Raw genomic sequence first — 72,089 nt, forward strand, 5'->3', positions numbered from 1 at the left:
CTGGGCTCAAGCTATCCTCCCACTTCGGCCCTCTGAGTAACTGTGACTACAAGCGAGTGCCACCATGCCTGGCTAATTTTTATTTTTATTTTTATTTTTGAGACGTAGTCTTGCTCTGTCGCCCAGGCTGGAGTGCAGTGGCCAGATCTCAGCTCACTGCAAGCTCCGCCTCCCGGGTTCATGCCATTCTCCTGCCTCAGCCTCCCGAGTAGCTGGGACTACAGGCGCCCGCCATCTCGCCTGGCTAGTTTTTCTGTATTTTTTAGTAGAGACGGGGTTTCACCGTGTTAGCCAGGATGGTCTCCATCTCCTGACCTCGTGATCCGCCCGTCTCGGCCTCCCAAAGTGCTGAGATTACAGGCTTAAGCCACCGCGCCCGGCCAATTTTTTTTTTGTAGAGACAGGGTCTCTCTATGTTGCCCAAACTGGTCTCCAACTCCTGGTCTCAAGCAATCCTCCTGCCTCAGCCTCCCAAAGTGGTGGTATTACAAGCATGAGCCACTGTGCCCAGCTCAGTTGGTACTATTATTGATACTGTGTCAGACATTGCTTCTTTAGAGAACCATCAGCTGTTAAATACAAAACAAATCAAAACTTTATTCTGGAAATAAGGTCTTAAAAGCAAATTTCCCAAGTCAGATCCATTCTCTCCAACCCAACAGTTTTTTGAGTACCTATTCTGTCATTCATTGTTTGGTTTTTACAAAGGAAGAAAGGTAGACTTTTTGTTAGGAAACACAGGTGCCAGAAGGGGATTCAAGGTTTATTCACAAATGTTTGCTAAGTATCTGCCTTGTGCCAGGTTCTATGCTGAGTGCTGAGAACAGAATGATAAAGAGGACACAGTTTCTGCCCTTCCAAAGCTTAAATTGTGTCTCTGTTGGGTATAGCACTTGGCTGGAGTGTCTCTCCAGAATGCTTGCCCTGGGTAGGGGGGTGTATACTTCTTGCTGATATCCTCTTGTATATGCAGGTTCTAGCTGAGGACAGTTTTTTGTCAGGAAGAGTTCCTGCTGGAGGTCAGTCAGATAATTGCTGCTGGTAGAAATGATCTCCTGCTAGCAATTATCAACAATGAAAATGTTGATTAAATAATGGGTCCTCTAACTTCTTAATCTGAAAAGTTATTTTTCTTTAATGGCATCAGTAAAGGGATAAAGAGTTATCATGTGCCTTTCGTTAGGATGCCTAAGGACTCAACTGAACTCAAATGATCTTTAATGAAACTAACAAGAAAACGTTAGAGGAAATAAAAAAAAGAGGGACACTATAAAAACTTACTGGCTTCTACTCTCCAAAATTGTCAAGGCCATGAAGACAAAACCAAGAAATTGTTCCTGATTAAAGGAGACTAAAGACTAGAGACCTAACAACTAAACGTGATTGGAGATTCTGGATTGGATCCAGGAGCTAGGCAAAAAATTGTTTCTTCTGCTACAAAGGACATTAATGGTACAATGGATAGATTTGAATAAGTTCTGTAGATTACAGTAACATAGCAATGTAAATTTCTGATTTTGATAATTATATAATTTTATATGAAACTAAATTTTCTGATTTTGATTATATAATTTTATATGAGACTAATTATTTTGTATGTCCTTAAGAAAAAAAGAAAACCGAGTCTATGGAAGTAAAGCAGCATCATATCTGCAACTTCCTTTTTTTTTTTGAGACAGAGTTTCACTCTTGCTGCCCAGGCTGGAGTGCAATGGCATGATCTTAGCTCACCACAATCTCTGCCTACCGGGTTCAAGCGATTCTCTTGTTTCAGCTTCCCAAGTAGCTAGGATTACAGGCATGTGCCACCATGCCCTGCTAATTTTGTATTTTTAGTAGAGATAGGGTTTCTCCATATTGGTCAGGCTGGTCTTGAACTCCTGACCTCAGGTGATCCGCCCACCTTGGCTGGGATTACAGGCATGAGCCACTGCGCCCGGCCATATCTGCAATTTTCAATTAATTTTTTTACAGAGAAAAAATAAATGGAAAAATGTTGACATTTGGGAAGTCTGTGTAAAATAAAAGGGTACCTAAAACTTTGTGTACTCTGTCACTTTTCTGTAAATTTAAAACTTTTTAAAAATTAAAAAAAAAAAAGGCAGAATATCTAATGTTCACTCCTATAGTTAAGAATATGTGGCCAGCCATGGTGGCTCACGCCTGTAATCCCAGCACTTTGGGAGGCCAAGGCAGGTGGATGACCTGAGGTCAGCAGTTTGAGACCAGCCTGGCCAACGTGGTGAAGCCCCATCTCTACTAAAAATACAAAAATTAGCCAGGTGTGGTGGCAGGCGCCTGTAATCCCAGCTACTAGGGAGGCTGAGGCAGAGGATGCAATGAGCCGAGATCACGCCATTGTACTCCAGCCTGGGCAACAAGAGCGAAATTCCGTCTCAAAAAAAAAGCAACCAACAAAAAGATCTTTAACCCCAAATCACCAAAAATTATACAACACTGAACATATTTTTTTTTTTTTTTTTTGAGACAGAGTCTCGCTCTGTCGCCCAGGCTGGAGTACAGTGGCCGGATCTCAGCTCACTGCAAGCTCCGCCTCCCGGGTTCCCGCCATTCTCCTGCCTCAGCCTCCCGAGTAGCTGGGACCACAGGCGCCCGCCACGTCGCCCGGCTAGTTTTTTGTATTTTTTAGTAGAGACGGGGTTTCACCGGGTTAGCCAGGATGGTCTCGATCTTCTGACCTCGTGATCCGCCCGTCTCGGCCTCCCAAAGTGCTGGGATTACAGGCTTGAGCCACCGCGCCCGGCCCACTGAACATATTTGAATGTGTAAATGACACAATCGAGATACTGGATTTTTAAAAAATAAGAGTAAATAAGACTTTATTCTCAGGAAAAAATAAAGCTGCTGTTTTGTGTTAGAAAGTATTTTATTTCCTGGGAAAAGTAAAACTCTTCATGGTTAGTGTTTTGCTTTAAAGGCCCTTGAAATAAAACAAATCAAGCAGAGGGTGGGAATATGTGTTCTTAGTCTGAGCTGGGTTTTAGTTTTAAATTAGATTACCTGCCATACTGATTTTTTAAACTTTGGTTTCCATTCTTTCATCTTCTTAATCTTAGTATTCATCAGCATATTTGTTTATAGTTTCAGATGGCTCTGTAGATCAAGTTTTGGTGCACCAATGCTTCCATTCCGTTTGCAGACCCCACCTTGTCATTTTTCTCTGTGAGCTGTCTTACATGTGGGGATGAAAGTATCTAGTCCTATGTATTAGTCACAAAGCAGTAGTCCAAACCCCTAACTGCATTTCCCGTTCAAGTTCTCCCTTTTGTGGTCCAGGGTATAAAGGATCTGTGGTCAGATTCATCTCTACATCTTTACCTAGCCCACTCCTCCTTCACCCCCTGGCTGCGCTGGCTCCACTGGGGTTGCAGTGAGGTGGGGGCAGAAAAGGTCTCACTTGTCTGGAACTGAGAAAAACTGGCCATTGGTCTCCTTAGACCCTAACAGACTAAATTAAGCCACCTTTCAAATTAGTCCCTTATGGATTATTTGGAGATTAATTATTTCGCTGATTCTCTCTTGAGAGACATCTCCACCAGCTCCTGGTTGACTCTGGTTTCAGTCAGTCCATCCCACATAGACTGCTTCAAAAGCTCAGTTCCTTTTAAGATAGCTATAGACTGTCTTGATCCTGACCTGCCGGGAACACATCCACATTCTTGGCCTCCACAAACCTTGAGGGAATAGGCCATTTCTGACAGCAGTCACTTCTCCCTATTCTGCCATCAGCACAGCCAGCTAGCTAGTATCTCCTGACTTGACACTTCCCCAGAGCCTGGCATCACCCTCTGTGCCACATGGGTTACATTCCAGAAGTTTGTGTTCCCAGTAGAGCACCCTCTCCCCTCCTCCACTAGGGGGGCACATGATGGGGAGAAATGCCTGGCCCGTGAAAGCTTTCTCCAAAGAAAATCTCTCATTTCCAATTATCTGGGCTCTTCAACTTTGAACCTTTATATAAAGACCCTCTAACAAGGGACTAAGGTCTCCAAAAAGGACTTTCTGGACTCCTCTCTTGCAAATCCTGAGAAAGAAAGAAAAAAAAAAGCCAACAACCATATTTATATTTGATACATAGTTTACAGACCGTAAGTAAATTCTGTACTTCCAATTCTGTTGTCAGTAGACTTTTCCTACAAAAACCCAATTCAGTTAAATACAGAACCCTTGAAGAATCCCAAAGGAAGATGAGAAAAAATACTACAAAGTGTAAGAGTTGGCCATATATTGGGTATAATTGGAGGGCCTCACCAATATGGACTGAGTCAATATGGACTAAATGTGACTCATTTCCTCTAAAGCAGTCACCAACATTTTTGACACTAGAGACCAGTTTGGTGGAAGACGTATTTTTCTACGGACAGGATGGGGGTTGGTTTCAGGATGATTCAAGCACATTTATTGTGTACTTTATTTCTATTATTATTACATTGTAATATATAATGAAGTAACTATACAACTTAATAATTATCCCACTTAAATGGGAGCCCTGAGCTTGTTTTCCTGCAAACTAGATAGTCCCATCTGGAGGTGATGGGAGACAGGGACATATCAGGCATTAGATTCTGATAAGGAGTGTGCAACCTAAATCCTTTGCATGTACAGTTCACAATAGGGTTCGTGCTCCTATGAGAATCTAATGTTGCCACTGATCTGACAGGAGGTGCTCAGGCACTAATGCCAACAATGGGGAGTGGCAGTAAATACAGACGAAGTTTTGCTCACTCTACTCATGGTAACAATCTTGTTATGTTTGTGTTGTCTCAGCCGTCTTTTCAACCTGTGTTAATTTTTACAGTCAGATTTGTAGCTTTAAGACTCAGAGTTTATATGTGTTTTCTTTCTAGTTAGTGCTGTGTCCATTTTAAGAGAGCTTTCCTCATATTTAATGGTCAGCGAGTTACTTACTCTAAAGTTTGCTCATTCACCTCAAGTTGACTTCAATATATGGCCTAGGGTAAGAAAAATACAAGTAGCATTCACTAAAAAAATTGACAAAATCACATTTTATAGGTGTGTGGGCAACGTTTCCCTCAACACGGTAAAAGTTACAAATGGCATCTGTTCCTAAACTAAGTCAGGGTAATTAATGTGAAAAAAATTTGTTCTGATAAATAACCTCTTAATCTCTTATTTTGGGAAACATGATCTGCTAAGCAAATACAAACTTTTTGTTTTACAAGTAGCCTTTTTGTTTTGGCCAGGTGTGGCGCACACCTGTAATCCCAGCTACTTGGGAGATTGAGGCAGGACTGCATGAGGCCAAGAGTTTGAGACTAGACTGGGTAACATAGTGAGATCCCTCTTAGAAAAGAAAAAAAAAAAAAAAAGCCTTTTTTTTTTTTGGCTTAAAATGTAGTCTTGCATTTTTCCCATCTGTGTTCCTCCTCCCTCTACAGACATCAGCTGTATGGACAACTGTACATCATTAATAACCATGGGCGTCTTGGCTAAGAAAATGCATATTTCTGGGCTCCAACCAACCTAAAGATTCAGAATTTTTGAAACTGAGTGCTGAGAATAGGCAATAAAACAAGTTCCCCTCGGGAGTTTAGACATAGCCTATTTCTTTTTATACTCCCACATAGCCCCCAAACCTACGAGCACATGTTAAGTTCTTAATTCGCCGCATCTTGATCATGCTATATATCCATTTGGGTCCCATTCTGCAAGTCTTGACTCAAACATGAATCTCTAAGCCTTTGTAAGAAAACACACAGAACAGGAACTGGCCAAAGCAAACATCCAATGTTAGAAAATGTAAGCACCAACTGAAGATTCACAGGGTTTTAAATTCTAAAATTCAGAATACTAAGAAGTAATCAGTTAAGACCAGTTAGACTTGGGCTTTCAAGGAATGAATTCAAATATGATCAAATATTCACATCTCTGTTATCACCTAGGATTAGTTAACAGTATGCTTAAATATATTAATTTGTAACTGCTTCTGCATCCCAGAGACACGTATGCTTGCTTGTCTGGCAAGGTTGGACATCCTGTTAAAATCTATATTCCGGTCTCTCCACTTTGAAAAGGAGCCACAATCAATCAAGGAGATTGTGACTGCTACAAGTCACATGAAAGTAATTAGTTTCACACTTAGCAAAGAATCCAAGTCTATTTTCCAAGTGCGAGTCTCAGCCACCACATTAATACTGTACATATTTCAGTTCTACCATATTATTTCCTATATGGTACATGACAGAATACAATAAAGCCAAATTTATCTCTTGACCTTTCCCCTGGAGGAATGTGTGAGACTGTCACTGAGCATAGAGCACCAGATAGTTTTCAAAGTCACTCAAAGTTTCACTCTCCATTTGAAGTCTGACCACAAATATTCTAAGATAGCAGCTTCCAAATTGGCTTTCACTTATTTTAAAATATGCACTGAAGCATGACAAGACTGGTGACTATTTTGCAGGAAAAATAGAACAAATTGAGCCCTAAAATTAAGCCACTGGACATATTGTCTTACTCCCCCCATCCTCTATGACTTTAACAGCATGAAGTAACAGCTGTTAACTGGAAAAACAAAGATCCTAAGCCAGAGCTGCAGGAAAGCCCATCGTTTTTACTAATCACACTGCTGCTCCACTTTCTGAAGGACAACTCTCAAGTGGCCAATTAAAAAAAAACCTACCAGGCTGGGCGCTATGGCTCATGCCTGTAATCCCACCACTTTGGGAGGCCGAGGTGGGCGGATCATAAGGTCGGGAGATAAGACCATCATGGTCAACACGGTGAAACCCTGTCTCTACTAGAAATACAAATAATTAGCCAGGCGTGGTGGCACACATCTGTAGTCCCAGCTACCTGTGAGGCTGAGGCAGGAGAATCACTCGAGCTTGGGAGGCGAAGGTTGCAGTGAGCCGAGATCATGCCACTGCACCCCAGCCTGAGCAAGAGTTGAGACTGTTTTAAACAAATTTCAATACTTCACACACAAAAAATCCTTGGATTTTCCAGTTTCCTGGCACTAGGATGTTAAATTGACAAAAGCAGACATAAAGCCTGGATTTGGGACAATCAAGGAGATAGTTACACATTATTCAAATTCCAAGACAAAAAATCTTGGGTTGGAAATTTTCCTTCATCTATTGGGAGCTACTATGTAGAAAACATTAGTTATTACTAATGAAGTGTTTTCATTATTCCAAAATCAACCTAGTTCAGATGACTGATGCACATTAAATAGGCAAATGCGCCAAGTTTCAGGTTTTATTTACTTGAATAATATTGCATCTCTGCTGGGCACGGTATCTTATTCCTGTAATCCCAGCACTTTGGGAGGTTGAGGCAGGCGGATTGCCTGAAGTTGGGAAATCAAGACCAGCCGGGACAACATGACAACATGGTGAAACCCCATCTCTACTAAAAACACAGAAATTAGCCGGGTATGGTGGCGGGGACCTGTATGCCCAGCTACTCAGGAGGCTGAGGCAGGAGAATCGCTTGAACCCAGGAGGCGGAGGTTGCACTGAGCCGAGATTGCACCACTGCACTCAAGCCTGGATGACAGAGCTAGACTGTCTCAAAAAAAACAAACAAAAAAAAAACTCGTCACTCTAGCTTGACATCCCTTAGCTATAAAAATATGACTTAAAATATATGTATGATTATTTTACCTCCTTGGCTTGGGGGTCAGGAGAAATCAGTGAGTGAGGTAAAATAAAGAGCTGTGAGGGAAAAGGATTGTTGCCCTAGATGCAGAAGGTATCTTTTCTCCTGGAAATAAAGACCCCAAGGTCTCCATTGCACTTTTATTTGAATGTAATTTTTGGGACAATTATTCAAAAGGGCCAATATTTCCCAATTTAATCTGAGGTCATAATAAAACAAGCAACAAAACAGTGTTTAGGATTTCAGTTTCTCACCCTTATCATCAAGACTCACTGCCTCCCATCATCAATATTTATTGAGCATTTACAGTGTACTAGGCACAATAGAACATACAGAAAACATTGTCCCTGCTCTTGAGGAGCTTACATTCTAAAAGAAAAAATACACCTCTTTTAAAATGGCATTTTTGTTTGGTGTTTTCTGCAAAGTACTGAGGAAATATTTTGTTAAAGTGAGCTTTGGGTATAACTTAGCCCCATCATTATTTAGAGAAGAGAGGAAGAAGAAAGAGGAAGGATTTTAAAGGCAGACAATGACAGACCATTCAGGATAGGTAGGGTTTTAAAGGGAGATAAACACAATCTCATCAACTAAGGAGAGATTTGCTGCAGTAAATAGGATGAGTGAAATAGTCTGTGGGGTGCAAGCAAAGGAAGCAGGGTGCCTTAGACATTGAGTGGAGCCAGAAAGATCATGCGGCCTTTTCCCAAGTACATGACCACCAAGTAGGAATGGTTGGTGACAAGACAGAAGGCTAAAAAAGGAAGGTAATCTTGTGCACCTGACAAATAGAATAAAGGATCAAAATCGAAGGCAGGCTGTAAGAGTATCAAGAAATTCTTAAAAACCAAAAAGTGATTTGGAAGCACAAAACTTAAGAGTTAATGCTACCCAGTGTCATGATGGGCCAAGAACATTGTGGCTTCCTAAGTTAGAAAATGCCATATACCAAAATTTTAAATGGAATTCCAATCAATCTCTCCCTCTCTCAGAAAAAATAGGAACTCATTTTTTTCAGGGTGGAGAGGAAGAGAGGGGATCATGGGACATGGAAACAGTAGTTTTATTAGTATTTTTGTTATGATAAATTTCGTGTTTAAACTTGGTAAAAGCCCATTAGCTGCCAAGAGGGAATAAGGAATAAATTTCAAAAAATGTACAATTTCCTTTAGAGAAGTTTCAGAACCAAAAGACTAATTTACATGAAAAGCTGTAGAGAAAGTAGTTGAAAAGTCCATTCATAAAACTTTTATTCCACTTACATGAATTTAATACACGTGTTCTTAACAATTATGCTTGGATTGTTCATGAAAATTTCATAAGACATTAAACAAAGCTAGCCATCATCTCAAGTTATTTCCCTGTTAACTATTTTTACAGCACATGCATGTTAGGCAAGTATCAAAAAAAAAAAAAAATTCACGAAAGCAAAAAACCTTAAAAAAAGTTAAATACATGGGTTTTTGTTTTACTGCTGTGCTTGATATACATGAAGTAATGAATACCAAGCAATTCATTTTTACTGCATCTTTACTTTTACATTTGTTCTTAGGTTGCCTAAAACATTTAAATACAAATAAAATGAGTGTAGCAAAAATAATGAAAGCTAACAGCAGGTAACTTTACAAATAATGGAATGTGAACCGTTTCTGCCCTTATCCAGAGTAAAATGGGTCACAACTTTGTCTAAAGGAACACTTCTGCAGCTGTAGTCAAAGGTGTGCACGTTGAGACTGAGTGTTCCACAGATACACATGGTTTAACCTGTGGTGTCCATGGAGTATGTTTCTACCACAGCCTTCTAAGTGCTCCAGACCTTAAAGTACCCACAATTACTACACCTGTGACTGGAACCAATGATCCCTTTTATTCCCCACCAGGACAAACCAATATGTAGGCAGTTTTCTTTGCTTAGACATGGAAGCGGTTTTACACTGGCCCTTGTGAAGCCACAATGTACCAAAAGTACTATGCCAAACATTTATAACTTGTATAAAAATTCCACATCCCCATATTGGCCACCTCAAGATGAAAACAGATAACTCCCTAAATGTTAACTGGCTCTACTCCCCTAATATTAAACATAAAAACCACATGGGAAATATAGAAATTCAAATAGAAGTAACATAAACCTGTCATAAATCGTAAACAAAAAACTATTTGTGGGACAGCATGGATGACAAATGGTCTACTGTGTAAATTTTAGAATGAGGCAGACAAAAGTTGGAAGGCCGGTTAATTTTCCCCTCCTTCTCCTGCTTCAGCTTCGTCTCCTTGGGTATCCGATGTCCACAACTGGTAAAAGAAGGAAAGATTTTTCAGCAAGTTTCAGTGGGATGGGGGGGGGGGGGGGGGGGGAGACGCGCAAAGTTTTCTTATATGTATATATGTTGCCAAGATACCCAAACGTTTTAGGTGAAAAGCATTCTTAAAAAGATAGCAGCATCACTTACCTTCAAGATACAAAAACATCTCAATACACAAATTTACTTTCTCTATAACCACTGTATAAGCAGGGTAAGTACACCACAGAGTTGCCTTCAAATAATCTTCAGATACAGGAAAAGTTTTGGGTATCCATAGAAGGTGAAGAGAAAGTAGAAGAAATCTTTTTTTTTGGAGATGGAGTCTTGTGCTCTGTCACCAGGCTGGAAATGAACCCTCCACCTCCAGGTTCAAGTGATTCTCCTGCCTCAGCCTCCTTAGTAGCTGGAACTACAGGCGTGCGCCACCATGCCCAGCTAATTTTTGTATTTTTAGGGGAGAGAGGGTTTCACCATGTTGGCCAGGATGGCCTTGATCTGATCTCGTGATCCACCCACCTCGACCTCCCAAAGTGGTAGGATTACAGGAGTGAGCCACCGCGCCCGGCCCCTAAATTATTTTTTGAAAACTAAGCATCAGTAGGTGTCAGAACCTAAAGAGCCCCAAAGATGGATGTCCAAGGTAAGTCCAACTATACCAGAAGCATCTAATTTGGCCCATGCTGAAGGAGCTAGGGTTGACTACTCTCCCCTGGTAGATCTTAGAGTGACTCACACTCCAAACAGAATCCTATAGTCCATGAAATTCAAGGACCAGCCTCAATTCTGAGCTAAACTACAAATCTAGCTTTTCTAACACTTCAAGCTTAGAAAAACAAACCTTTGTATATTTATTAGGTTGGTGCAAAAGTAATGGCGGCTCTTGCCATTACGTTAAATGGCAAAACCCTCAATTACTTTTGCACTAACCTATCGTATGATTCAAAACAAATGCTGGACAAAAACTAGAACCAAATCTTTTAAGAGGTAAAAATGAAAGTTGTCCCATAGGTGGTAGGGTTATGAACTCTATTTATGCCAACTGCTCCGATGTTAAAAACGTTTAAGTCTTAACCACTCTGTAGGGATTTTCAGAGGTAATTACAAAAGGATTCAAGACAATCTTAAATTTTGTATGACTTACACATGAATACTGAGGGGAAGGGGGAAAATCCACCTAATTATTATTTTTATATTCCCCAAATCATCCATTAGCTTCATTTATCTACTAAGCAAATATATCTCTGGCCTGGAAAAGAGACTACTACTTCCAAGGTCACACAGATAGCCAAATGACCTCTTGGAAACTGTGTGTTCCTCCTGTTAATCAAGGGGTTTTGTAAATGCAAGATGAAATTGTTTCTAATGTCTCTCTTCCTATTCCAACTTTCAAGGATTTTTGAATTTTCTGTATAAACATGCAAATTTGATACAAAATATTTCTCTTTTTCTAGAGTAATGTGTTGACAGTCTTGGTCAACCAAATTCAGACTGAAATGCTAAGTTTTGGGATAATTTCTTTTCTTGACAGATAAATGATCTTATCAACCTATAATGGTGACAGCTGACACTAATAAGGCTCAGAGAAGACATATAAGTAATGACAGAATTAGAATCAAAACCCTGGTTTTCTTTTTGAGGGAGTCTCGCTCTTTTGCCCAGGCTAGAGTGTAGTGGCATGATCTCAGCTCACTGCACCTCCACCTCCTGGGTTCAAGCAATCCTCTTCCTCAGCCTCCCGAGTAGCTAGGATTACATGCACCCGCCACCATGCCTAGCTAATTTTTGTATTTTTAGTAGAGATGGGGTTTTACCATCTTGGCCAGGCTGTTCTTGAATCCCTGACCTCGTGGTCCACCTATCTCGGCCTCCCAAAGTGCTGGGATTACAGGCGTGAGCCACCGCACCCGGCCAACCCTGGTTTTCTTATTGCAATATATGCTCTTCATGCTATACTGATAGCAAAATTCAGTTGGAAGCAGACAGTAGATCAGGGCCTTTTAAAAAGTGATGAGAACAAAACATAGTATCTAGGTCTCAGGTCATCACTTGAAAAATGTCATCACTTCCAACTAGAAAAGAAAAATCCTTAATACCAAAGTTAGTTAACAAAGTGCTTCTTAACGTTTGATATAAAGATTCTTTCATTCTTTACTATAGCTTATTATCTTGACTCAAGTATCAGAAAAGTTTATAGGTAGCTCCAAATTGCGCTAATAAAGTAATTTTAGGTTTAATACACAAGTATACAATGCTATTCAAAAAACTCTTCAAGATTTTCAGCACTAGAATATATAACTAGTTCATAGAAAATGGCAGTGGACTAGAATAAAGCTGGAAGAGAAATGTATAAAATGAGGTTATATAATCCCCAAGAGAAATGGCCCTAAAAGTCTAACAAAAAAACAGTAATACTAGATTATCATCTGCAATTCCTACCTCTTTACCTGACACAACACAGCAAATGCTTGATAATTTTTTCACCTAAGCCTCAAAATTTCAAATCTAATATTTACCTAAAGGAGAAGACCTAAGAAACAAGACACACAAATCAACTGCACTGTGGACTGAATTTGAATCCCAATTCAAATAACTTAAAAAAAGAGAGACAATTGGAATTCAAGTATTATTTAGATATTCAAACATTATTAGGGAATTACTGTTGATGTTTCTGGTGCGATAGTGACACTGTTTCTTTTTATACATCTGCAGTATCCCAAGGACAATCACGACCTTTCATATAGTCATTTAAAAGAAGCAGCTAGGCAAAATAGACTTCCACTTGGATTCTGTAGACACCTGAGATTTTATAACTCAAGTTATTAATTCCCTATCATTATCTTTACAAATACAGAGGCAACTTAATGGGCAAGAAAATCATTCTTAAAGGAACTAAAACATGTAGAGCCTCAGTACACTTTTGATACTAACATTCAAATTTTAGTAACACAGGTAACATCAATGTGTATATTTTTTAGTTCTTAGTCTAATATTTCAGTTTCTGTAGTTTTCCTTCATATGATTTTAACAGTAGCTAAGATATTTATGAGAGCCTATGAATTGTGTTGAAAAAAAATTTTAAAAAGATGTACTTAATAAAAAAAAAAAATTCCTCAGAGTAAAACATAACCTCTTCAATCACATTCATGACAAATGATGCTGTTATGTACTTACTGTCAAGTTGTCTCTCAGTAATTGCATTATTAGCGTGCTGTCTTTGTATGACTCTTCACTTAATGTATCAAGTTCAGCAATGGCTTCATCAAAAGCCTATGATTTAAAAATAATACATTACATTTCAGTGCTCAAATAATAAAGACTGCTGAATTTCTATGTAACAGGTAAAATACATACTGTCTTTGCAAGAGAGCAGGCTTTCTCTGGGGAGTTCAGAATCTCATAATAGAACACAGAGAAGTTAAGGGCCAGACCCAGTCTGATAGGATGTGTTGGTTGCATTTCCTTTTTGCTGATTTCAAAAGCTTCTTGGTATGCTTGTTGTGACTGATCCACAATCCCTGGATAAGACACACCAAAACGTACTGAGATAAAGTGTGCATTATATCTTCACCCCTCAAACCAAACCTTTAATATCTCACGTATCCTTTGAAATATTAACCTGTAACAGCTTAATATTGGTTAATTGAACAAGGCCCTTTAATTTTTTTTTAAAGGGAGTTTTCTCCTGGTACACACTAGTCATTGGTCAATGTCAAGATAAAACAACTTTATAATCTCATTACTGTTATATTTTTTAAAAATTAACTAGTTTGCACTGCTCCTCAGTTACACTGTGACCGCTATTTCTTTTTTCTTGAGACAGGGTCTGGGTCTGTCACCCAGGGTAGAGTGCAGTGGCACAATCAGGGCTCACTGCAGCCTTGATCTCCCAGACCCAAGTGATCCCTCCCACTTCGGCCTCCAGATTAGCTGGGACCAAAGGCTTGCACTTGCACCACCATGCCCAGCTAATTTTCAAAACATTTTTTGTAGAGAGAGATGTTGCTCAGGCTGGTCACCTTTCTTAAAATCTTGAAAAAACATCCCTGTGCACAAAATTGGCTTTTGAGAAAGCATATATATTAGAATGCCAGTATTAGGCAGTAAATATATATTCTCAGAAACAAAAAAAGCACTGCTACTCCTTATTCGGCACTCTAAGCAATTAAAAGCAAGAATTATTTACGCTTCAGAGACTCTTCCTCACTATGTTATCTTATACAAGTTCAACCAACAGGTTTAAAAACAGCATACCTTTCTTGTCATCACCAGCGGCAACCTCAGCCAAGTAACGATAGTAATCTCCTTTCATTTTCAAATAGAAGACTTTGCTTTCTGCTTGTGAAGCATTGGGGATCAAGAACTTTTCCAAAAGAGACTTAAGAAGAAAGAAACAGATATAGTGAGAATAAAACATTTACAAAACTGAAAGAACTTGCATTTTTTAAAGGACAAACTATAGTCTTAAGTTATACAACTTTAACGCCCAGTCACTGTCAATACAATTGTGAATGCAGCTGGCACATGAATTTGTAGTTTAAAGCAGAATGCTTTGGGCAGCAATACTTTGAAGTTAGTGTTCAGTTTATTATTTGAGGACAATATAATTGAGTATCAGTCCCTGACAATGTTATCTATTTACATGCTGATTTCAATGAATGTGAAGCATGACCGTTCATATTTAGGAACACTTTCTAATGAGCTGGCTAAGGCGGTGAAACCCCATCTCTACTAAAAAATACAAAAAATTGGCCAGGCGCGGTGGCAGGAGCCTGTAGTCCCAGCTACTTGGGAGACTGAGGCAGGAGAATGGCGTGAACCTGGGAGGCAGAGCTTGCAGTGAGCCGAGATTGCGCCACTGCACTCCAGCCTGGGCCACAGAGTGAGACTCCGTCTCAAAAAATAAATAAATAAAAATTTAAAAAAATGTAAAAAGACAGCGGTAGGAGACTTACAGATCTTAAAGAGCAGACCTTTAATCTCACTGACGTCATTTTCGGCTAGTAAGATACATGATTGCAGATCATCCCAGACAACAGATAAAATTAAAACATCATCCCTATAAGTCTAAAACCATTACTACAGTCTGAGTCATTTGATCAGGATTTTAAACATTACACTCTGTAACTGATTTTAAAGCAAAAAAAATTAGATCATTGTGTTGGGGATGGGAAGACTCAATAAATGTGTAATTTTAAAATTTTCAGTTAAGGGGGAGAAAAATAATTCTAGTAGTAGAATTAGGTAAACATTAAAACAAACAAAAAAACCCCAACCACCCATTCTCACTACCCTGCTTCCTTTAAAGTTCAAGTACACTCTGGGAATCAAGGTGAAATCAATTTTCAGTTGAGCTAAACTCCAAATAAATCCATTCTTACAAAACAAAGTATGAGTATACATAGCACCTATTTATATGCAAAATATAAATTTGAAAAATGCTTTTAAATAGTAACTCCAACTTTGTGTTTACTCATTATGTTCCAATGGTGGGTAGGTGAACAGTTTTAACCCAACTTCTTCCCCGATTTTTTTTTTTTTTTTTTTTTTTAACAACTCAAGCTAGATAACCCAGATGAAGTGGCAGTAGGGCCAGATTGCACTGTGCTGTAAGAAAGGTTAAAGGTGAGAAAAGTCAACCTGAAATGATGTTTCCTACAATTATTAACTGATACTTAAAAATACTGGCCTGAGGCTGGGCGCAGTGGCTCATGCCAGTAATCCCAGCACTTTGGGAGGCTAGGGTGGCAGGATCACTTGAGGTGAGCCTCATCAGTATGGTGAAACCCTGTCTCTACTAAAAATACAAAAATTAGCCAGGGCACCTGTAATCCCAGCTACTAGGGAGGCTGAGCCAGGAGAACTGCTTGAGCCTGAGAGGTAGAGGTTGCAGTGAGCCGAGGTTGCACCACTGCACTGCAGCCTGGATGACAGAGTAAGACTCCATCTCAAAATAAATAAAAAATAAAAATAAAATAAAACTACTGGCCTGAAATCAGAAGAACATTTTGGTTAGGAAAGCAACCTCTGTATTACACCACATTCATACTTTTATATTCAAAGTTCTCTTAGCTGCAAAAGTGTTTTGTCCTTTGAATACAATGCTTTTTACCACCTATGGTTGCTCTCTGGAGATCTGCCTCAAACACTGGAAGAGACTTGCATTTAAAATAGTCAGGTGAGTCTTTCCACTTAAAAACAATGATTTTAAGAAACAAATGACCAGGGTTTTCAAAAGTTTCATTGTTATACAAATTGTATTATTCATTCAACTATGGGAGATGGTATAAACATAGTGGCTCTGGGGTGAGTCTGGGTTTGAATTACAGCACTAAACACTGTGAACTACTTAATCTCAATGATTCAGTTATCTCAACTGTAAGGCAGAGACCTCTAAGATTGTTGAGAAAAAATACAGGTAAGCACTTAGGAGTAAGCACTCAAACGTTTATTTCTATTATCACAGTAACACCAGACACTATGCTAGAAGCTGGAAGCACAATCTTCTGGTACTTCATAATCTAGCTGTAGAAACAAGGCTATCATTCCTTCCAGTACAATACACTTTAAAACAATTATTGCAGGGCACGGTGGCTCACTCCTGTAATCCCAACACTTTGGGAGGCTGAGGTGGGACGATCACTTCTTGAGACCAGAGTTTGAGACCACCCCGGTGAACATGAGATCCTGCCTCTACAAAAAAATTTAAAAGTTAACTAGGTGTGGTGGCACACTCCTATAGTCCCAGCTACTTGGGAGCTGAGACGGGAGGATCATCTGAGTCCAGGAGTTTGAGGCTGCAGTGATTTATAATTGAATTGTACCACTGCCTCTAGGACAGGGTGACAGTGAGACTGTCTCAAAAAGAGCAATACTGCCTAATCACGTCCTTCACTTTTCAGTAACTTCAACCCCCTCTATGTATGTAGAGATGAAGGCCATAAACACATGCAGTTACTTAAGAGTGAACCAATCACTGAAGATGTAACATTTTAAAGCTATACTAAAAACTTAAGTTTTTTAGGAAAGGTGTTGATAAATGCTACTAAAATGAGTCATCTATCTTTTGTAGGTAGTAACTTTGGAATCCCTACATATTTTATTTTACACTGGGGTAATATGCTGAACTACTTTAAGTAGTTCCCTGGGAATTAAAATGGCAGTTAAGCACTTCTTTCCCCAAAGCTGAACACCGAATTAACCATAAAACAACTTTAAAGCTATTTGTTAGAACCCACAAGTAACAGGAGAGTTAGGTAAACAGCAGTCAGGCTGCTTATTGGCCCAATGATAGACCAAAAGAACCAAACAAGTGGCAAGTGTTTCTGGTGAGATGCTGACCATAAGAGCTGAGAAAGGTGGCCGGGCACAGTGGCTCACACCTGTAATCCCAACACTTTGGGAGGCCAAGGTGGGTGGATCAGGAGGTCAGGAGATCCAGGCCATCCTGGCTAACATGGTGAAACCCCATCTCTACTAAAAATACAAAAAATTAGCCGGGCATGGTGGTGGGCACCTGTAGTCCCAGCTTCTTGGGAGGCTGAGGCAGGAGAATAGCATGAACCCGGGAAGAGGAGCTTGCAGTGAGCCGAGATCGTGCCACTGCACTCCAGCCTGGGCGACAGAGTGAGACTCCGTCTCAAAAAAAAAAAAAAAGAGTTGAAAAACGCCTAAATGGCATACTTCTAATAAATCGTCCAATGATATAAGCTAATTAAGATTTAAAAACCAAAAACCAAGCAAGACTGGATTAAAGATTAAATTTAAAGGGGCTAATACTGTAGCTCAAAAAAAGCTAACTATAAAAGAACATTTTCTGCCAGGCGCGGTGGCTCACGCCTGTAATCCCAGCACTTTGGCAGGCCGAGACGGGTGGATTACCTGAGGTCAGGAGTTCGAGACTAGCCTAGCCAACACAGTAAAACCCCGTCTCTACCAAAAATACAAAAAATTAGCCAGGCGTGGTGGTACATGCCTGTAATCCCAAGTACTCAGGAGGCTGAGGCAGGACAATCATTTGAACCCGGGAGGTGGAGGCTGCAGTGAGCCGAGATCGCACCTTTGCACTCTAGTCTGGGTAACAACAGTGAAACTCCACCTTAAAAAGGAAAAAAAAAAGGAACATATTCTCAGCCTCAATGGGATGATATGCCTACCAGAAAGGATGTGATTCCACAACCAGGAATCAAAGTTATGGCGAGTATACTAGAAACTGTCAGGATAATGGAAAGAACAGGACATGAATGGCTCCAAGAGACAAGACCAATTAAATTTAGCAAAAGGGAAGATTTCTGTTCAGTATGAGAAAACTTATGAGTGATCCAGTACTGGAACAGGTCACCTGCTCAGTGAATGCCCTCTTCTCACATAAAGGTATAACAAGAAACTAAAGAGGATAACTTGGGTATTTTGTAGAGGGGATTCATAAATAAGATGTCATCTGTTTCTTTTAAAAAAATTTTAATTGACGTAATAGTTGTACATATTTTGGGGTACATGTGATATTGATACATCCATACAATACATAATGATCAAATCAGAGTAACTGGGATATCCATTACCTCAAACACTGATTTTTTTTTTTGAGACAGAGTCTCACTCTGGTGCCCAGGCTGAGGTGCAGCGGCATAATGTCAACTCCCTGCAACCTCCGCCTCCCAAGTTCAAGCGTTTCTCCTGCCTCGGCCTCCTGAGTAGCTGGGATTACAGGCGTGTGCCACCACACCCGGCTAACTTTTGTATTTTTAGTACCGATGGAGTTTTTGCCATGTTGGCCAGGCTGGTCTCGAACTTCTGACGTCAGGTGATCTACCCACCTCAGCCTCCCAAAGTGCTGGGAATACAGGTGTAAAGCCACTGCACCCGGCCTCAAACATTGATCTTTTATTGGTGTTAGGAGCACTGCAATTTTTCTAGCTACTTTGGTAGAAGAAATAAATGTTAACTATAATTTCCCTATTGTACTATCAAATACTAGAACTTATTTCTACTAACTGGATTTTTGTACACGTAGTCTTTTTCAATTCTAAGGGAAGACAGAGTTCACAGAATTAGGTTAATGGTAATATAAAAGAGGCAATTAAGTATGTTGCTTTGTCAAACTGACCAAAGAATAACAAATCCAGGTTTTCCAGATTTGGAAGCCAGAAGATAAAACCAAACGTAGGATAAAAGAACAAAAGAAAAAGGAAGCAGCACATATCAGAAAACGGCAGTTACAACAAAGCAGAAAAAAACATGGGTAGAGAATGGACAGGAGGAAAGGGCTGATAAGCTAACTTTCAAAATATGCAGTAACTTCAGAGAATATACTGCTCAACACAGAAATAAACCTCTTAAATTTCGTTCACCTACAATAGTACAATGAAAGCAATCATGACTGAAATAACGTCTGAAGTAAAAAAGGGAGGGAGTGGGCACACCATAATATAAGGAAGTATACTAAGTGTCACAATTTCAACTGTATTTAGAACGAAGTCTCGCTCTGTCACCCAGGCTGGAGTTCAGTGGTGTGATCTTGGCTCACTGCAACCTCCATTTTCCAGGTTCAAGTGATTCTTCTGTCTCAGTCTCCTGAGTAGCTGGGACTACAGGCACACGCCACCACACCCAGCTAATTTTTCTATTTTTAGTAGAGACAGGGTTTCACCCACGTTAGCCAGGCTGGTCTTGAACTCCTGACCTCATGATCCACCCTGCCTCAGCCTCCCAAAGTGCTGGGATTACAGGTGTGAGCCACCGTGCCCAGTCGACTTTTGTAAAACAAGGGCTAAGTTGACTGAAGGTATTCAACTTATAAAATTTTTCAATTATCACAGTACATTAAGTTTTTAAACCAAATCTAAAGAGTCTTCAGGTCAAACATTCTACACTCAAGCACTAAATCAAGGCTAAATGTTAATCTGTTCAATCTTCCTGAAATATAATCTCATTTAGAAATCCACAGTATTTCCTCAGTTTACTTCAAAATATGTATAGTTTTACTTTTTCCCTCCCATTAACTTTTTAAAAATTTTTATTTAGAGATGAGGTCTTGCTCTGTCACACAGGCTGGAATGCAGTGGCCCCAACATAGCTTGCCTGGCTCCCATTAACTTTTAAATGTTTTTTCATGACAGCCACTGTCTTTTAAAGATATCACAGCCAACATTTTAAAAAATACCCAACATTAATTTGCTGAATTAGAGTTAATGCATTTATACAACAGTCACCCTAATAATATTAAATGGGATAAGAAATCATTTACTCAGCAGCAAAATGCCACAAGAAGCTGGTATCTAATACTTTGGTAAATGGCTCCTAATCCAGAGTTAAATATGTGATATGGGCTCTGAAGAGAGGACACTAATCCTTAACCTAACCAACAGGTAAATTTGAGATTTTAGAAATGAAAGAGATTTTTCTCTCTATTGTACCATAGTACAATTAACCTCTTAGATTGTAAAAACACTTCCAAGAAATGGGGTTCAAATGACATTTTTCCTCCCAAGTCAGTTTCCAACAGATGCCTTAATCCAACCAAAGTCTACATTCACACTGATGTTTTGTCTTTAAGTCTACTAAAATAAAGGAACCACATAAATTGACAGGTAGTCTAGTTCTGATCCCTCCTTAGGATAGACTCAACCTGCCCCTACTAATACGAATTTTAAAAACACTGACTCCTGCCTGTGGTCAAATATTCCTAGTGAAAAGTTAATGAACTGAGAATTCATCTCTAGTGATATGCCTTTCTCACTGGTCTTTCAGTATGATTACCCCTAAACTACCAAAACTGCTGCCTCAGCTGGTGGCAAGACTTTAACCTTTTTGGCATTCAACAATTGTTGTAATGCAAATCGTATAAACTCTAAAACCAGGCAGACTTGAAATTCCACCCTAACCCATTAATTTTGAGAATTTACACAATAGCTAATCTTTATTTTCTCACCGATATGAAAATCCACATCAAAAGGCTATTATGAGGTCTAAATGAACGTACAGACAGGAAGGCACCATTCACACCTCCCAACCAAGAGTAGGCACTCTACTCACTGGTTGCTCAGTTACGTGAAAATAAAGTATAGAGATTCTGACATTCAAAAATCTGCTTTAGTGCTCTTGTACTCTTAAGTACATCATTTTGGCTTTAGTAATCCAAAATTCGTATAACTAGGAAAAATGGTGAAGTAAGACGCAAAAAAGTTTTCATTTAACAACACAGGATTAAGACTTATCAAAAAACAAAAGAGAAAAAGAAAACATTTCCTTTAGTACTTGGTTTCTCCTTTTAAATAACAGACTTGTTAGGAACACAAACTATGGAGACAGACTGCTTACTGCCTAAATTCAAACTTCATCACCTTGACAAAACTCTGAAATCTTCCTGGGTCTCAGATTCTCATCTGTAAAGGCGAATATTAGTAGTAGACATAATGCACAATGTTGTTGTAAGGATTAAATGAATTAACATGTAATAAGCATTTAGCAGAGTCTGGCAAATAGTAAGCAACAAAGGAGTGCTGCCATCCTTTTGGAGGTTAAGAGTCTAGTATGAACCACATTAGACTTCAAGTACTGTACGTACTGCAGTAACTCATCTTAACCTACCCTACTCACCCACCCAGAAGCCACCTTAGCTGGGACTCCCTCTTATGTGAAATAATTTCCTAATACTTAAATAATATTACCTTATTTCTCCTAACCATGGTACATATATGGTACATATCTCTATAAATAGGTACATTTTCTAGGAAAAAACCCTGAACGGTAACAATACTTCAAATTTATGGCTTAAAAGTTTGTCTCAAGACCCCTTTATAGTCATAGAAAAGTAGAAAACTAAGATCATGGAGGTGGTAATTATTTTCCAAAGTTTTCATTTTTGCTCCAAAGTTTCAATTTTATCTTTGTCAAAAATATCATTTTCCCTTAAAGTGAAAGGCTCAATTCATTTAAGATGTTTGTCAAATACCTAAGTCTGAATACCCACAGCTTATCTGCCTGCAGTTCTTTCAAGAAAAAAGTGTTCCATGAAAAAAAAGAAAAGCAGCTAGTTTATCTCACAATTCAAATAACTACAAGTGTTTTTCTTAGAGACAACCATTAGACTTCCCCTTCTGCCACACTGAACGATGTCTATTTAAGAGCTATTAATAAAATAATGTTTCAGATTTAAGGACATTAAGAAAAACCAGTCTTTTTTTGTTTTTAAAAGAAACAGTGAGTGCATAATGGTAAAGAAATACAATAATCACTAGTACAGTATAGTACCACTGCCTTGATTAGTGATAAGGAACCAGTAAGTTTGAGCTACCCTTGTGTTTGCATCAGTGCTAAATGGTACAAACCAAGTGATAAAAATCAGTAATAACAGTATTTGCTATGAAAATAGTTGTGACCTGGCTGGGCGCGGTGGCTCACGCCTGTAACCCCAGCACTTTGGGAGGCCAAGGAGGGTGGATCACGAGGTCAGGAGCTCAAGACCAGCCTGGCCAAGATGGTGAAAGCCCGTCTCTACTAAAAACACAAAAATTAGCTGGGCATGGTGATGTGCACCTATAATCCCAGCTACTCAGGAGGCTGAGGCAGAAGAATCGCTTGAACCTGGGAGGCGGATGTTGCAGTGAGCCGAGACTATGCCACTGCACTGCAGCCTGGGTAACAGAGCGAGACTGTCTCAAAAAAAAAAAAAAGAAGAAAGAAAATAGTTGTGACTTGACACCTCCCCAGAGGACGCCCAGTGGTTGGCATTTAACAACTGTTGATTTAAAGTAACCTCTGCTATGTTGTACACCTTACTTAAACATTTGTTTTGTTTTGTTTTTTTGAGACGGAGTCTTGCTCTGTCGCCCAGGCTGGAGTGCAGTGGCCGGATCTCAGCTCACTGCAAGCTCCGCCTCCCGGGTTCACGCCATTCTCCTGCCTCAGCCTCCCGAGTAGCTGGGACTACAGGCGCCCGCCACCTCACCCGGCTAGTTTTTTGTATTTTTTAGTAGAGACGGGGGTTTCACCGTGTTAGCCAGGATGGTCTCGATCTCCTGACCTTGTGATCCGCCCGTCTCGGCCTCCCATAGTGCTGGGATTACAGGCTTGAGCCACCGCACCCGGCCAAACATTTGTTTTTTGCCAATCATACCTCAATAAAGCTGGAAAAATAAAGAGAAGAATCTGTGCTAAATACCGTTCCATACCTAGCTCTAATGCTACGGATCTCCCTAAAGCTGATTCTTCAAAGCTATTCAGCTTCATCTACATTGTCTATACAGACAGTGTGCAGTGTAGAGCTTTTTAACTGGAGAAAAAAGGGAAATATCCTAATTTCTGTCAATAAAGGACTAACGGCCAGGTGTGGTGGCTTATATCTTTAACCACAATCACTTTGGAAGGCTGAGCTGGGAGGATTGCTGGAGGCCTGGAGTTAGTAACCAGCCTAAGCAATATAGCAAGACCCCGTCTCTACTAAAAATAATTTAAAAACTTAGCCTAGTGTGGCCAGGTGCCTACAGGTAACGCCTGTAATCCCAGCACTTTGAGAGGCCGAGGTGGATGAGCACTTGAGGTCAGGAGTTCAAAACCAGCTTGGCCATCATGGTGAAACACCGTCTCTACTAAAAACACAAAAAATTAGCTGGGCATGGTGGTGCATGCTTGTAATCCCAGCTACTTGGGAGGCTTGAGGCAGGAGAATTACTTGAACCCAGGAGGCGGAGGTTGCAATGAGCTGAGATTATGCCAAAGCACTCCAGCCTGGCCAACAAAGCGAGACTGTGTCTCAAAAAAAAAAAAAAAAAAAAAAAAAAAAAAAATTTAGCCTAGTGTAGTGTGCACTTGCACTCCCAGCTACTCCGAAGGCCGAGGTGGGAAGATCACTTGAGCACAGGATGTCACGACTGCAGAGTGAACCACTGCACTCCAGCCTGGGTGACAGAGGGAGACCCTATCTTTTTTTTTTTTCCTTTAAAAAAAAAGGGGGTCTGGCTAAGTTGCTACATACCCAAATAACAGAATACTACACAGACATTAAGAGTGAGGAGGTACAGGTTGGCTGCGGTGGCTCACACCTGTAATCCCAATACTTTGGGAGGCCGAGGTGGGTGGATCACCTGAGGTCAGGAGTTCGAGACCAGCCTGGCTAACATGGCGAAACCCCGTCTCTACTAAAAATACAAAAAATTAAGCTGGGTGTGGTGGCAGGCACCTGTAATCCCAGCTACTCGGGAGGCTGAGACAGGAGAATCTCTTAAACCCAGGAGGAGGAGGTTGTGCCATTTGCACTCCAGCATGGGCAATAGGGCAAGACTCTGTCTCCAAAAAAAAAAAAAAAAAAAAAGTAAGGAGGTACCTGTCAATATGAATAAGATATACATCAAAGTGTGTGTGGGGGGGGGTACAATTTACAAAACTAAGTATATGATCTATGATCCTTATTTTTCAAGGACAGAATTGTTTGCTTTGTGCATAAATTCCCAGGATACACAAAGGACTAACAGAGATTACCTCCAAGAAGGCAGGATGATTACAGCAGTTTTATTTTTTCCCTCTACATGCTATGCTCTTAACACCTAAATTCTTATGTGGAGCAAGTACAATTTAAAATAAAGATTACCAGCCTGGGTGACACCCCGTCTCTACTGAAAAAAAAAAAAAAATACAAAAGTAAGTTGGGTGTAGTGGCACACAACTGTAATCCCAGCTACTCCAGAGACTGAGGCAAGAGAATTGCTTGAATGAACCCAGGAGGTGGAGGCTGCAGTGAGCCGAGAGCACGCCACTGCACTCCAATGAGTGAGACTCCATCTCAAATAAAACAAACAATTATGGTTTTGCACCTTTAACTTTTCACATACACACATACTCTTAACCTACTTAGAGGCTCTATTAAAGGCATGTTCTACACATTTTAAGCACTCAAAAATATTAAGTTCCCTGACTGAATAATATATGCATAACTTTAATAGCTTCATCATTTAAATAAAACAAATTTTAAAACTATCTTGGAGGATATGTTAATAGCTCAGCATCCTAAAAACGATTTTTCAGAAAGTCTTCATCATCAAGAGTGTATTAAGACAAAACCTGATAGAAATTATTGAGATTGACACTACATTCGATAATGAATATTCTGCAGTGAGACATAAAATAATGTTCTACTTTTCTGAAAACCTAAGAAATGGCTCATTTAAAAATAACAAGTGAGTGCTGAACTACACACATATTTTCAGAAACAGCAGCATAGGGTCAGGCTAAGCACCTCCTAATGGATAAGCTCCAGGTGTCTATGTAATGAACAAAGAAGAACCTAAGAAAAATCCTGCAGAGAGAGCTGGAAGAGAGTGTGAGGCTGCAATGTAGAGTAAACTTGTTAAGAGGTCAAGGGTCCTAGATTATGGTACAAATTCTGCTAAGAGGCATGACAGGCATTTCAAATACAAAACTGTGACCAGCCTCCTCACCTTCATCTTCTTGTTTCACTACAGCATTAATTTCAAAATCTCCCCTCCAAAGCCAGGAAATCTCCTCTAATGTAATGAATTTCCCACCCCAACACTATCCCTTACATTTCTTTAAATTCAAGATCACTTTTTTTTCTTAAAAGGGAATCAGAGAAATGTATACACTAAGGGTCCTTAGACCAATCGCCAAAATTATGAACGAGAACTCAATCATGAAGTATTTGTACATTTACCTCAGCCCTGAAGAACAGCCACCCTGCCACTATACACTCAAACCACCGTGCTATGTGCTGTGATCTGGGCTTGCCAACTAGAACACAAGAAGCCAACTAATGAAAATAAATTCCAAAGAAAATTACACGTTATGGAGCTGGGATCATATTTTCCCCTTTGAAGAAGCAACCTATTCCGTATAAACAGACACAGCTTATTTAAAAAGCACTTGGGCAAAATAATTTAGTTTGTAACCTTTGACAAAGTAGTAATAATCAATAATAATCGTAAGGCATATATCTTTAAAAAAAATTCAATGGGCATTTTGCACCATGGGGTGTGTTTTCACAAGTCCTAACAGCATAATGCACTATCTAAACATAATTGGTTAATTAACAGGACACCACCATGCGCCTCCTAATATAATGCACTAAGGGGGACACCGTATCACTTCAAGGGATTCTCACCAAAAACTCGCAACCTAAATTTAATCATGAAAAATCACCAGACAGGCTGGGCATGGTGGCTCACTCCTTGGGAGGTTGAGGCGGCCAGATCACTTGAGGTCAGGAGTTTGAGATCAGTCTGGCCTGGCCAACATGGTGAAACCCTGTCTCTACTAAAAATACAAAATGAGCTGGGCATGGTGGCGGGTGCCTGTAATTCCAGCTACTGGGGAGGCTGAGGCAGGTGAATCGCTTGAACCTCGCAGGCAGAGGTTGCAAAGTGAGCTGGGATAGCGCACCACTACAGTCTAGCCTGGGGGACAGAGTGAGACTCTATCTCAAAAAAACAAATAAACAAAAAAACAAAAAAAAAGAATCACCAGACAAACTGAAACTGAGAGACATTCTACAAAATAACCAGCCAGTACTCTTGAAAAAAGTGCCAAAATCATTAGCGGCAAAGACTAAAAAAAGACTGATCCATGTTAAAGGAGAGTAAGGAGACATGTAAGCAAAATGCAAAGTCTGATTCTGGATAGAATTCTGGAGCAAAAATAGCAAACTACAATAAAACAATTTGCTAAATTAAGATCTATAGGTTACATAATAGTTTATCATTTATTTTTATCAATTTCCTGATTTTAATAATTATAGTGGAATTAGTAACATCTGGACAATCTGACTATGAAAAACTCTTCGTATTTTTCCAACCTCTTTCTAAATCTAAAATTATTTCAAAATGAAAAGTTAATACATTTTAAAGAAGTCCCTTTTAATTGTTTTTATTTCTGAAAGATACCCTTTTTCATACCCTTTTTAACGCTCTTTTTTTTTTTTTCAAATTTCCTTATGTGGCTGATACTACTTTTGTATTTAGGAGAGAAGTACTACAAAAACAATGATACATTTGTAAAGAAAAATACGTGGGGTGGAGAGAAAGTTCTCATCTAGTCTTAAAAGAGTATTTGACCTACTGGTCCTAGTATTAAATTTAATTTGCACAAAGGTAATTAGACATTAAGTGTCATTAGCAAATAGCAAATACCCCCAGAATATCAAAGCAAAACAATCAACCTCTAATGAGACATTTATGAACTGAAATTTGCGAACACAGCTGGGCTAACTTTGACACGATCTCACCAAATATGTGAGTGGGAGAAAGATCCATCAAGCCTCCATAACCCATTCCTCTGTTTCAGATTGTACTGTCATGGCTGTCTTCCAAAACAACAAACGAAGAGAGAGACATTAGGACACAGACATGCCTGCTTTCATACAAAGCATACACACATCAAAAGTTAAAAGGTTGAGGTAGCAAGTAACTGAGGCACAAGAGCCCTCAAAAGTGATTCTCAGTAAGTACAGCACCCTAAATATAGTCTAAAACAAAAATCGGCCGGGTGCAGTGACTCACGCCGGTAATCCCAGCACTTTGGGAGGCCAAGGCAGGCGGATGATCTGAGGTCAGATGATCTGAGGTCCAGAGTTCGAGACCAGCCCCACCAACATGGAGAAACCCCGTCTCTACTAAAAATACAAGATTAGCTGGGGGTGGTGGCGCATGCCTATAATCCCAGGAAGCTGAGGCAGGAGAATCGCTTAAATCCGGGAGGCAGAGGTTGCAGTGAGCCAAGATTGTGCCATTGCACTCCAGCCTGCACAACAAGAGTCAAACTCCATCTCAAACAACAAAAACACTCCACTGTTTTTAATGAAATTAAAGTCATTAATTTTGTTATTCTGACAATTCCTCATCCTCCCCTACAAACCAAGTATCTTGATAGCAGATTAAATGTTATGTTTCAATCTACAATAAGGTGATACTACATTAAGGGACTACAAATATTAATGCTTACTGTATGACCTCATGTAAACAGCTGAACCCCTGAGCTGCAGTGTCTTGATCTGTTAAAATGAAAAGGCTAGATCAGATGTCCCTTCAAACCCTAAAATTCAATGAGTCTACAAATCTATAAATATAAAACTCCCAGTTTCTATTATTCAATTTAAAAACTTGGCCGGGCGCGGTGGCTCACACCTATAATCCCAGCTCTCAGGGAGGCAGAGGCGGGAGGATAGCTTGAGCCCAGGAGTTCAAGACCTGCCTGGGTAATACAGCGAGACCCCGTTCTCCACAAAAAGGAAAAAAAAAAAAAGACAAAAAATAAAAATAAAAACTCACAAAAATACCCCACAAATGTCATTTTAATAACATCCTCATAAGTAGGAAATTTAATTCCAACTCTTCAGCATAGTGTAGTTCAAATTTCTAGTCTTGTACAATTCTCTTGTGCAGAGATAATTTTCCTATAATTTTTATTCTGTAGAGCCACTGGGCCTTGTATAATTGCTAGTTCTCTTAAACTTTTAAAAAGAAATCATGTAAGAAGCCAGTAATCTGTCACACATTAGGGGCCCAGAGATTTGGAAATTAATCTCTTACTCCCCCTTGTGGCCAGAGTGGCTTCCATTCTTTGATGTGCAATTTCCTTTTCAACCAACCAATTAGAAAAGTGCTCCACCAAAAATGCTAACGATTAGGAGATGTCAATAAGTAAGTCTTTGTAGACATTTTGACTTTAAATTCTTACCTTTCTATGCAATGTGGCCTAACAGAATAAGATTTTAGGCTGTGAACTTATGTTCTATGAATAAGGTCATCTATAAGCAGGCTTATGCCCAATCACTTAACGCATTTTCCATTAATAGATGGCAAATCTGCATTTTTAATCAACAAGAAATCTGGCAAACCAAAAGTATATTATCCCTGATGTTTAAGAACTGTTAAAGCCAGCCTAAAACTTTATTATTCAATGTAATTCCTGTTAAAAGAGTAGCTGCTCCCTAATATTTACCCCAAAAGATACCTGCACTAAACAATGCTGAGAGAAAGCCCGGACTGTTCTAAAACTTTTTTTTTTTTTTTTAATCAACTGGGTGAAAGGGCTAGCAAGAAGCAGGAATAAAAACTGCTAAATTGGCCGGGCGCAGTGGCTCACACCTGTAATCCCAGGAGGCCGAGGCGGGAGAGGTCAGGAGATCCAGACCATCCTGGCTAACAAGGCGAAACCCGTCTCTACTAAAATGCAGAAAATTAGCCGGGCGTGGCGGCGGGCGCCTGTAGTCCCAGCTACTTGGGAGGCTGAGGCAGGAGAATGGCGTGAACCCAAGAGGTGGAGCTTGCAGTGAGCTGAGATTGCGCCACTGCACTCCAGCCTGGGCGACTGAGCGAAGACTCCGTCTCAAAAAAAAAAAAAAAAAAAAACTGCTAAATTAAATCAGGTTCAGAGAATTGTCTCCCTCCAAATCATGAATGCTAGCAAAATAATCCTAGAAGGAATCAGTGTTTTAAGAACATCTGAGGTTGGGTGTGGTGGCTCACACCTGTAATCCCACTTTGGAAGGCCGACATGGGTGGATGATCTGAGGTCAGGAGTTCAAGACCAGCCTTACCAACACGCAGAAACCCTGTCTCTACTAAAAATACAAAAATTAGCTGGGTGTGGCGGCGCATGCCTGCAATCCCAGCTACTTGGGAGGCTGAGACAGGAGAATCACTTGACCCAGGAGGCGGAGGCTGTGGAGAGCCAAGATCACGCCATTGTACTCTAGCCTGGGCAACAAGAGTGAAAACTCCATCTCAGAAAGGAAAAAAAGAACATCTGAACATCTGAAAACAAATTTTGAAATGTTGCTCCTAAAGATTCAAAGTGAAATACTAGACTGGGTGCAGTGGCTCATGCCTGCAATCCCAGCACTTTGGGAGGCCAAGGTAGGGGGATCACGAGGTGAGGAGATCAAGATCATCCTGGCTAACACGGATGTCTCCACTAAAAATGCAAAATATTAGTAGAGACAGAAATCTTGTCTCTACTAAAAATACAAAATAATTAGCCAAGTGTGGTGGCGGGCGCCTGTAGTCCCAGCTACTCGGGAGGCTGAGGCAGGAGAATGGCATGAATCTGGGAGGCGGAGCTTGCAGTGAGCCAAGATGAGGTGGAGCTTGCAGTGAGCCAAGATCACGCCACTGCACTCCAGCCTCAGCGACAGAGTGAGACTCTGTCTCAAAAAAAAAAAAAAAAAAAAAAGTGAAACACTAGCAAGTATCAAAAAGAACTTAGGTATAAACTTAAAAATTATTGACACTCTCACTGAAGGCTTTCCTCTTCTCCCCTCCCCCAGGATCTAGGCCTGGGCTGAAGTTTCTCACAAACCAAGGCCCAATTTACCAGTATTTCCCTCACAATGCTTTTTGTTGGTGGTGGTTGTGGTAGTTAAAACGCCTCATTTTTCATAGGGCTTTTTAGCTTGTATGTGCACACTATGTATTATGGATAAACTACATAGGGGGACTATATTTTATCAGCCCCTTTTTAAAAACGGCTAAAGACCAGCTTTTCCATGTTCAATGAATTTGCAGTACTTTTCCCTCTTTGACTTGTATTATTTGTGCATGTCTATTTCCCTCTCCAGACTGAATAGCAGGGCTTTTAGATTTATTTTTGTAATAGCACAGGGCTTATAAAATAGCAAGTTGTCAAATACTAAATAAAAAATTTCAGTTTTCTAAAGTTCTCTTAAATTTAATCCAAAATTTATAAATCAAACCACAATAAAGTGATATCAGAGGTACAAAAGGTAAAGCAGTGTATTTGCTATTTAACACCACCACAGGGGTGTGTTAATTCAACAATTTCCCCAAAACATCCTAGAGATACATAGTATTATTCCCATTTTGAAGATGTGGAAACAGTCAGAGAAATGCAGTAAAACTTACCCCAAATCACACAATGAATCGAAAATTCAAAAAGTCTGCATGGCCCATGCTAACTTTTATCACCTGTCTTTAAGTAAAGTAGTATACGCTTTAGTATCCTTTATTTTTAGAAATGTTACACAGGGATATGTTTAAAGTTTTATCTCTGCTCCAATTAAAGAAAAAGAGCCTGATGATAGTCCTCCATTAGATGGCAACAATCAAAAGGCAACTGTGAAGGAAAAGTCGTTACTCTTACAAAAAGCGGGTGGCTTGAGTTGTCTCATTTCCAAACATCTTCCAAACACAATGCTAAAGGACTCATCAAATTGATGAATTGAGAACTCGCCTGTTCTAGGCAAGAACTACAGCTTACCTATATAACACTACCCTCAACTGCCAATTCCACAGAATCACATTTTAAGTAGGTATTTTGAATAATATTTTCATCAAGTTTCTCTTGGTTGAATGTGGTCCAAATATGTCATTCTAAACTCTGGACAATGTTTATTACGTTTTAAGGAGCAAAAAAATTATAAGCTGAGTGTTCGTTAAGTCTTGGATCAACAAATAGGTCTTTCTCAGAAAAGCATTTGTAATTAATCACTTAGATGAGAAACATTCTGCATACCACTGGGTTCCTTGATATAACGCTAATTTCTAAAAAACTCTAGATCCCTAAAATTGTTTGCAAGTTAGAAATTAACTGCCACTAAAAAACATTCCTAGGCCGGGTACGGTGGCTCACGCCTGTAATCCCAGCACTTCGGGAGGTTGAGGTGGGTGGATCACCTGAGGTCAGGAGTTCAAGAGCAGCCTGGCCAACATGGTGAAACCCTGTCTCTACCAAAAATACAAAAATTAGCCGGGCATCATGGTGGACACCTGTAGTCCCAAGTACCTGGGAGGCTGAGGAGGGAGAATCGCTTGAACCCAGAAGGTGGAGGCTGCAGTGAGGCGAGATCATGCCACTGCACTCCAGCCTGGGCAACAGGGTGAGACTCTTGTCTCAGAAAACAACAAAAAACAACAATGACAAAAAGCAAAAAACATTTCTAACTTCCCAACTCATTAAACAATTCAAATAAAATACTAATACAAGAAAAATTGGGCAGTCCCTACAAATTTAATGCAATAATCTTTCTTAGATTTTAAAATTCAACACATGCATACAGGCCAACCCATTAAGCACATCTAATTGTTGATCTGCTTAATTTTATAGATTAATACTTGGCTGAAACTATATTCTTTTACCTGTTGTTACCACTGTAAGCACATTTTTATTTGGGGGAGAAAGGAATGCTCACAACAAATTGTGTCAAAAGAAATCCGTAAGAGTTTACATGCTGAAACGTTTTAATAACCTATCCAATGTAAACAAAAGGGCAGGTGTCACACAAAATGATCTTACTGATATCAAGTCAGCTATATTCATCCACATGGCTTTGGTGCCTGAAGATCCACATTATTAGAAAAGAATGGCAATAGAAAAAAAACTAGTGAAATCTGCCAATATGTAAAACTCTATCCTGCACTACACTACTTCTATCACATTATACCTTACCAGAAAACAAAACTAAATCAATAACAACTGCTATTGCACAGTAAATTTCAGATACAAGTTTTTCATAATTACAGTGAATTACTGACTAGAGAACAAGTGAATGATCGGTTACATAGAAAAACACATAATAAAAAAGAGAACTGCTAATATGGTGGCCAAGCACACCATTCTTCCCACACCAAAATTTAAATTTGTGCCATCTAAATATATCAAAGCATATATACTTTGATATGTGCTTTACAAAAACACAAATGTTTTCAAGGAGAATAGAGCCAATCTTCTGATGCTGAAAGATATTCTTTTATGGCAGAAACCCTCAGGCCATAAATATGGTAATTAGCAATGAATGGTTTGTATCAGGGACAGTGAGAAGACCAAACTAAAGCTAAAAGCCTCTTGCAGGGAATTCTGGCAAGGATCAAGCAAATAGATGGAATGAAATCAGCATTTCAGAAAGATGAGAATAAGAAATATATGCAATAGAGAACTGAAAAGGAAAAGGAAGAGTAACAAGTCCAAGTGAATGACCACAAGCAGCAGTAAAAAGATGTTTATAATTTAGCTTTTGTCCATTAAAAGCACATCAAGTTTATCCTTACAGTATCATTTTCCTATTTGGCAATGTACACTTTTCCAAGTATAACCCTGGGAACTATACAATTCAGCATGAATGTAAAAGATAGGGAACCAATGATATGGGAAACATCAACAGCTTGTAATCTGAAAATTAAGTCAAAGTTGAGTCCAGCATGTCACGTGATTAAGTCTAGAAAACATACTAAAATTGGGTAGTTATAAAGGACAGGCAGTTTCAAAAGGAAGAGGAACACTGGCTTTGAGTATACAGAAACTGACAGCAGTTCTAAGGCCCCTAAAACCTTGAGCAGTGTTTATTCTCTGTGTAAAACTGTCAGAGTAAAGCAAAAGCTATGGGAACTAGGATGAAATCACAATAGGGAACCAGAATCCTACAAAAAATTCTAAGAAACTTATTAGAATTTCAATAAACTGTATGCTAAGTTTTAAAACTTACTTGATATCAGAACACCCGTCATTTTGACTTAAAAATTCTCTCTCACACACACTTCAATATAAATATGCCAAGAGTAACTTATTTTGGAATCAAAAATTTGTGAAATTAATCCATAACTCCAATGACATTTAATTCAGTATTATAAAGGCAGAGCTAGTTTCCCTTCCCATCGAACAGCAAAGGCCTCTACCTTTCCATTCCCTTTATTTTCATCATTTCCACTTCATATACCTCAGACTTTTTGTATTTGTACAAATATGTCATTGGGTGTGGCACTTCGCATTTAAAAAGAATGAACTTTATTACCAAAGACACTGTACAGACCAGGTGCAATCGCTCACGCCTGTAATCCCAGCACTTTGGGAGCCCGAGGTGGGCGGATGACGTGGTCAGATCAAGACCATCCTGGCTAATAGGGTGAAACCCCGCCTCTACTAAAAATACAATACAATTAGCAGGTGTGGTGGCGGGCACCTGTAGTCCCAGCTACTCGGGAAGCTGAGGCAGGAGAATGGCGTGAGCCCGGGAGGCGGAGCTTGCCGTGAGCCGAGATCACGCCACTACACTCCAGACTGGGCGATAAGAGCGAGACTCCGTTTCAAAAAAAAAAAAAAAAACACACACTGTCCTATTTCTTCCTTCCTGGGACCACAGAACTTGAATTCTTTATATTTCGAAACATACCAAAACCACAAAGACATGTAAATATACAGTATATCTTAATAAAACAAAATAGTAACAATAGATATAACACTACAGAGTTCTTTGGAGAAGGCCTTATTTTCCAATGGTGATTTTCATCTTAAAAACTATATAGCAGTTTTTAAAGCCCCAGGCACGTAATAATATATTCAGACTACAAGGGACCCAAAAACTACTTGCTTTCTTATTTCTGTTTAATGGTAGTTCTGTGGGCTGGAGATAAAAATCAGTGCCCCATAACCACAACTTAAAATTGCTCTGAGCAAATAAAAACGTAGAGCAGCAATAAAATAGAACTCAGTCAAGTTAACTGAATCACTATTAAGATGAACTGAACTGCAGTTGCCAACTGTTATGAATGTTAGACACAATTTTACACTGCTTCCTGTCGTAGACTTCCTATAAAGTCATTCTTTGCCTATAGCAGTGGATTTTAAATTTTGAAATGAAATCTTTGAAAATCTGATGGTTGGCATGGACCTTCTGCCCCAGAAAAATGCACAATCTTAAAGGCTTCTTCCATCTTCTAAATTCCATTCATGGACTGTGAGTTAAGAGACCCCTGCACTATTACAGGCAGGCTCACACTTTTTTATTTTTATTTTATTATTTTATTTTTTTTGAGACGGAGTCTCGCTCTGTCGCCCAGGCTGGAGTGCAGTGGCCGGATCTCAGCTCACTGCAAGCTCCGCCTCCCGGGTTCACGCCATTCTCCTGCCTCAGCCTCCCGAGTACAGGCGCCCGCCACCTCGCCCGGCTAGTTTTTTGTATTTTTTAGTAGAGACGGGGTTTCACCGTGTTAGCCAGGATGGTCTCGATCTCCTGACCTGGTGATTCGCCCGTCTCGGCCTCCCAAAGTGCTGGGATTACAGGCTTGAGCCACCGCGCCTGGCCCACACTTTTAAATAGAACTGAAAAGCTAAGATAAACAGGACACAAAAGGTAGTCAAGGTGCCTTACTTTTCATTCCCCACAACCCTGGGGGATGAGAATTATTCCTATTTAACTGAGCTTAGTTTTCTCAGAGGGACTGAGTGATTTCCTCAGGCTATGCATCTATTAAATGGTAAAACTAGTTTGATTCAGCATCTTGAGCTCCATTATTCACCTCCACATACTTCTTTGAGTTTGAAATAGACTTCCTAGACTGTATTTCCTTGGTATTCATTTCATCAAGTGCAAGATAAAAACTACCCAATTTTTGGCTGCCATCTTTCAGGTTTAAAGAGGTACTAGTGTTGAGTCCCTCCCCAACTACCAAGAGAGTTTCTGTCTAAGCATCTGGCAGGAAAGGCAGATTGCATTAGTTCACATATTGCAGTTTCAAATTAACACATGGAAGAGAAGAACCCGAAGTTCTTTTACATAATGAAAAGTCCACATTGTGAAGAACATGCCAGTGACCACTTCCCACGGTAATGCTCTATTAACTCTTGCAATAAGCAACATGGTCCAAGCTCTTTGCTTATTAAATGGTTAAACAATTGATAAATACATGTAACCAGAATGGGTTACTAAAAAGTTCTTTAGAAAAACTCAGAACTGGCCGGGCGCGGTGGCTCAAGCCTGTAATCCCAGCACTTTGGGAGGCCGAGACGGGCGGATCACGAGGTCAGGAGATCGAGACCATCCTGGCTAACACGGTGAAACCCCGTCTCTACTAAAAATACAAAAACTAGCCGGGCGAGGTGGCGGGCGCCTGTAGTCCCAGCTACTCGGGAGGCTGAGGCAGGAGAATGGCGTAAACCCGGGAGGCGGAGCTTGCAGTGAGCTGAGATCTGGCCACTGCACTCCAGTCCGGGCGACAGAGCGAGACTCCGCCTCAAAAAAAAAAAAAAAAAAAAAAAAAAAAAAAAAAAAAAAAAAAAAAAAAAAAAAAGAAAAACTCAGAACTTTGGAGATTAGCTGCTTTTTGTAGGAAGAGTATATTTTCATAGCTATTATAAAATAGGTACTCAATATAAAAAATCTGGTTATCAGTAATGCCACCAGCTAATACCATCAATTCTGCAAAGGGATTATCTGCTTATTTTTCTCAAATTAAAATATATATATATGTGTGTGTGTATATACATATATATATCTCAAAAACCAGAAAAGGCTGGAGTAATAAAAAATTATAATTGATTTATCATGTAAGATCTCAAAAATATAATTTAAAATAATTTTACTAATCATTAAGTAACAATGATTCAAAAACTTTCTCTAGTAGAAATACCAGTTCTGCTACACTTTATTCTTCCATTTCACTAAAAAGGGGAAAAGGAATTTTATGCAATGTTTCCAGAGTCGATGTAACCTATTTGAAAAAGATGGTAGGAAAAAGAAGCCTATTATCTGTAAATATCAAATTTTCCCAAGCAGAAAAAGAAAAAGCCAGGGAAATTTTGCAGTGCTGCTGACCTAATTCTATCCTTTCTCAAAAGAAGCCTTTCTGCTTGTTTAACAAATATTTGAGCATCTACTACACGTTCTGAGTATGCAAAGATCACCAAGTCTTACTCTTAAAAAGACTAAGGCTGGAAGCCAAAGCTTGTTTAGAATTCTCTTCGAACCCACTTGTATAGTAAAGAAAACTCTCATTCATCCAAACTTTCAAAGTGTAAATACCATTTAGACTTTTTAAGAAGCCAGTGCTATTCTAGAGGGTAACGATGTGGGTAGGGACCAGAATCAAACTCCTTAATAATCGTAACAACAAGAAGCTATTAATATTAAGAGATTATCTTGTCATCCTCATCTACTGGTTCTATGCAAAAAATTTTTCTTGATAAGGAAACCAAGAGGAAGCATAGTCAAAATTGCTACAAGTTGGGCCAGACGCGGTGGCTCACCCCTGTAATCCCAGCACTTTGGGGGGCCGAGGTGAGTGGATCACCTGAGGTCAGGAGTTAGACCTGACCTGGTTACCAGCCTGGCCGAAAAGGTGAAACCCCATCTCTACTAAAAATACAAAAATTAGCTGGGCATGGTGGCGCATGCCCTGTAATTCCAACTACTGGGGAGGTCAAGGCAGAAGAATTGCTTGAACACGGGAGGCTGAGGTTGCAGTGAGCTGAGATCATGCCATTGCACTCAAGCCTGGGCAACAAGAGCAAAACTCAGTCTCAAAACAAACACAAAAAAACAAACCTGCTACAAGTCTTTTCCCAGGAGAAGACTCACAATGATAGGAACTTTTATACTTCGTATATGGAAAACATGCACATACCTACCTGGTATTGCAAATAAGCATGTTATTAAAAGGTAAATGTCACATTCCTTTTTATTCCTAAAATTGGACTTTTGTCTTAAGGGAAATGTTAACTTGTAACACATCCTTTGAAGCCCAAATAAAAACTTTTTGATCAAGTGTAACACCAGACTGAACAAAACTGAGTTACACTTACACAGATATTAGTAAGGAGAGCAAGAAAAAAAAAAACCCAATACATTTTTTATTATAGAAAAAAAATCACATTTTCAAAATTTAAATATTCTTATTACCTTAGCAAAATCACAAGATAGGTATTTGTCACTTGGCCTCAATAAAAGACATTCCTTTTTTCAACTTAGATACAAGTAACAGCTATCATTGTAAAGATTTCAATAAGAACAAAAAAAAAAATGCCCCAAGACAGATGTCTCACTGAGTTTGTGATTGTGAACCCAAATAAGCATGTTTTAAAAAATCACTATTATTTTAAAAGACAGTGTCAAGTATCATTTGAGAAAAATACAGTTTAGGAACTGATGCTATTCCATTAGTAAATACAAGTGTAGAGAAATGATAGTATCATCACAACTGTAACAAAAACCCCAAACCTACAACCACATCAGACATTATCCTATTGCTCATTACAGTACTTCTTCCATATAAATAAGGTTCATATAGTAAGTAAGTAACACACCTGGATTTCCATACTGAGTCCCACATTCAGTAACCTGTCCAGAAAAATCGAGATGCTACTGCCCCTCTTTGTATTATCAGAGTCTGGCCATACTGGTTAAGTGTAACCATTTAATTAAATCACTTTAAATATTATTCCAAAAACTGCCAGCTTGGATTTTCTACTAGTTTATCCTCAAATTTAAACTACTCTTGATCAAAAAGCCCTACTTTGTATGACAGATTAAAATTAACCAAAATGTAGTTTAATTATTTTAAGCGCAGTGCTTCAACACAGTAAGTACTGAATACTTAAAATACTCGATTCAAACTGGAAAAATCAAGCATGAGTTATTCATAACCTTTCATCATGGTTGTGAGTGTTCAAAATTTATTTTCAAGTATTCAATGCAGGAACAGGTTTCATAGTCGTGACGCCAGAGTTTTCTGCATGGCTGACTCATTACACTAACATTATAGCGGCTAATCCTGAGAAGAGTACTATTTCTACAGTGAGTATCCTATTACATCTCTCTTACATAAAATATGTAAAATTCCTTTATCCATAGATGTACATTTAAGATAACCAGCTACAGAGCTACCACAAATGTTCTAACCATAAGTAAAGCAGTAATACTATTAGTTTATCTTTTCAATTAATACACAATACAATACTAAAGTCTGTTATTTTTAAAACTGAATTGTTTCATAATCATCATTACAATTACTTTACATACACGTATCTGTAATTTTCTTAACATCTTTTTAGTTATGACACCATGAAGACTTTTAAATTTGAACACACAATGTTTAGAAGGAAAAAAAAAACTGAAGAAAACGTTGAGAGTAATGTAACTGATACTCATAGGAACCTTACAGTATAATGAAGCCAGACTGAATTGATTCTCACCAGTACATCATTGCAGATATCTCTTAGCTCCGTTTCAATTTTCTCTCTGTATTCTCGAGCCATCTGCTGTTTTTTCTCAGCACCTTCCGTCTTTTGTTCAATACTTGAAACGACCCTCCAAGATGACCTACGGGCTCCTACAACATTTTTATAAGCAACTGAGAGAAGATTCCTCTCCTCATTGGATAATTCAGCTCCTTGCTCAGTTACAGACTTCATGCAGGCTGCCATGTCATCATATCGCTCAGCCTGCTCGGCCAGTTTGGCCTTCTGAACCAGCTCATTTTTATCCATGACTGGATGTTCTGCAGGGGTGAAAAAAGGAGTATTTAAAATTTTTCCCATCAAAATAAACAGACTCAAAATTATACCTGTGGTAAATGAGTTTTTTAAACCTGAAATCTAACTGCCTGTGGAAGACTGTTCACATGACGAATTAAAATACAGCCTCACAAAAGGATAGTGAGAAAAGGAAAAAAAATTTAGCATACTCAGCATCAGAGGTAAACTTTCAGCTATTAACACATCAGTGTAGCAAAACTAAAATTTGTTCCGAAGATACAGATTTCACATAAGGTCAAAATTACTTCCAAAAGCTGCCTCAAAAACTTACCCCTAATCTTACTTGACCAAAATCTCAACTCATTTCCAATACCACTAAGTGATCTGAAATTAAGCAGCTTTTCTTCCATAGTAAAAGCATTGTTTACAGAGAACATCTGGATTTCTATCGTATTTCCAGAATCATAATTCTTGTCAGTTTAACTCATGTCTTTTTACTTTCATAATACTCTCGTCAGGAGTGATTAAATTTTAGTTTTAGTGTTACCCCCACCCCAAACCTACTAGATCTCTGCAACATTTGCTAGCCAATAATAGCATAAGAATTTGTGGGGAGGAATGACCAAACTCTTTGTTTTCAGATATTTTGAGTATAAATCCACCACAAAGGATCAATATCTGACCCTAATGCCTCAACTCCTTATCTTGTTATATGTCCACATGCTTTAAAAATATCCACAAGTCATGGCACTTCAACTCTTACTGTGAGTACTAGAATATATCATGTTGGAAGTATTTAATTTACAAGTGTTTCCAATGTCATTGCTCCAGTTGAAATGTAAAAGTGCTGCATTTTGCGTCTAGCCGTCATATTGTAATTGGGTGTTATCACTCAAGCTGTTCTTCACCATGACTATCCACCTAATTCTCTTTCCCTCGCATTTTAGTTTCCTAGACCTTTTCTATTTACCTCAGCTACATTTTTCTGGAAAGATATCCTTATGCAAGTTGGCAAAGAGCACAAAGATACTAATCCACACAGCGATACCACAGGAAAAAAATGACTTTAGAGAAAAACATACACCCTGAATGAAGTGCACTTTTAAATTAGGTGAACGGAAGAGTTCACCTTGGAAGCTGACTCCCGAATATTAATCATCTTTTGCCTTCCCAGGGAAATCTCACAATATTTTTTTAACTGAGAGAACAGGTCCCCACATTTTAAACAAATTATTTAGCCACTTTGGATACAAAGTACTAGCTCAATACGTAAACTATGACGGCATTATTTTCCTCAGGTGTCTAAATTACTAATTTTTCCCTTAGGATCTCAGAAACAGTCTCTGGTTAATTCTGCTTCTAATGAAAAATGATTTAAACCAGTACAAAGGATTCTCTACCCAATCACTTCGGTACAAGAGGAAGTGGATAAGGTTTCTCACACAGTAACGAGTGCTCCAAGGCCTCGCCTCTACACTGCGGGCAGGACTCACCGCACCCATTTAACCCTTACCTGACTTGAGACGTCGGCTACGGTGAAACGAAAACCGGCAGACCCGGACTTGAAATTGAAAATCCTCCGGTCCGCTTATCCGCAACCACCCCCCTCCAGGCTCCGCCCAAGTCGGAGCCTCAGCTCAAGTCCCCGACTCTCCTTTGTCATGGCGGATCTGTGTCAGGGAGCCCAACCTACTGCAGAGTGTTAATTCCCCCCCTCCTCCGACCGGAGCCAGAGGGAGGAGCAGCCCGCGCCCCCGCCCAAGCCGCGCCGCGGGGGGGGGGAACGAAGCCGCCCGACCCCGGGGCAGAGACGCCACAGCCGCCCGCAGAAGCGGAACCACTACCAGCCCCGCCACGGACACACCCCGCTCTCCTACCCAGCGCCTTCCCCGCCACCGATCAGCGCCGATGCCCGTGTACAGCGTCTCTAAGGGACCGACAGCTGCAGGCGGGGGAGGGGACGAGAGCCACACCCAGCCGAGCGGGCCACCAGCGGCTATGCTCAGGGTCACCCGCCCCCAAAGCAGGATATGCGTCTCCAAACCGAGCGCAGGGAACCTCCAGTTCTAGTCCAACACGCACGGAAGCCGACGGCGGGCTTCCCACCCCGCTCTCTACCCCCACCTGGACTCGCAGCCCCCGTCCGCACTTCCCCCGCCCGTTCGAAAGGAGCAAAAAAAGTCAGACCCATCCCCCACCCCCACCAGGAAAATTCAAGTCCTTCCTCCCACCCCGGAGCCCACGAAATTCAGCTCTAGGTCCCAGGCGAGCCCCACCCCAAAACCTCACCCCGCAGTGTGCTCCCCCTCGCGCCGGCGCGCAGCCTCACCCAGGTCTACCTGGCGGGCGCCGCCGTGCCGGGCCTGGGCTCCGGCCCGCTCTCGGCCAGGCCTTTTCCTCGCTCCTGGGTCCCCGAGGCCCCCGGCCCCTCCCCGCCGCGCCACCGCCTCCCGGGGTGGGGGAGGGCCAGGTCCCGCCGCCGCAGCGCCCAGCGCAGAGGCTGCGCGAGGGGGAGGGGGAGCGGGGGAGGGGAAGGAGGGGGCGGCCGAGGGAGAGAAGAGGGGGCGGCCTCACCTGCGCCACTGCGATGCCCGCCGCCGCCGCCAAGTCATTATCTTGGGCGGAAGCGAGAAGGGCGACGAGGGAGGGGGTGGGAGCCCGCAGAGACAAGGGTGGGGACGGATCGCAGCCGGCGGCGCCCCGGCCATGCCTCGTCCACCTTCGGGAGACAGCGACAGGGAGATCCCCGGGGATCTCGCGTGTAGGCGCCCTCCCCACCCCCGGGAGCAGGACGGGGGAGCGAGCACCGATCGGCGCCGGGGCGTCGATGCGGAAGCAAGGAGTCGGAGGCGGCCGCTAGCCGCCCGCCCGAGCTCAGCGGAAAAGGAGCCGCCGCCCGTGTCCGCTGAGGAGACTCCGCCTCAGCCCGGCGCCGCCACCGCGGGGCGAGTGGGGATGAGGGCACGGAGCGAGGACGGCTTCCACGCGTTCGGAAGGCTGGCCTGGGACAGGAAGGAGCGGGGCGCGGCGGCGGCCGGGTTCCTCACCTGTGTCCGGAGTGGGTGGTGGCGGCGGACGGACAGGGGCTCAGCAGTCTCTGGGCGGCGGCGGCAGCAGCGGCGAGGCTGAGACTCTGTCCCTGGATCTCGCTGCTCACAGGCTACAGCCGCTCCGCAGACACGGGGTTTCCTCCAATCACCAGCCCCGGCAGCAGGGGCACCACACGCACGATGACGTCAAACGCTGCTATGGCAACCGTTGATTGGTGCCCACAGCGATCTGGGCCCCGCGCAACCGCCGCTCCCCGGCGCGCGTCTTGCCCGCCCGCGCTGCAGGGCGAGCGGAGGCGCGTGCGTGCTCGCCCGCAGCCGCCACTTCTCCCACCCCGCTCGGCTCCCAGCTCCTCTACGCTTGTCCCGAGTGCACCTAGGCAGGAAGCTTTTTTTTCTTTTCCCGCAAACCCCCCGACTCCTCGCCTTCCCTTGGGTCCCCGACGCCCTCTCTCTCCCTCTCCCCTGCAGCCTCCGCCGGTCCACTCTTCCTCTCAGCCTGTGGGAAAGCGCTCTTTCTCTACCCCCACCTTAGCTTTCGCTCAGGCCGTCTGCGCTTGCCCCAGTCACTCTCTCTGGAAGGGGCTCTCGTTCAGCAACATCCGGGACCTTTCACATCCCCCCACCTCTCCCCGAGGCCCGGCCCGCCCCGCCCCGCCCTCCGTGGTTCGCGGTAGTAACTGCCCCAGGGCCGTCCCCGGGCAGGATGACGAGGGTGGCTCGGCGGCTCCAGCATTGTGATCAAGACTTGCGGGGCGGGGGCCCTGGGGCGGGGGCAGGGCGCGGTCGCACGGCAAGGGAGGGTTGTGTGTGGTGCGCTCCCCCCGCCCGCCCGCAGCTCCCCTTGCCCGGTGGGGCCGACCCGGGCGCGCGGCCCCTCCCGGCCTTCCTCCCGCCGCCGTGGCTTTACCTGCTGGCTTGGGGGAAGCGGCCCTAGACCTTTTATGGCTCGGAAACGGGAGTGAGGCGTCCAGCCCCTGAGTGTGGCTGAGTGATGGGGAGGCGTTCCAATCGAGAGCTCGGGATCTGCGCTCGGTGACTGCCCGAGGGGACAATGGGTGGGCGCCGAGGTGGGGACGAGGTGGGCCGGGCCGGGCGGAGCCGGCGGGAGGTGAGGCCTGGAAGGAGGCGCGTCCGCTTTAGGGAAGCGAGAGTTCCGAGGGGAAAGGACAACCTTCTCCGGCGGAGAGCTGGAGCTGGTCCTGGCAGCCTTGACCCGGAGACAGGCAAGGCAGTCAGGCATGCCTGCACGGACCCATTTCTCGTAGGCTAGGTTTTCCTACCCAAATAAAGCTTTCACGTGAAGACCTCATACTGCAGTGACTTAACACATGACGATCATTACCTTTTTGTCTCCTAGAAGCAAGGTTTGAGGGACGTCGTAGTCCCCAGGGTTCCAGCTGGCGGTGGGAGTGGACCACAGGCCGGGTGATGAGCGGGGACGGTAGCCCGGAAGAAGGGGAAGGAGAAGGGCGGAAATTGCAGGTGCCTGAACGGGTAGGGCCTCCGCCCAGTTGACTTAAGGAAGTTCAGAGAGAAACATTCACAGTGCGCTGCCCCTTTCCTCTTTAAATGTGTTCGGGCTAAGAAAAGATTAGGGCTTGGATGACCTGCAAAACCACTTGCAACAGTCAGAGAGAATGTACGGTTAGCAATGAGAGCGCTTGGAACTCTTTATTTTACCCTTGTGTAAACTCCTCATTGATTCTTCCAACGTATCTTTATTGAGCTTCATTTAGCCTCATGTTCTCTACAGAATTTAGTTTCTCAGTAGTAGACACGAAATGACTGAGTCCTCGCTCTTCCAGTACATTGTCTTTCCTACATAATACAGTGGACCACAAAGCTGCTCTACAAATTACTTTTTGCCTGACATGACAGCTGCCATTTAGATAGTACAGACCAGAAAGAGAGTTTCCAGTGACCAGTTCCATTTCAGTGGGTTTTTTGTTGCTGTTTTTCACAAGCTGCCAAATCACAAACTCATGGTAGGTTAAATGGATGAACAAATTGGAGTTTTATTTCCGAGATGTTAGGGTCAACTAGCTTTGACTCCCAGGTAAATTCTTTTAGGGCGTGACTCACTTAAAATGACTAATATTTCAAAAGCTTTTTTTTTTTTTACAGTTTTTTCCAGTTTTGTAGTAGGCACCAGAAATTTGACAGAGGATACTAAGTTAAACGTTTTTTAAAATGGAAATTCATGTTTCTTTAATGTCTCAAATATATGTCTATGTAGCATGCATGCTTTTTGTTTTAGAGGAAGTTAAGGGGTTTCTCTATAAATTGTGCGTTTACTTTAGGAAAGAAAGAGCTAAGTTAGGCTTTTGCCTCATGCTTTAATAGCAAGGCATTTTTTAGCGCAACAATAGGCACTGTTAGGTTTTACATACTCAAGTCAACGTGTCTGCACAATAAAGATATAATGAAGCTGCAAGAAAGGAACAGGGGATGTTATGAAAGTCCTGAGGAAAAGATCTTTTAAGAAATAAGGAATAACCTATGGCATACAGAGCAGAATAAATAGAACCTATGAACCCTGGGAACGTTGCTGGAGACTTTCACTAATAACCTGACCTGTTTTATTTTCTTCAATGAGCAACTCTTACCTCACTCAAGTTGGTTAACCTCTATGTGCTTTGATAGCCATGGCAATAAAATACTGGCAACAAAAACACTTAACTCATTAGGTGATGCTGAGGATTAAACATATACACATACGTATATTTCTTACACAGAGTAACCTAGCTGTTGTTCATTTGTAAATGGATATATCTGATTGATATCTCTAGTGTTCAAAGGATTGTAAAGATAAAATGAAACTATTTTCTTCTTTTTGATTTTTAGGAAACTTCAGTAACAGAAAAAAACCACATTTTTAAAGTATCTTTTAGAAGTAGAAATGCCTATTTGTGTTTCTCAGTGCTAATGAGACATGAGTGATGAGAGTAAATATTGATTCATTCCTCTATAGGGGACTGCAATGATCTCATCAGAGCTATACATCACTATGTAATGCTATACATTAAAATGAGAAAAAGGCCAGGCACAGTGGTTCACTCTTGTTATCTCAGCACTTTGGGAGGCTGAGGGAGGCAGATGGCTTGAGTCCAGGGATTCAAGACCAGTCTGGGCAACATGGCAAAACCCCTTCTCTACAAAAAGTAGCTGGGCATGGTGGCATGGGCCTGTGGTCCCAGCTACTGGGGAGGCTGAGGTGGGAGGATCATTTGAGCCCAGAAGGTAGAGGCTGCAGTTAGCTGTGATTGTGCCACTGCACTACAGCCTGGGCAACAAAGCGAGACCCTGTCTCAAAAATGAAATACTAAAATGGGACAAGAGTTCAAGTAAATTAGCACAAGTCCATCACTCCACTTGGGAAAACATCTCCACGGATGGACACTATTGATGATGTAGCAGTTATATGATATTTTAAGTGTAATCACAATGCTGTCAGGCTATAATTTTACTTCACCGTGTTTTATTTGGAGAAATGCAGCATAATGCAGAAGGTTTTGCAGCAGAACAGGGACTAAATCTTGGTTTGTCATTTGGAACTGTGTGACCTTAGGTTTCTGAATTGGACATGCTAATTTTCAATCCCATTAGGTTGTTGCAATGATTTCATGAGAAAGTAAGGAAAGGGCTACCTACATGTAGTACACCAGATGATCCATATCTGTTGTTGAAATAATCTGCAGTTAGTGGCAGAGACAAGCTAGCTATTCACCAAACCCATTTTTCTCCTCCTGCAGCCACAGTTAGACTCCATTGCCCATTCCCCTTTGCAATTACATGTGGCGATGTTACTGAGTGCTAGCTAACAGGGTATGACCGTAGGCCATACCTGCAATGTGCTCCATTGCAGGCTTGGCCCATAAAAGTCTCCCTGTTTGAATGTTCATTCCATCCCTGTTTTTCTGGCTGAATAGAGAGGATTCCCAGGCCTTAGAGGCGGGTGAGGTCATAAAATGAAGACAGCCTGGGTCCTTGGAAGCCTATGAAAGCCTTCTCCAATCATTTTGGAGTTTACTGAGGGACAACTTCTATTTTTAGGCCACCACAATTGAGAGTTTTATCTGTTAAAACAGCACTGTAATGTCTGTGAAAGTAATTGGCAAATCTAAAATATGGGAAGGATTTTTTTTTTTTAATGAAAGAAAAGGGGAGGAAAAATGAGAGTAAGAAAAGGGAAACTGATCTTTCGATAAAAGGCAGTTGAAAGAAATACAGGGCAAGTGCAGTGGCTCACGCTTGTAATCCCAGGTCTTTGGGAGGCTGAGGCGGATGGATCACTTGAGCCCAGGAGGAGGAGGCCAGCCTGGGCAACGTGGTGAAACCCTGTCAATACAAAAAATACGCAAAATTAGCCGGGTGTGTGTGCCTGTAAATCCAGCTACTTCGGGGCCTGAGGCGGGAGGATCGATCACTTGAGCCTGGGTGACAGACTGACACCCTGTCTCAAAAAGAAAAAAAAAAAGAAAAATGTAAGTATTCTCAACTATTCTGTTGACTTCTAGGATGATCCTAGAGAAGTAATATTTCCTCACTTAATTCTAAATCAATTTAATAGTCTCACTACTTACTTTTTACTTTATTTGATACCATCTTCTACTATATTAGCCTTGTTTTTGTTAAAAAAAAAAAAAAGTATTTTAAACCCATACCTATTAACTCGATTCCTACACTGCAGACTCTAGCCCTGTGTTCTATGGTACTTTGGTGACAGACTGGGTTTTTTTTGCATCCTGCTTTTAAAAAACAAGAAGGCCATGCTGTTGGAGGATCACTTGGGCCCAGGAGTTCTGGGCTGTAGTGTGCTATGCCAACGTTTAGCATCAACATAATGACCCCCTGGGAGTGGAAGAACCCCAGGTTGCCTAAGGAGGAGTAAACTTGTGCAGGTCAGAAATGGGACAGATCCAAACTCCTGTGCTGATTCTTAGTGGGATCATGCCTATGTATAGCCACACTGCACTCCAGCCTGGGCAACATAGTGAGACCCTGTCTGTCTCTCTTTTTTTTTTTTTTCAGAATGGAGTCTCGCTCTGTCACCTAGGCTGGAGTGCAGTGGCGCGTTCTCAGCTCACTGCTACCTGCGCCTCTCGAGTTCAAGCGATTGTCCTGCCTCAGCCTCCGGAGTAGCTAGGATTACAGGTGTGTCCCACCACACCCGGCTAATTTTTTGTATTTTTAGTAGAGACTGGGTTTTACCCTGTTAGCCAGGATGATCTCAATCTCCTGACCTCGTGATCCGCCCACCTCGGCCTCCCAAAGTGCTGGAATTACAGGCGTGAGCCACCGTGCCTGGCCAAGACCCTGTCTCTTTAGAAAAAAAAGAAAAGAAAGCAAGCCATGCTGACTGTGAGGTCTTACTTCATACATGTCATGAAGCATTTAATGTGGACTCACTGGTCGGAGACCATGCTAGTCGCTGGTGATAAAGTTGGATAAGTCATGGATCTTCCCTAAAGGAGCTCACGGTCTAGGGGCAGGGACACACCAAATACAGTTACAGTGCAGCACGGTGAGGGGAGGTAAGCAAATTATGCTTTAAAATCTAAGCTGGCAGGGCACGGTGGCTCACGCCTATAATCCCAGCATTTTGGGAGGCCGAGGCGGGCGGATCACGAGGTCAGGAGATCCAGACCATCCAGGCTAACACGGTGAAACCCCGTCTCTACCAAAAATACAAAAAAATTAGCCGGGCATGGTGGCGGGCACCTGTAGTCCCAGCTACTCCGGAGGCTGAGGCAGGAGAATGGCGGGAACCCAGGAGGTGGAGCTTGCAGTGAGCTGAGATCACGCCACTGCACTCCAGCCTGGGCAACAGAGCGAGACTCCGCCTCAAAAAAAAAAAAAAAAAAAAAAAGAAAGAAATTGAGCTATTAGTACCAACTATTCATGGAGAGTTTAAGGTTCCCTACAAAAACTCACTCATGTTACAGATTACTGATGTGGTTATCACCAGAGGCAATTTTGCTTTCTTCATTGCATGTTAAATTTTGCAGTTAAATTTTTTGTTTCCTTACATCCTTAACATATAGGTCACTCTTTGATAGATACCATATGTTCTCACACCTTTTTAAGATCACAAACAGACATTTTCTAAAGTTTTCTTATTTTCCTATAATCATTTTCAGATACCCACTTTTCCTTAGACTCTTCAGATGGTGTCCTATTTCCTTGTACTCCAGAATTTTTGGTAGCTGTTATGTTGTGGTGATGATTATTTTTCTGTTATATGTCAATGAGGGAAATTTCCAGTCTCCAAGTTGGCCAACCAACAGATAAAATTTCCTCTGCTTCTCTTTACTGTTCTCTTGAAAACCGTTCTAAAGTTGTAGGAGGGTACAAGTACATATTTTCTTGCCCAAATTCTGGAATCCAGCTGATACTTACATTCATCGCGTGTTTAGCGGACGCCATGACAAGATCTTCCTCTGACCCAGTTGTCCAGTTGTCTGCAGTGAGGGGAATTTATGTTGTCAAGAATCAGAGGCTATCTATGGTTCTTTAATCAGCTGCGATTATAAATGGGAAAACTACACACTTGAACACTGTCAGCTGTCAGTGTGTTTCAGAGTCTCTATCGTCCAAGCTGGAGTACAGCGGCACTATTATAGCTCACTGTGGTCTTGATCTCCTGGGCTCAAGTGATACTCCTGTCTTAGTCTCCTGAGTAGCTGGGACTACAGGCGCACACTACAATGCCTGGCTAATTTTTAAATTGTTTTGTAGAGATGCAGGTCTTGCTATGTTGCCCAGGCTGGTCTCAAACTCCTGGGCTCAAGTGATCCTCCCACCTCAGCCTCTCAAAGTGCTGGGATTACAGGTGTGAGCCACTGTGCCCAGCCCACCACAGTTTTTAACCAGCCACCTGCTGGTTATTTCTGTTGTGCATTCTCTGGGATTTGTAAATTCTGATTGAATAATAATTTGAAGGCTTAAATTCTTTCCTATCAACTTTGCTTTTCTTTTTCAGAGGATAAAGTATCCATGGTGGAGTTTCTGAGTTTGGCCTCCTCTATGGTGTAGTCAGTGGAAATTCCACCCGGACTCTTGCAAATGGTTGACTCTTATTTTTCAAAAACTCATGATATTTTAATGGAAAGATGGGAAAGGTTATAGCAAGAACCGTAGCTTGACACCGTTTTAACATCTTAACCCTTAAGTCTTCAGTTAATTGTATTTTGTACTGTATTATATTTTTACATGTTGTAAGCACAGGTAAATAATTTGATGTTAAGCATTAGGAATAGCTTTTGGAAGTTACTGTTGAGATTAATGGTACAGAAATAAAGTTTCTGGGTTTTTTTGTTTTTTTGAGACACAGTCTTGCTCTGTTGCCCAGGCTGGAGTGCAGTGGTGCAGTCTGGGCTCACTGCAACCTCCGCCTCCTGGGTTCAACGAATTATCCTACCTCCACCTCCCAAGTAGCGGGGATGACAGGTGTGCGCCATGACACACAGCTAATTTTTGTATTTTTAGTAGAGATGGGGTTTCACCATGTTGGCGAGACTGGTCTCGAACTCCTGACCTCAGGTGATCCGCCCACGTCAGCCTCCCAAAGTGCTGGGATTATAGGCGTGAGCCACCACGCCAGCAGTGCTCGTGTATATACTTACCAGAGATTCTGTTTCAATTCAGAAATCACTTCTGTAGAGGTACTCACACATTTTAAGAAAAATAAGAAAAGGTACGGGTATTACGTGTCTGTTCAGCCGGTGAGGCTTGCCACCACATGACACCTCCTTGAGGTGGGTAGAGGCGGGGGAGCTCACAGTTTCAAAAGTGTGCTTATTTACAATTCAAAAATGATCAGTTTACAATTCAAAAAGCCATCACCTCATGAAAAGGTCAGAAGAATTTGTCCCTTTCTAGCCTGTATTTGAGTCCCGAATACTCAAGAATAAGCACAGTGAACACTGGAATTCATTAAAGTTTTAAAATGCAGTAAAGATGCATATATATCAGTAGAAAAAAATTGTTCCCCACCCTCCAACCCTCAGCAAAACAGGCATCTGGAAAAGGAATAAAGGCAATGTGAATTTCTGGTAGTTTTCTTGGGCCCTGATACACAACTTTTCCTGGACCTAAGAGCAGAATTTCTGTATTCTAGCTTCCTTGGTCTTTATTTGGGACAATTGCTTTCAACTTAAAACTATTTTTAGTTTTTGGGGTTTTTTTTTTTTGTTTTTTTTTTAATCATATGGGGTCTTGCTGTGTTACCCAGACTGGTCTGGAACTACTGGGCTTAACTTATCCTCCCCTCTCGGCCTCCCATAGTGCTGGGATTACAGGCATGTAATTGCCTGGCCTAAAACTGTTTTTTAGGAGGACTCACCACACTTTCTTAGCCATGAAATCATCATGAATCCCTGAAATATTTCAATATTCCAGTGATTGATATGAAACATAATCCAAACTCACTCTGTAAGAAATGAGATGGTTATTCTGGGTAAATCAAATCCATGTTTTTGACATGATTACTTTTCACACAGTTAATGCCTCACTTATTTGTTAAACATGGATTTTTCAGTCAGGCCAATACATTTGGTAGGCTTCAGGCTAGGACAATTAAAAACTGATTGAGTAAAAACGGTAGGACCATCCTAATTGATAACTAACAGGAAAAGAACAGGACACCTGCTGAATTTTCTCTAAACAAAGCACTATTTGTCAAAAGTTCTAAGCAATCTACAAGATGAGGTCACCTTTCTTTTGTGACTTTTCTGTCACAGCAGTAGCACCTAGCAATAGCGTATGCATGCAAACAGCATAAATAAGTTAAAATATATCAGGTAGGCAGCATCTGTAGATAGGAGAGAGCAGGGACTGGAGACAGTATGAAGGTCAAGCTTTAGAAAGAACAGTTAACCCTAAGCTGCTGACAAAGAAGGTTTGATTGTTTTATTGCAGTTATTTGAGAGTCAGAGGTCAGGGAGAAGTGACTATTAGACTTGACCTGAGAATAAAGGGAATACCAAATCCAGGGAAAGCACCTAATAATACCTACTGGAAAGAGACAGAATAGAGAGCACATTTCCTGATGAGGTCTTGGTTATGACATTCTACTGTTCTTTGCTGAAACATTTCATGGACCTTTCTAGAAGAACCAATAGATAATGTCAGGACCAGGGGATGCAAGAATGTCAGTAAAATGTTTGATGACACCTTGGAATATTATGTCTTTTAATAACACCATCATTGGATTTGGGTTCTGGAAAAACCACATGCATTCTTTCATTCACATGGTCGTTGAATAGATGTTCATTGAATAGCTGTTTCAATGCCAGAAGTTACAGGTATTGAGTTTGAAAAGATGAAAGCAAAAAAAAGATACTTCTGGGCTACCTTAGAGTTACATTTGTGGTGAGGGGACAAGTATACAGTCATCCCTCAGTATCCATGGGGATTGGTTTCAGGACTCCTCTGTGATACCAAAATCCATGGATGCTCAAGTCCCCTATGTAAAATGGTGTAGTATTTGTATATAATCTATGCATATGTTCCCATATACTTGAAATCATCTCCATATTATTGATAGTAATGAATACAATGTAAATACTATGTAAATAGTTGTTATACTGTATTGTTTAGGGAATAATGACAAGAAAGAAGTCTGTCCATATTCAGTACATATGCAATTTTGTTTTTGAATATTTTTGATTCTTGGTTGGTTGAATCCATGGATGCAGAACTGGTGGATATGGAGGGCCAATTGTGTTAGCCACCTCTTTATAGGTAATTGGTGAAGATTGGGTAAATGGAAGAATAATGAATAAGTAAATGTATTTTTTTAAGAAGAAAACAGCATTTTGGAGATTATTAATAATGCTACATATGATAATAACATGAATAAATGAAATTCACTGATAAATACATTCTAAATATTTAAAACCAGAAATTTCCAAGTATTTAAGCCCAAGAAGTATTTATTTCTCTTAAAACAATTTTTTTTAAGACTAAGTGCAGTAGCGAGAAGGAAGAAAGGGTAGAACAAGGAAGTTTGACCTGTAACTGACTGTGAACAATTAATTGAGATAACTCACTAACTTCAGACCAGCCAATAACATGTTTCTTATTAAGAAAAACAGTACATTTTCTTTTTCCTTTTTTTTTTCTTTTTTTGAGGCAGTGTCTCACTTTGTTGCCCAGGCTGGAGTGCAGTGGCGCAATCACTGTTCACTGTAACCTAGACCTCCTGAGCTCAGGTGATCCTCCCACCTCAGCCTACCAGGTAGCTGGGACGGCATGCATGTACCAGTAAATTTTCTTTATGTTCATATCTCTACCAAAGACCCTGGATAGATTTGCTTAGGAATGAAATAAGATAGGGTGTAAAAGGAGACTTGCATAATCCAATTATTTTATACTGAAAATAAATGAGACATGATTTTCTTTTGAAGTATTTACATGATTCAGGGCACAGACCCAAGGCATATATTTTAAAAGGCTATTAAAATTCAAATATTGACCAGGCACGGTGGTTCCCACCTATAAACCCAACAATTTGGAGGGTGTGGTAGGAAGACTGCTTGAGCTCAGGAGTTCAAGACCAGCCTGGACAACATAGGGAGACCTCATCTCTACTAAAAATTAAAAAAAAAAAAAAAGTGAGCCAGGCATGGTGGCGCAGGCCTGTAGTCCTAGCTTCTTGGTAGGCTGAATTGGGAGGCTTGCTTGAGCTCAGGAGATCAAGGCTGCAGTGAGCTATGATCTCACTACTGTACTCCAGCCTGGGTGACAGAGTGAGACCCTGTCTCAAAAAAACAAAGTAAAATAAATGCAAATATCACTTTCAAGTGTATTTCTCTCTCTTTTTTTTTTTTTTTTTTTTGAGACAGAGTTTCACTCTTGTTGCCCAGGCTGGAGTGCAGTGGCATGATCTGGGCTCACTGCAACCTCTGCCTCCCAGGTTCAAGCGATTCTCCTGCCTCAGCCTTCCGAGTAGCTGGGATTACAGGCAAGCACCAACACGCCTGGCTAATTTTGTATTTTTAGTAGAGATGGGGTTTCTCCATGTTGGTCAGGCTGGTCTCAAACTCCTGACCTCAGGTAAGCCGCCAGCCTCAGCCTCCCAAAGTGCTGGCATTACAGGCATGAGCCACCGCACCCAGCCTCAAGGGTTTTCTGAAAAATGTCCAAATAACCAAAAGTTTGTATAAACAATAAAACCTAGTATTAACCTCAACATTTCATCTCTTGCTGCACAGATCATTTTTACAGAAGTTTAAAATTACAGATAAATAATAAGGGTTTTTTTTTTTCTTTTTCTTTTTTTCCACTATGAAGTATCTGTAGCATGGAGTATGTTTTTATTTCTACGAATAATGAAGGGTTTCTTTCCCCCTCCACAGCATCCTTGTCTTAATAATTTGACACCTAGTACAGTTTCTTGCAAAAATAAAGTGTTTATGTTTATTACATGAATGATGAATCAATTAGTGAGCATTGAGTATTTTAGACTTTTATAGAAAAGTCATATTTTTCATTCAGAGTTTACAAGAAGATAGAGGTTTGAGAAAATTTGAAGAAGAAAATATAAATATGGCCTGTGGAAGAGTCTACAAGTTTTTTTTTTTTCCCAATATACTTATTATTATTAATAGAATTTCTAATACTCAGCTGGGCACGTAGCTACCTAAAATGAAGACCACATTTCTCAGCCTTCTGCACAGCTAGGTGTGCCATGCAATTAAGTGATGGCTAAACAGATGTAAGGAGAGGTTTCATGTGAAACTTCAAAGAAGTGTCCTCAAAGGGAAGCAAAGCACCCTGCTTTGTCCCTTTCCCTTCCTGCTGGCCAGAATGTGAACAGGGTAAAGAGCCGGGACAGCCAACCAGGGCCAAAGCAGCACAGGACGGAGAGGGGAGCAGCAAAGTTGAAGGAGTCTGGGGCTCTCACCACTTGGAAATGCCAGATTAGCCCTAAACGATTGACCTCTGCATAGTTATTTTTAATGAATAGAACCTTATGTAATTAAGCTCCAGCTTATTTGGGATTTCTGTCATTGGCAGTCAAACCTAATCTTAGTAGTGACCTAAGTAGCTCTAAAATTGTTACTTAATTTGTATACATTTTGTGGATTCTATGACTCTAGGGCATCTCCTAAGTAATCTGGTATAATGTATCTTTTTTCAGTAGGCCAATGTATTAGTCCATTTTCACACTGCTATAAAGAAATACCCAAGACTGGGTAATTTATAAAGGAAAGAGTTTTAATTGACTCACAGTTCCACATGGCTGTGGAGGCCTCAGAAAACTTACAATTATGGTGGAAGGGGAAGCAGGCACCTTCTTCACAAGGCAACAGGAGAGAAAAAGTGGTGCTAAGGGGGAAGTTCCAAACACTTATAAAACCATCAGATCTCGTGAGAACTCCCTCACTATCACGAGAACAGCATGAAGGAAACCGCCCCGATGATCCAATCACCTCCTTCCCTCTACATGTGGGGATTACAATTCAAGATGAGATTTAGGTGGGAACACAGAGCCGTACCATATCAGCATGCTACCTTTTTGCCTGGCTAGGATAACTGCTGAAGTGATACGTCATCAAATTTTATCATATTTATTGAGTATACGTACTATGTAGAGTAATTACCATGTCTTGTTTTCTGAATTTGTTAAAATAAGAATTAGGTTTCTGAGAGTTGCTTTGTACTTTAGTTTTTAAAAAATGTATTCCTGATATTTTCCTCCAGCTACTTGGGAGGTTGAGGCAGGAGAATCGGTTGAACCTGGGAGGTGGAGGTTGCAGTGAGCTGAGACTGCACCACTGCACTCCAGCCTGAGTGACAGAGAGAGACTCCATCTCAAAAAAAGAAAAAAGAAAACCACCACATTAAATCATAGAGTATATAGTATTCACCATCTGACTTTTTTCACTTAGCACAATAATACAGAGAGATCCCATGTACACTCTTCCCAGTTTCCCCTGATGGTAATGTCTTACAGAACTATAGTATAAAATTGCAGCTAGTATATTGATATTGATAACACTTAAGATACAGAATATTTCCATGGGGATTTCTCATATTGCCCTTTTAAAGCTACAGCCCTTCCTTTCCACCCCATCCTCTCTATAATCCATGGTAACAACTAATCTGTTCTCCATTCCTATGATTTTGTCATTTTAAGAATGTTATGTGAATGGAATCACAGTATGTAACCTTTTGGGGGTTGACTTTTTCACTCTGCATAATTCGCCGGCGATTCATCCAGGTTTCTGCAAGTATCAGTAGTTGGTTCCTTTGTATGCTGAATAATATTTCCCGGTATGAATATATCTAAGTTTATTTAACCATTCACCGGTTGAAGGACACTAGGGTTGTTTCCAGTTTAGGGCTATTACAAACAAAGGTGCTATAGGAGTTTGAGACCAGCCTGGCCAACATGGTGAAACCCCATCTCTATTAAAAATACAAAAATTAGCCAGGTGTGGTGGCGTGCTCCTGTAATTTCAGCTACTCGGGAGGCTGAGGCAGGAGAGTCGCTTGAACTTGGGAGCTGAAGGTTGCAGTGAGCTGAGATCGCAGCACTGGACTCCAGCCTGGCAACAGAGTGAGACTCCATCTCTAAATAAATAAATAATAAATAAAATAAAGCTGCTATAAACATTTTTTTGGTGTGTGAACATAGGTTTTTGTGTGAATATAGGTTTTATTTTTTTGGAATAAATGTCCAAGAGTGAAATTGATGGGTCATATGGTAATTGGATGTTTAGGTTTTAGTTTTTAGGTTTTTTTTTTTTTTTTTTGAGACAGAGTCTTGCTCTGTTGCCCAGGCTGGAGTGCAGTGATCATAATTTCGGCTCACTGCAAGCTCCCAGGCGCTCAAGCGATCCTACCACCTCAGCCTCCCTAGGAGCTGGGACTACAGACATGCGCCTCCACACCCGGCTAAGTTTTGTATTTTTAGTAGTGACAAGGTTTCACTATATTGGCCAGACTGATCTGGAACTGCTGGCCTCAAGTGATCCGCCCGCCTCAGCCACCCAGAGTACTGGGATTATAGGCGTGAGCCACTGTGCCTGGCCTACAATATTTAGTTTTGTAAGAATTTGCCAAACGGTTTTCCAGAGTGGCTGTATCATTTTACATCCTCACCAGCAATGTATGAGTGATCCAGTTTTTCTGCATCCTCACCAGCATTCGATTTTGTCATTTTTATTTTAGCCAATCTGATAGCTGTGAAGTGATAGCTCATTGTGGTTTTAATTTGCATCTCCTGCTGGTTAATGATGTTAAATATCTTTTCAGTGCTTATTCACCATCTGTTAATCCTGTCTGGTGAAATGTCTGTTTACATCTTTTTGCCCATTTTTCTAACTGGAATTTTTTAATTTAATTTTATTTTTTACTGTTGAGTTTTGGGAATCCTTTATATATTATAGATACTAAACCTTTGTCAGATACGTTTTGCAAATATTTTCTTCCAGTCTCTAGCTTGTCTTTTTATCATCTTCACAGGGTCTTCAACAGAACAAAAGTTTTAAATTTTGATTATATCCAGCTTGTCAGCCCTTCCTTTTGTGAATTGTCCTTTTGATATCAAGTCTAAGAACTCTTTGTCTGCCCCTACATCCTAAAGATCTTCCCTCATATTTCTTTTAAGTTTTGTAGTTTTACATTTAAGTTCATGATTCATTTTGAGTAAATTTTAATGTAAGGCATAAGAATTAGGTCGAGGTTCAGTTTTCTTTCTTTCTTTTTTTTTTTTTTTTGTTTATAGGTGTCCGGTTGCTCCAGCACCATTTGCTAAAAAAGCAATCCTTCCTTTATTGAATTGCCTTTGCATCTGTGTCAGAAATAAGTGGGGCACGGTGAGCAAGGTGGGACTCACCTAAGTCCCAGCTACTCAAGAGGCTGAGGTGGAAGGATTGCTTGAGCCCAGGAGTTTGAGGTTGTAGTGTGCTATTATTCTGACCATGAATAGCCACTGCACTCTAGCCTGGGCAATATAGCAAGATCCCATCACTAAAAATAAAACAAACTAAAAAATTAAGACAAAATAATTCTGAAAACGCTCTGGTTGAATTAAAAAAAAATCAGTGGGGCATATTTGTCTGAGTCTATTTAATTCATTCCTTGTTATTACTGAGTAGTATTCCATTGTATGACTATACCACAATGTGTTTATACCTTCACCCATGCTTGGACATCTGGTTGTTTCTAGCTTTGGGTTATTATGAATAAAACTACTGTGAACATTCATACCAACTATTGTGTGGACACATGTCTGTCTTTCTCTCTTTCTCTCTTTCTTTCTTTCTTTCTTTCTTTCTTTCTTTCTTTCTTTCTTTCCTTCTTTCCTTCTTTCCTTCTTTCCTTCTTTCCTTCTTTCCTTCTTTCCTTCTTTCCTTCTTTCCTTCCTTCCTTCCTTCTTTCCTTTCTTTCCTTTCTTTCTTTCTGACGGAGTCTTGCTCTGTCACCCAGGCTGGAGGGTAGTGGCACAATCTCGGCTCACTGCAAGCTCTACCTCCCGGGCTCACACCATTCTCCTGCCTCAGCCTCCTGAGCAGCTGGGACTACAGGCGCCCGCCAACATGCCCGGCTAATTTTTTGTATTTTTAGTAAAGACGGGGTTTCCCCATGTTAGCCAGGATGGTCTCGATCTCCTGACCTCGTGATCTGCCCATCTCGGCCTCCCAAAGTGCTGGGATTACAGGCATGAGCCACCGCACCTGGCCAACACATGTTTTTATTTCTTTTGGGTAAACACCTAGGAGTGAGATTGAGGGATTATATGGTAACTCTACGTTTAACTTTACAAGAAACTTGATAAGACATTGCCAAACTGGTTTGCTGGTGACAATGCTGTGGCCGAAGGATTACCTAGGTGCCGAGGCAAGAGACTGAAGGCACAAACTGTTTCAGTATAATAAAGAAAACAGAATAAGAACAGTTATAATACAAATCACATATAGAGATGATCATGAACAATTATCAATCATTAGTATAAACATTATTAATCATTAGTTTTTAATATGTGTTGTATTACTAATATAACCAAGGAATAACCGGCGGGTATAGCGTAGGTGCTGAAGGGACATTGTGAAAAGTGACCTAGAAGGCAAGAGGTGAGCCCTCTGTCACACCCAAATAAGGGCCACTTGAGGGCTCCTTGGTCAAGCGGTAACACCACTGCCTGGGAAGGCACTCGTTACTTAGCAGACCGCGAAAGGGAGTCTCTTTTCCTTGGAGGAGTCAGGGAACACTCTGCTCCACCAGCTTCTTGTGGGAGGCTGCATATTATCCAGGCCTGCCCGCAGTCTTCCGGAGACCTAAACCCCTCCCTGTGATGTTGTGCTTCAGTGGTCACGCTCCTTGTCCACTTTCGTGTTCCTTCCGTACTCCTGGTTTCTCTTTGAAGTTCTTAGAAGATAATGGTAGAAGAAATAATGAAAGTCTTAAAGTCTGTGATTTTTCTGATAAGTGCATAGAAGAAAACACTGACATATGCTGCCTTCCCTCTCTGCTTCAGCTGCCTAAAAGGGAAAGGCCCCTATCCTACGATCACATGACTTGCTTGGCCTTATCAATCACTTGAATGACTCACCCTCCTTACCCTGCCCCCTTGTCTTGTATACAATAAATATCAGTGTGCCCAGCCATTCCAGGTCTCAGTGTCTTGGTGGTAGTGGTCCCCCAGGCCCAGCTGTTTTATCTTTATCTGTTTGTCTTGTGTCTTTATTTCTTATGATCTCTCATCTCTGCACACGAGGAGAATACCTGCAAAGCCCCATAGGGCTGAACCCTACAGAATGCAAAAACCATTTTGCATTCTCACCGGCAGTAACTAAGAGTTCCAGTTGTTCTACATCTTTGTCAACACTTTTTATTGTCAGACTCTAATTCTAGCCACTCTAGTGGGTGTGACCTAATATCTCATACTGATTTTAAAATGCATTTTCCTAATGACTAATGATATATTGGGCATTTCTTCATGTTCTTACTTGACATTTATGTATCTTCTCATCTTTTCCTCATTTTTCATTGGGTTCTTTTTCTTATTAGTTGTGTGTTTTTAAAATACCATGTAAGTAGTTTGAGGAAGATTATCTCAAAGGAACCCTGAAGTGGTTTTTTTCCAGCCTCAAGGAATCTTAGGTCTTTAAGAAAATAAAACTTGCTCCTCATTTTTAAAAAAGAGGGAGAAAAATAAATCTCCTAATTTATTTGGTGTGTCTATTTGAATGTCCGTGTACAGCACTAAGTTGTTTAAAGAAGATATGTGACAAAGTATCTAAAAAACATGGCTGGGCATGGTGGCTCACACCTGTAATCCCAGCACTTTGGGAAGCTGAGGTGGATGGATTGCTTGAGCCCAGGAGTTTAAGACCAGCATTGGCAACATGGCAAGACCCCATCTCAAAAATAAATAAATAAATAAAAATAAAAAGCATAATGCTTACTATTCATCATTTGGTGAATTAAAGTGAGCGCAATATTTTGGTGATTCATTTTGCTAATCCGATGTGAATGACAACTCTTTCAAGCCACATGTTACCATTTATTGAATAACTCTTCTTAATGACTTTACTGACCCCTCTCAAAGGTAGTAATTCATTTCTCTACCTTTGAAAAGCCTCTCTGTATCTTGTTACCATTTTATTGAATAACTCTTCTTAATAACTTTTCTGACCCCTCCCAATGGTAATCATTCATTTCTCTACCTTTGAAAACCCTCTCTGTATCTTGTGGTATGCCTCCTCTAGAAATGGCAGTAAGTTCTTGACTGGGCGCGGTGGCTCACGCCTGTAATCCCCGCACTTCACGCCTGTAATACCAGCACTTTGGGAGGCCGAGGCAGGCAGATCACGAGGTTAGCAGATCGAGACCATCCTGGCTAACACAGTGAAACCACATCTCTACTAAAAATACAAAAAAATACAAAAAATTAGCCGGATGTTGTGGCAGGTGCTTGTAGTCCCAGCTGCTGGGGAGGCTGAGGCAGAAGAATGGCATAAACCCGGGAGGCAGAGCTTGCAGTGAGCCGACATTGTGCCACTGTACTCCAGCTTGGGCGAAAATCAGTTTTATTTACAGCTTAATGTGATTGTATCACAACTCTTTAGAGGCAGTACAACACAGTGAACAGGGATTGGATTTTAGAGTCACTTGCAACTTCTCTGACTTGAACCTCAGTTTCTTCATCTATAAAATAGAGATTATAATACTAGATGTAATGTGAAAATTAGGACTAGGTAAACAAAGTGCCTGCTGCTATGTTTGGCTCAATAAATAATAACTATTATTCTCATGTTTTGGTCTTCCTAGTCTACAACTTAACCACTTAAAAATTAGAAATTGTGAGGCCAGCCGCAGTGGCTCACGCCTGTAATCCCAGCACTTTGGGAGGCTGAGGTGGCCACATGGATCACCTGAGGTCAGGAGTTCCAGACCAGCCTGGCCAATATGGTGAAACCCCATTTCTACTAAAAATACAAAAATTAGCCAGGTGTGATGGTGGGCACCTGTAATCCCAGCTATTCAGGAGGCTGAGGCAGGAGAATTGCTTGAACCCAGGAGGTGGAGGTTGCAGTGAGTGGAGACTGCGCCACTGCACTCCAGCCTGGGTAACAGAGTGAGACTCCGTCTCAAAAAAAAAAATTAGAAATTGTGAAAAGATTTTAACTTTAAAGTTATATTTTGTTATAGATCATGTTCTGTAATTGGACATTTACTATGTGCCAGGCTATAATTGGACATTTACTTGTGCCAAGTGCTTTATATTTGAAATCTCACAAGGCAGGTAAGTTCCCTTATTCTTATTTTACAGACAACAGAGACACACAAGGATGAAGTAACTTGCTCAGGATTCTTCAGGAAGAGGCAGAGTTTGAATTCAAACTGAAGCCAGATTCTGACCCTGGCATTTTAGCCATTATGGTTTCCTGCTTCCCACTTTTGTTTTTATTTGCATTCCAAGCTTTACCTAATCTAAAACTCATGTTACTTTAAATCTAGTCTCATCTATGTTTGCATGTATCCTTGCAGATATTATCCATCTACATTACTGGAATTGTATGTGTATAAACTTGAACAGTATGTGATCTGTTCAGCACATCCAGGTTTTCTCTCCTACAGGACCTAAGATTTAGAAGTTGACTTCATCAAATTCCATTCCATTTCATTCTATTTATTTATTTTTTTGAGACGGAGTCTCACTCTGTTTCCTAGGCTGGAGTGCAGTGGCGCAATCTCAGCTCACTGCAACCTCTGCCTCCTGGGTTCAAGCGATTCTCCTGCCTCAGCTTCCTGAGTGGCTGGGATTACAGGTGCCTGCCACCACACCTGGCAAATTTTTGTATTTTTAGTAGTTTCACCATGCTGGCCAGGCTGGTCTTGAACTCCCAACCTCAGGTGATCTTCCTGCTTCGGCCTCCAAAAGTCCTTGGATTACAGGCATGAGCCACTGCACCTGGCCCATTCTATTTATTTTAATTTAAAAATATCGAAAAATTCCCAAGGATGGTGTATTAGCCATGGTCAAAGAAAAAAAATTCTTTTTTTTTTTTTTTGAGACAGTCTCACTCTGTCACCCAGGCTAGAGTGCAGTGGTGCGATCTCGGCTCACTGCAAGCTCCACCTCCCAGGTTCATGCCATTCTCCTGTCTCAGCCTCCCAAGTAGCTGGGACTACAGGCGCCCACCACCACGCCCGGCCGATTTTTTGTATTTTTAGTAGAGATGGGGTTTCACCATGTTAGCCAGGATGATCTGGATCTCCTGATCTCATGATCTGCCTGCCTCGGCCTCCCAAAGTGCTGGGACTACAGGCGTGAGCCACCGTGCCCGGCCAGCTCAATTCTAGTTTTTACGTTTGTTTTAAATAATTCACACATTGAGAAAGTACATAGACATTTGACATTGGTGAAGTATTGAGACAGTTTTATAAACAGTTGTATTTATATAATACAACTTTAAATCAGATCTGTTTGAGACAGGACAGGGTCTTGCTAACTAGATTGTGAACTATTAAAATGAAAGACAGTTTTCTTCTTTGTGTTACCCACAGCAAGTAAAGAATGGAATTCTCTCTTTTTTTTTTTTTTTTTTTTTTTTTTTTTTGAGATGGAGTCTCGATCTGTCACCCAGGCTGGAGTCTGGAGTGCAGTGGCACTATCTAGGCTCACTGCAACCTCCGCCTCCTGGGTTCAAGTGATTCTCCTGCCTCAGCCTCCCGAGTAACTGGGATTACAGGTGACCACACCCGGCTAATTTTTGTATTTTTAGTAGAGATGAGGTTTCACCATATTGGCCAGGCTGTTCTCCAACTCCTGACCTTGTGATCTGCCTGCCTCGGCCTCCCAAAGTGCTGGGATTATAGGCATGAGCCACTGCGCCCGGCCTGGAATTCTCAATAGAATCATAGAACTTGAACTTTACCATTCATGTGCTCCCATTTGGCATTTCAAATAGCCCAGTGACAAGAGTTCCCAATGCAGGTGGCAACTATTTCTACTGTTGAATACCTCTAATTGTTTTTTTTTTAAATGAATGAATGAAAGAAAGGATAGAAGAAAGAAAAGAAAAAAATTACAATTTTTTTTTTTTTTTTTTTTTTGAGACGGAGTCTCGCTCTGTGGTCCAGGCTGGAGTGCAGTGGCTGGATCTCAGCTCACTGCAAGCTCTGCCTCCCGGGTTCACGCCATTCTCCTGCCTCAGCCTCCCAAGTAGCTGGGACTACAGGCGCCCGCCACCTCGCCCGGCTAGTTTTTTGTATTTTTTAGTAGAGACGGGGGTTTCACTGTGTTAGCCACGATGGTCTCGATCTCCTGACCTCGTGATCCGCCCGTCTTGGCCTCCCAAAGTGCTGGGATTACAGGCTTGAGCCACTGCGCCTGGCCAAAAATTACAAATTTTAACCCAAATCTGGCAATTTGCACACGTTTTTCATTTTATTCACATAATGGTTATTGAAGTTCTGAACACCTAAATTGGGTTTCCCTTCAGACCTCTCCTCTCCAGGTGAAAAGTCAGGGTACTTTCCGCTGTTCCTCAAGCACTGGGGAACATGCCAGCATCAGTGGGATGGGTGCAGGGTCTTGGGAGACTTTTTCAAACTACACAACTCTCTTGAACAGTGGAAGCTGACATACCCTCAGAGTTAGGGCAAGGGAGCCCCAGTTACAGGTTAGGTTCTCCCAGAAGCAGGTGCTGAGAAGGAGCTGGGAAAACAAAAGGTGTATTGGGGAGTAAATCCTTTAAAGGGAAAGGGAAGGAGAAGAATTGGGCAAATGGAGCCATCAGAAAGCGCTGCAGACCTGACAGAGTCCGCCATTCCCATGAGGAGTCCCAGTGCAGAGATTGCCTGTTACAGGAGTCTGGCACTAAGCAGAAATGGCTGGGCGTTTGCACCATCCTGTTCAGTCATTGGCTGGGGGTCCCCCAGGAAGAGCAAGCTCTTGGCCTAAAAGCTGATGCAGATTCTAAAGGAGTTGACAGCTGGAGGCTGTTGGGAAACCACACTCAGTGTAGCTGGGCAGAGTCTCATTTCTTTTTTGGTAGAGATGAGATCTCACTATGTTGCCCAAGCTGGTCTCAAATTCCTAACCTCAAGCAATCCTCCGACCTTGGCCTCCTAAATGCTGGGATTACAGTGTGTGCTACTGTGTCGGGCTGCGAGTTATTTCTTTTCTTTTTTTTTTTTTTATTTTGAGACGGAGTTTCGCTCTGTCGCCCAGGCTGGAGTGCAGTGGCCGGATCTCAGCTCACTGCAAGCTCCGCTTCCCGGGTTCACGCCATTCTCCTGCCTCAGCCTCCCGAGTAGCTGGGACCACAGGCGCCCGCCAGCCACCTCGCCCGGCTAGTTTTTTGTATTTTTTAGTAGAGACGGGGTTTCACCGGGTTAGCCAGGATGGTCTCGATCTCCTGACCTCGTGATCCGCCCGTCTCGGCCTCCCAAAGTGCTGGGATTACAGGCTTGAGCCACTGCGCCCGGCCTGAGTTATTTCTTGAAGATGGCTGTGAGCAACACGAATGTCTGTGTCTTCCCTAAAAGGGCAGGAAGGGAAGAATCTGAGAGAGATTTTAGAGAAGCCTTGACAAGTGTTGGTGATTGGTCAGATGTATAAAGGGAAAGGTCAAAGATAACCCTGATGACTAGGATAGCATTAACTTCAACAAATGTGGTTTGGCTGGATTATAACCTCTTCACACCATGCCTACAGCTGCCTTTTACTGAAAGCAGCCTGCTTATTTATTACATAGGTTGCCATGGCTTGTGCCGTCTGTGTTGAATGACCAACCACACTCCTTACCCGCAATTGATAGTGCTGGCCAGGGGATTGATCTGCAGGCAAAGGCAGCAAAGAGACTGGAGGTGGCTTGATGTGAAACTGTCCCATTTTGAATGGGGACAAACCAACTCAATACTCTTTTTGGAAGACTCAAGTGGTAAGTGAACAAGGAGAGATTGAAGCATGTGCCCAGGCTGTGTCCTCAAGAACACTGAGCTGTTGTTCTCATTCTCTCTTGCTGCACTGAGCTGTCTAGACAGCAGTGAGACCTAGAAGCCCTGTTGTTGCTTGAAGAGGCAACATATCCTTTGCCACCTGATATATCCTTGCGGCAAACCCCAGTAATCATAGGTGATCTGGGCATATTGCTTCCTTAAGGAGAGTATCCTCTGAATTTGAAAGTGATAATGCTGATGATTATTGTTTCTTTGTATAACAAAAGTGGGTAAAAGATGAGAATTGACCCTGAACCTCTAAGAACTGTCCCTTGAGTCTCAGTTTTGACCAACTTGTATAAACCTTGAACATGTCCAGCTTGCCTCTGCACCTCTGTGATTATTTTTCCCACAGCAGGAGCTGTCACATCTCTCTCTCTCTCTCTCTTTTTTTTTTTTTTTTTTGAGATGGAGACTCACTCTTGTTGCCCAGGCTGGAGTGCAATGGCGTGATCTTGGTTCACTGCAACCTCTGCCTCCGGAGTTCAAGCGATTTTTGTGCCTCAACCTCCTGAGTAGCTGGAATTAGAGGCACCCACCACCACGCCTGACTAGTTTTTGTATTTTTAGTAGAGATGGAGTTTTACCATGTTGGCCAAGCTGGTCTCAAACTCCTGACCTCAGGTGATTCGCCCGCCTCGGCCTCCCAAATTGCTGGGCGTAAGCCGCTGTGCCCAACCACATCTCTCATTTTTGAATGCCAGGCTGATCTGTCTGCTTCACTTTCATGGTCTTCCAAAACACTGTCAGGCTACCCAAAGTAGCCTGAAGTGATTATTGTCTATATGTGTTTCTGCATCATTTTGCTCCCTTTGAACTCAGTTCCAAAAAGATGGAATGATTCGTGAAGTGAATTTCTACTTTTGCTTTGCCATAAAGTAGTCCTACTATCTGTTCTTTCACTCATTCATTCATATGTTCATCCAGTTTCCTCCCCCTCTCCACTCCCATCGCCATTGCATGTATCCTGCCCAACACAGTTCAAATGTAGTGAGAAGGCAGGTGTACTTTAGGACCTTTGTGATTCAGCCTGCCCTTTACTGTTAATTATAACTTCGTATGTTTAATCATGTCACTCAAGAAACCAGATGTGACACTTAGACGTGGCTTGGATAGGATAAGGATAAGACAGGATAGAATAAGGGATAATTACTTGCTTTGCAGAGGAATATTTTTAATTTTTAATATTTTAAAAATAAAACTATTGGCCAGTTTCAATGGCTCATGCCTGTAATCCCAGCACTTTAAGGGGGCCAAGGTGGGTGGATTGCTTGAGCCCAGGAATTCAAGACCAGCCTGGGCAACATGATAAAACAACATCTTTATGAAAAATACAAAAAATTATCCAGGTGTGGTGGTGCATGCCTATAGTCCCAGCTACTGGGGGGCACTGAGGTGGGAAGATCACCTGAACCTGCGAGGTTGAGGCTGCAGTGAGCTATGATTGTACCACTGTACTCCAGCCTGGGTGATGGAGTGAGACCCTGTCTCAAAATAAATAAATAAATAAATAAATAAATAAATAAATAAATAAATAAATAAAAATTAAAACTATTCACCACAGGGTCATCTCAGAATGTGTCCATGATGTATTTAAACTCTGTGATTTACAATACTTAAATTTATACTTCATTTTTTCAAAAGCTAGCTATCAAGTTAAGTAAACATATGTCCTGAAATAATTGTTATTTATAATTATAGATTACACATCATGATAGCTTTACCTTTTTGCGTAAATATGACCGAAAATACATGAAAAAAATGAAGAAACACTGAAGTACAACTTAAAAGAAGCCAAAAGACTCAAAATAAGGAATGATCATCGAAAACAATCTGTCACTTTACTTTGCACAAATAACAACAGAACTCAATTTTACACTAAGGGTAAATAAGATGTAGTGAACATGACTTTTGAATATGATACTTATATAAAGTAATGGTGGAGCAGACATTATATGTCCCCATTTGGGGGAAGCAGGGAACTGGCCATGTCTTTCTTCTTTTCTTTCTTTTCTCCCTTCCCTCCCCTCCCCTCCCCTCCCCTCCCTCCCTCCCTCCCTCCCTCCCTCCCTTTCTTTCCTTCCTTCTTTCTTTTCTCTCTTTCTCTCTTTCTCTCTTTCTCTCTTTCTCTCTTTCTCTCTTTCTCTCTTTCTCTCTTTCTCTCTTTCTCTCTTTCTTTCTTTCTTTCTTTCTTTCTTTCTCAGGGTCTCAATTTGTTCCCCTGGCTGAGTGTAGTGTCAAGATCATGGCTCACTGCAGCCTCAAGCTCCCAGGCTCAAGTGATCCTCTCACCTCAGTCTCCTGAGCAACTGGGACTACAAGTGGAAGTCACCATGCCCAGCTAACTTTTTATTTTTTGTAGAGATGGGGTCTTACTACATTGTCCAGATTTGTCTCAAACTCCTAGACCCAAGCAGTCCTCCCACCTCAGCCTTCAAAAGTGCTGGCATGAGCCCCCACACCTGGCCAATTTTTATATTTATTTATTTGTTTATTTATTTATCGAAACGGAGTTTCCCTCTTGTTGCCCAGGCTGGAGTGCAATGGTGCGATCTCGGCTCACCACAACCTCTGCCTCCGGGGTTCAAGCGATTCTCCTCCCTCAGCCTCCCGAGTAACTAGGATTATGGGCATGCGCCACTACGCCCGGCTAATTTTGTATTTTTAGTAGAGACAGAGTTTCTCCATGTTGGTCAGACTGATCTTGAACTTCCAACCTGAGGTGATCCACCCGCCTCAGCCTCCCAAAGTGCTGGGATTACAGGTGCGAACCACTGCGCCAGGTTTACCTGGCCAATTTTTAAATGTTTTAAGTAGCTATTATTTTCACATAATTCAAAATTCAAAAGGTACAATACAATATGCAGTTAAAAGTCTCCCTTTATTTCCACATAAAAGCAGTCACCCGAAATTTTTTTTTTTTTTTTTTTTTGAGACAAAGTCTCATTCTGTCGCCCAGGCTGGAGTGCAGTGGTACAATATTGGCTCACTGAAACCTCTGCCTCCTGGGTTCAAGCGCTCTTCCTGCCTCAGTCTCCTGAGTAGCTGGGATTACGGGTGTGCACTACCATGCAAGGCTAATTTTTGTACTTTTAGTAGAGACCAGGTTTTGCCATGTTGACCAGGCTTGTCTTGAACTCCTGACCTCAAGTGATTGCCTGCTGTGGCCTCTCAAAGTGCTGGGATTACAAGCTTGAGCCACTGCACCCAGCAAGTAAACTGATTTTTAACAAAGGAGCAAGCACAATACAGCTGAGAAAAGAGAGTATTTTTCAATAAGAGTATTGGAACGGGGCATCCATGTGCAAAAAAAAAAAAAAAAAAAAAAAAAAGAATCTAGACGTAGACTTTATACCTTTTACAAAAATTAGTTCAAAGTGAATCACACACCTAAATGTAAACTAAAATAGTATAAAACTCCTAGAATATAAGAAAGGAGGAAATCTAGATGACCTTGGGTTTGGCAATTACCTTTTAGATATGACATCAAAGGCATAATCCATGAAGAAAAAACTGATAAGCTGGATGTTATTAAAAATCTCCACCCTGTGAAAAGCACTGTCAAGAGAATAAAAAGCCACAGATTTGGAAAAAAGTTGCAAAAGACATTATCTGATAAAGAACTGTTATCCAAAATGTGCTCTTAAAGCTCAACTGTAAAAAAGCAAACAACTGGCCGGGTGCTGTGGCTCACGGCTGTAATCCCAGCACTTTGGGAGGCCGAAGCAGGTGGATCACCTGAGGTCAGGAGTTCAAGACCAGCCTGGCCAACATGGCGAAACCCTGTCTCTACTAAAAACACAAAAATTAGCTGAGCATGGTGGAGGGCGCCTGTAATCCCAGCTACTCTACTCGGGAGGCTGAGGCAGGAGAATCACCTGAACCCAGAAGGTGGAGGTTACAGCGAGCTGAGATCATGCCACTGCACTCCAGCCTGGGCAAAAAGAGTGAGACTCTGTCAAAAAACAAAACAAAACCTGATTGTAAAATGGACTAAAGGCCTTAACAGAAACATCACCAAAGAAGATATACAGATGGCAAATAAGCATTATGAAAGGATACTCCACATCATCACCATGGAAAGGCCAATTAAAATAACAACGAGATCTCACTATATACCTATTAGAATGGCCAAAGTCCAGAACCTTGACAAAACTAAGGGACCAAGATGTCCTTTGATGGGTGAAATTGATTGATAGATAAACTGTGGTCCATTGAGACAATGGAATATTATACAGTATTAAAGATAAATGAGCTATCAGCCATGAAGGGAAATGGAAGAAACTTAAATGTGTATTTCTCTTTAGGGAAGACATTTTGTTTTATTCTCTCCTGTATCCTTGCACCTGTGAATGGTGTCTAGTGCTAGGTAGGTGCTTAATAAATATTTGTCAAGTAGGGAGGGCATGCTGGCTCATGCCTGTGATCTAAGTACTTTGGGAGGACAAGGTGGGAGAATCACTGAAGCCCAGGAGTTCTATACCAGCCTGGGCAACAGAGGGAGACATCTGTGTACAGGTTGTTGTGTAAATATAAATGTTCAACTCTTTTGGGTAAATATCAAGGAGTGTGATTGCTGGATTGTATAAGAGCATGTTTAGTTTTTAGCTGGATGTGTTGGCACATGTCTGTAGTCCTAGCTACTTGGGAGGCCGGGATGGGAGGATTATTTGAGCCCAAGAGGTTTCCTGAACGAAGTAGAAACCATATGACTCTCTTGAGAAAGCTTTTGGGCCAGAGGGAACAGTAAGTGTAAAGCCATATTCTAGGAAGACTTGTTCCTTTGACTGATCTACTGTCAGGGTAACTTCTGTTCCTTTTCCAAAGAAAGACTCAAGGGAGAAATCACCTCGGTGTTGTATTTAATAAGAGGTTAAATGTGGGTTGGTCATGGTGCCATCTTTTTTCATACCTAGCAACAATCTGTATTAATTGGACCATTTATTTTTAAGAAAGGATTATTTTGGCCGGGCGCAGTGGCTCATGCCTGTAATCCCAGCACTTTAAGGGGCTGGGGTGGGTGGATCACAAGGTCAGGGGTTCAAGATCAGCTTGGCTAAAATAGTGAAACCCTGCCTCTACTAAAAATACAAAAATTAGCCGAGTGTGGTGGAGGGCACCTGTAATCCCAGCTACTCTACTCAGGAGGCTGAGGCAGGAGAATTGCTTGAACCCGGAAGGCAGAGTTTGCGGTGAGCCGATATCGTGCAACTGCACTCCAGACTAGGTGACAGAGTGAGACTCCATCTCAAAAAAAAAAAAAAAGAAAGGATTATTTTATGTATAAATTAAATATATTTTGCTTAACTAAGTACTTTTTTGAAAAAAAAAATGTACATGTTGAAGGCAGAAAGTTTTTGTAAGCCAAATATTTTGAAAACGTTGTATCATTTTTTACCATCTCTGGACCCACATAGTATTGTCAGTACTTCTACTCTCTCCTCAATGACAACCTTAGAGCAGCGGCTCTTAAGTGGGGCAATATTGTACCCTAGGAGACATTTGGCAAGTTTGGTGACATTTTTGGTTGTGACAACTTTGTTGGAGGAAGGGGTTGCTACTAGCAGCTCGTGGGTAGCGAGAGACCAGGGATGCTGCTAAACATCCTCCTACAATGAACAGGGCCACCCACCCTCCCCCCAAAAATATTACGTGACCTCAAAGAAAAATAGTGCTGAGGTGGAGAAATATTGCTCTAGGATCTAAAACTTACAGAACAGAGGAGAGGACTGTGGCACATGCATCCTATCGGGTTAAAATCGAGGGTGTCAGCCAGGCATGGTGACTCATGCCTGTAATCCCAGCATGTTGGAAGGCTGAAGCAGGAGGATCACTTGAGTCCAGGAGCTCAAGACCCGCCTGGGCAACATAGCAAGACCCTTTCTCTACAAAAAATAAAAAATTAGCTGGGCACAGTGGTGAGCACCTGTAGTCCCAGCTACTCAGGAGGCTGACACTGCAGGATTGCTTGAGTCCAGGCGTTTGAGGCTGCAGTGAGCTATGATCATGCCACTGCACCACTCCAGCCTGGTCAATGGAGCAAGACCTTGTCTCTAAAAACAAAAAAAAAAATAATAAAAAATAGAGGGTGTGAGGCTATGTCTTTCTTCTATTGCTTTTAGTCTAATTCACTCAATCATTTATTCATTAATTTGTTCAATAAATATTTACTGAGTGCTGAGTATTTAAAAAAATATTACTGTGGACAAATTACTTCAGAACTTAGCAATTTAAAACCACAAAAGCCAGGAGCTTTTTCACAGTCTCTTTGGGTCAGGAATTTGGAAGAGATCTGGCTGGGTGTTTTCATTCAGGGTCTCCCATGAAGTTGCAGTCCAAATGCCAGCCAGATGCAGTCATCTGAAGACTGGGCTGGGGATGGAACCTGCTTCCTGGGCGCCTACCCACAGGGCTGGAGAATGGATGCAGACTGCTGGCCAAAGGCCTCTGTTCCTTGCCACACGGAGTCTTCCAAGCCTGCTTGAATGTCCTTATCACATGGCTTCCCTCACAGCAGGTGATCAGACAGAGAGCAGTGCTGAAGCCACATATTTTATTACCTAATCTTGACTGTTACACACGGTCATGTCTGCAACATTTTACTGGTTTTACAGAACAGCTCTAGTCCATTTGGAAGGGGACTGCACAAGGGTATGAATACCAGAAAGTGACAATCACTGGACAGTATATTTCAAGCTGGCTACCACAGTGCCTGGACATTGCAGGACTATGGTCCAGGCTCTGGTCCAGGGTCATGGACCAGGCTTCATTCCTGGTGAGGAGAGATAAGTAGTTGATAAACTAACGAATGAACAGGGTAAGTGCTGCAAAGGAAATAAATAAAGCAGAATGGTGCAATAGAGAGCAATGGGCTAGGGAGGCAGGAGTGCAGATGTAGATGGGGTAGTCAGGAAAGGCCTCACTGAGACCTGAATGACAAAGAACTGGCCCTGGGAACACCCAGTGACAGAGTGTTCCAGGGAGAGAGACCAACACCTACAAAATATTATGAATTGTCACTGGTGGAGGCCAGGTACAGTGGCTCACACCTGTAATTCCAGCATTTTGGAAGGCTGAGTTGGGAGGATTGCTTGAGCTCAAGAAATTGAGACCAGGCTGGGCAACATAGTGAGACCTCACCTTTACAGAAAAATTTAAAAATTAGCTGGGCATGGTGGCACATGCTTGTAGTCCCAGCCTTGGGAGGCTGAGGTGGGAGGATCACTTGAGCCTGGGAGGTTGAGGCTGGAGTGAGCTGTGATTGTACCATTGCACTCCAGCCTGAGTGACAGAGCAAGACCCTGTCTCAAAAAAAAAAAAAAAAAAAAGTAACTAGTAGACCTTGATATGTACATGAGGGCTGAGAATGTAGGCTGACCAAAAGAATGTGTTTTGTTTCACACCTGTAAGTTATGTC

The 72,089-nt window shown here is 41.6% G+C and overlaps 1 protein-coding gene across 6 annotated transcripts; it reads right to left on the reverse strand.

Moving 5' to 3' along the window:
• Positions 1-7,770: 7,770 nt before the first annotated feature.
• On the reverse strand, positions 7,771-43,995 carry YWHAZ (tyrosine 3-monooxygenase/tryptophan 5-monooxygenase activation protein zeta). Of its 6 annotated transcripts, none has more exons than XM_030937318.1 (7): positions 43,551-43,665; positions 43,116-43,323; positions 38,874-39,178; positions 14,202-14,325; positions 13,302-13,465; positions 13,122-13,217; positions 7,771-9,939 (listed from the first exon to the last, which is right to left on the reverse strand). In XM_030937318.1, the coding sequence occupies exons 3-7, from the start codon at positions 39,165-39,167 to the stop codon at positions 9,880-9,882; spliced, it is 738 nt and encodes a 245-aa protein (XP_030793178.1). In that variant the 5' UTR covers positions 39,168-39,178; positions 43,116-43,323; positions 43,551-43,665; the 3' UTR covers positions 7,771-9,879. The 6 variants fall into 6 exon arrangements, with proteins under 6 accessions (XP_030793178.1, XP_030793174.1, XP_030793175.1 ...); XM_030937314.1 differs by lacking the exon at positions 43,551-43,665 and adding an exon at positions 42,203-42,398 and having other exon boundaries at positions 43,116-43,254; XM_030937315.1 differs by lacking the exon at positions 43,551-43,665 and adding an exon at positions 42,203-42,401 and having other exon boundaries at positions 43,116-43,251.
• Positions 43,996-72,089: the final 28,094 nt, after the last annotated feature.

The sequence above is a fragment of the Rhinopithecus roxellana genome, chromosome 9 (assembly GCF_007565055.1).
Source record: "Rhinopithecus roxellana isolate Shanxi Qingling chromosome 9, ASM756505v1, whole genome shotgun sequence".
Classification (NCBI taxonomy): domain Eukaryota; kingdom Metazoa; phylum Chordata; class Mammalia; order Primates; family Cercopithecidae; genus Rhinopithecus; species Rhinopithecus roxellana.

Excerpts from the sequence above, each read along its gene's own strand:
- YWHAZ (XM_030937316.1), bottom strand. The coding sequence starts at position 39,167 with ATGGATAAAAATGAGCTGGTTCAGAAGGCCAAACTGGCCGAGCAGGCT. Across the intron at positions 14,326-38,873 it reads ATATCTGCAATGATGTACTG|TCTCTTTTGGAAAAGTTCTT; the intron begins GTGAGAATCAAT and ends TTTCTTCTTAAG. Across the intron at positions 13,466-14,201 it reads CGCTGGTGATGACAAGAAAG|GGATTGTGGATCAGTCACAA; the intron begins GTATGCTGTTTT and ends TGTCTTATCCAG.